Source organism: Cryptomeria japonica, chromosome 6, assembly GCF_030272615.1.
Source record: "Cryptomeria japonica chromosome 6, Sugi_1.0, whole genome shotgun sequence".
In the NCBI taxonomy this organism is placed as follows: Eukaryota; Viridiplantae; Streptophyta; class Pinopsida; order Cupressales; family Cupressaceae; genus Cryptomeria; species Cryptomeria japonica.
Window position 1 is genome coordinate 424,204,824 of NC_081410.1, and position 72,089 is coordinate 424,276,912.

General features: G+C 36.8%; 1 protein-coding gene across 2 annotated transcripts; it reads left to right on the plus strand.

The window, feature by feature from the left end:
- The first annotated feature begins 8,979 nt into the window (after positions 1 to 8,979).
- Positions 8,980 to 42,219, plus strand: LOC131043018 (outer envelope protein 61). 2 transcript variants are annotated; one of them, XM_057976367.2, is made up of 12 exons: positions 8,980 to 9,419; positions 13,845 to 14,075; positions 14,214 to 14,270; positions 14,540 to 14,668; positions 15,453 to 15,530; positions 15,771 to 15,841; positions 15,958 to 16,010; positions 16,178 to 16,415; positions 27,827 to 28,223; positions 41,238 to 41,381; positions 41,537 to 41,716; positions 41,808 to 42,219. In XM_057976367.2, exons 1-11 carry the CDS (start codon positions 9,324 to 9,326, stop codon positions 41,681 to 41,683), a joined length of 1,641 nt encoding a protein of 546 aa, XP_057832350.2. In that variant the 5' UTR covers positions 8,980 to 9,323; the 3' UTR covers positions 41,684 to 41,716; positions 41,808 to 42,219. The 2 variants fall into 2 exon arrangements, with proteins under 2 accessions (XP_057832350.2, XP_057832349.2); XM_057976366.2 differs by having other exon boundaries at positions 41,537 to 41,689.
- The last annotated feature ends 29,870 nt before the right edge of the window (positions 42,220 to 72,089 follow it).

The window sequence follows — 72,089 nt, forward strand, 5'->3', positions numbered from 1 at the left end:
CCCTGGAATGCTCTAATATCAAAATAATTGGGCTTTAAACCCAAAACAAAATCTGCATATGATTTTCTCAAAAAGTATAAGGGGCACTCTAAGTTGGCATGTGGTGGGGAGTCAAATACCTCCTGCCATTAATCTCAAAAATTATCGGCCATGCCCCGATGTGTATAGCACTCCATGGATATGCAGGATTTGTTTGGTGGAATGGGTTCACCCATGACGAGGTTTGAAAAATATGGAACTAAGTGAGATTTGTCTATTTTTAAGTTCAAAATATCCCTATAGGAGAGGCCATCAGAATAAAACTGGCGTCTCTCCTCTCTCCATGCTTGATGTGAATTGAGCTCTGCATCTATAGACCTAATTGCACCAATAACGTTTTGCATCTTCGCTGCATGTGTGGGGACATATGTGGTGCTTTAAGGATCTCGTTAACTTTTTCTTGTATGGAAACAACATTCTCATCAATAATGGCTCAATATCGAGCCTCATCGGAACCAGGAGGTGGAGGTTGACGTGCGGGTGAAGGTGGAGGTGGGGGTGGAGGTGGTGCACCATGGGCAGGGTCATCTGTGGGGTGGAGCCTCTGTTGCATTGAGCAAATATTCTATATCAAACTCATCCATGATGATGTGTGTGTAATCTGAGCTCTCTCTCTCTCTCTCTCTCTCTCTCTCTCTCTCTCTCTCTCTCTCTCTCTCTCTCTCTATATATATATATATATATATATATCTAATTACAAATCAAATAAAAAATTTAAAAACTAACTTCTGAAACTAAAACATGAATAAATTATAAATAATTTAAAAACATATCCAATCTACATACACATACATACAAGCTCTAGAGACATATATATGATCAAGAATTTACATAAACATACGTGTACATGAAATCAAGAACATGTCAATGATCACATAAGAATTTCAAAATTTAACATCTATGAAATTTGTAATTAATCATAAGACACATAACTTAAGGGGATTGGCCTAACTAGGACATGTGGCTTAAGGGGATCAAACTATAAATAGGACAATTGGCTTAAGGGGATAGGCCTAATTAGGATGTATGTGGCTTAAGGGGAAGAAACTTTAAATAGGACACATGTGGCTCAAGGGGGTCATTTTAAATAAGTAATTATGACCATCCCCTTAAGACACATGTCCTAATTACATCAACCTTAAGGGGATGGTCGTAATTAAATTAAATTTGATCTTAATTACTTAATTTCATACTAATAGGACCTATTATGCCATAATATGACATTTATTAGGTCCTATTATGACATATATGACCCCTTAGGACGTGATGTGATCCTATTAGTTCATAAGGGGTACATGTTGTACATGTACACTAGTATGTCAAAAGGGGTATGGTCGTAATTAGTTAATTTCATACTTAGAATAGGAATTTCAAATTTAACATCTACAAATTTTATAATTAATCATAAGAAACGTGACTTAAGGGGATTGACCTAACTAGGACATGTGGCTTAAGGGGATCAAACTAGAAATAGGACAATTGGCTTAAGGGGATAGGCCTAATTAGTGTTGAGACATGGACTAGCTAGGACTCGAACCTAGGACCTTCCATACGTTGTTGGCCCCTCTAGGACCAGTCCATCATCGGTCCGGGTGTGGCTTATTTCCAACACCAACAATTAGGATGTATGTGGCTTAAGGGGAAGAAACTTTAAATAGGACAAATGTGGCTTAAGGGGAAGAAAATTAAAATAGGACACATGTGGCTTAAGGGGATCATTTTAAATAAATAATTACGACCATCCCCTTAAGACGCATGTCCTAATTACATGTATCTTAAGGGGATGGTTGTAATTAAATTAAATTTGATCATAATTACTTATATTCATACTAATAGGACCTATTATGTCATAATGTGGCATTTATTAGGTCCTATTATTCCATATATGACCCCTTAGGACGTGATGTGATCCTATGTGGTCATATGTAAGGGGCACATGTTGTACATGTACACTAGTATGTTAAAAGGGGCATGGTCGTAATAGTATGTTAAAATGGGTATGGTCGTAATTAGTTAATTGCATACTAGATATGTGTCTTAAGGGGATGGTCGTAATTAGGACACAATGTGAGATCTTATGTGGTCAAGTGGGGTCATAAGGGGTATGTTGTATACACTAATGTTAAAAAGGTGGCATTGTGTCTTAAGGGACCATCATATATATGTGTGTTTCTAAGGGGTTCGACGCATGTGTTTTAACACATGCGTGAACCCTTAGGACCACATATTCAACCCTTTTTAACATTACTGTATACAAAATACCCCTTATGATCCAACTTGACCATATTAGATTACATTGTGTCCTAATTACGACCATCCTCTTAAGACACATGTCCTAAATTATGGCATTTAATAGTCCACCTAATATGCCATATTACATTGCATAATAGGTCCTATTATGCCATAATATGGTGCATCATAGGTCTTATTATGACATATCCTATTACGCCATAATAGGACCAATTATACTATATTATGACATAATAGGGCCTTTTGTGCCATAATATGGCATATAATAAGACCTATTATGCCATAATATGGCATATAATAAGACCTATTATGCCATAATATGGCATAATAGGTCCTATTCTAAGTATGAAATTAACTAATTACGATCCAAAAAAAATTAGAGGACATACTATTACGACCATGATATTACGACAATCCCCTTAAGACACATGTCCTTATGCCATATTATAGCATAATAGGTCCTATTATGGCATTATAGGACCTATGACGCCATATTAGATCAAGTTGGGTCATAAGCTTGGGTATATTGTATACACTACTAGGATGTTAAAAGGGGTCATATGTGGTCCTAAGGGGTCACGCATGTGTAAAACACATGCACATGACCCCTTAGGACCACATATGACCCCTTAGGATGTGATGTGATCCTATGTGGTCATAACTTGGGGTATGTTGTATGTACACTAACTTATGTTAAAAGGGGTATCATAGAACGTCCTATTATGACATCATAGGACCTATGATGCCAAATTATATGGCATATTAGATCAAGCTGGGTCATAAGGGGTATATTGTATACATTAATAGGATGTTAAAAGGGGTCATATGTGGTTTTAAGGGGTCACATGCATGTGTTTTAACACATGCATGTGACCCCTTAAAACCACGTATGACCCCTTAGGATGTGATTTGATCCTATTTGGTCATAACTTGGGGTATGTTGTATGTACACTAACTTATGTTAAATAGGTTATCATGGTTGTAATAGTATGTCCTCTAAATTGAATTTGATCGTAATTAGTTAATTTCATACTTAGAATAGGACCTAACATGCCATATTATGGCACAAAAGGCCCTATTATGCCATAATATTATGGCATAATAGGTCCTATTATGGCATAATAGGTCCTATTATGGCATAATAGGTCCTATTATGGCATATTATGGTATAATATGACCTATTATGCCAATATGCCATAATAGGTCCTATTATGCCACATTAACATGACCTATTATGCCATGTAATATGGCATATTAGGTGGACTATTAAATGCCATAATATAGGACATGTGTCTTAAGGGGATGGGCGTAATTAGGACACTATGTGATCTTATGTGGTCAAGTTGGGTCTTAAGGGGTATCTTGTATACATTAATGTTAAAAAGGGTTGAATATGTGGTCCTAAGGGGTCACACATGTGTTAAAACACATGCGTCCAACCCCTTAGGACCACATATATATATGACGGTCCCTTAAGACACACTATCATCTAGATGTGGTCATGAGTGGTATATGTCCATATTTTGGCATAATAGGTCCTATTATGGCATTGAATAGGACCTATGATGCCATATCATATGGTATATATTAGGTCAAGTTCAGTCATAAGGGGTATATTGTATATGAGTTAATAGGATGTTAAAAGGGGTCATATGTGGTCCTAAGGGGTCCTAAGGGGTCATGCATGTGTTCTAACACATGTGTGACCCCTTAGGATCACATATGATCTCTTAGAACACAATGTGGTCCTAAAGGGTCACACATGCACACGTTCTAACTCATGCTTTCAACCCCTTAGGATCGTGTACATATGACCCCATAGGAACACATAGTGTCATAAGGGGTCATATGTGGTCCTAAGGGGTCACACATGTACAATATAACACATGCATGATCTCTTAGGACCACATATGACCCCTTAGGACATTATGCACGATCCTATGGGGTCATATGTGGTCGTAAGGGGTTGAATGCATGTGTACATGACCCTTTAGGATGACATATTCAATGACCCCTTGGGATACTAGGATGTTAAAATTGAGTCATATGTGGTGGACTAAGGGGTCACGCATGTGTTAAAACATGTGCGTGACCCCTTATGACCAAATATGACCCCTCAGGATGTGATGTGATCCTATGTGGTCATAGGGGCTATGTTGTATACACTAGATGTTAAAAGGGGTCATATGTGGTCCTAAGGGGTCACATATACATGTTAAAACACATGTGTGATCCCTTAGGACCAAATATGACCCCTTATGATGCTATGTGCTCCCATGGGGTCATATGTGGTCTTAAGGGGTCGGGCATGTGTTAGAACACATGCGTGACCCCTTAGGACTACATTTGACCCCTTAGGGTCCATTATGATCCTATATGGTCATATTGGGTCATATGGTCATGTATGTGATCCTATACTTTGGTTTTTCAACATTTTCATTTTCATTTAAAAAGATTTTGGTTTTGGTTTTTCTATGTTTTGGTTTTCGCTTTGGTAAAATTTAACAATGTTTTAGTTTCATTTTTGTTGTAACTTTTTGGTTTTGGTTTTCATTTTGATTTTGTATTTTGTTTTGGTTTTGATTTTATTTTTGGTTTTGGTTTCGTTTCAAGGTTTTCAACATTTTCATTAAATTCATTCATCAACCATGAAAAAATTATTTTATAAAAAAATTACTGTCATTAAAACCTAGATTAACACTAAAAAAAGCATGATTTAATCAATTCATAAAAAAAAATCATTATCAATTAAAAAAATAATTTAAAAACTAAATTTAACTAATTTTTAAACTAAAATAACCAATTTTTAAACTAAAAACATAATTTTTTAATGAAAAAAATAATTTTAAACTAAAAATCTAATTTTTTAACTAAAAAAATATTTTTTAAACTAAAAAAAATAATTTTAAACTGAAAATCTAATTTTTTAAACTAAAAAATTAATTTAAATATAAAATATTGAAAAAAATGGTAAAGGGCGTACTTGGAAGACTTGTTGGTGGCTCTTGCTGAGGGCTCCATTGCTTCAATCGGGATCCCGATTCGTCTCCTACTGACTCCACCCGGTTTTCACTTTTTTTCTAAGTCTAAAACTTCCACATCAAGTGGACACAACTTCTTGCACTTACCCAACAACTTCTTGAATTGTTCTATTCTTCCTCTCCACAACACCATTTTGTTGTGGTGTCCTAGGAGCATATAACTATCTCTTAACTCCATGCTATTCACAATATGCATTAAACTCATCGAAAGTGAATTCTCAACCTCTATTAGATCTCAGACACTTTAGCTTAATTCTAGTCTCAGTTTCAACTCTAGCTTTGAAAATTTTGAACTTCTCCAACACTTCAGACTTCTCCCTTAAAAAGGTAACCCACATCATTCTTGAAAAGTCATCAATCAACAACATGAAATACCTATCACCTTGGAAGATTCTCACTCTAGAAGGACCACATAGATCAGTATGCACAAGATCCAATAGTCCATTACAATTATACTGTTTTCTCTTATAAGTAACTCTTGTCTTCTTCCCTAATTGACATTCCTTACATACCATATTAGAAGGCTTTATTAACTTTGGTAGATCTCTCACTGCCTGAGTAGAACTTGTCTTAACTATGTAATCAAAATTTACATGACACATTCTTTTATGCCATAACCAACTTTCATCAATCTGACCAATCAAATAAATTTTACCACCAACATTCAAGTGAAAGATATTACCTTCAGACTTTTTCCCTGATGCAATCTCAATTCCGATGCTACTCAAGATCTCACAGTTGCCATTCTTGAATTGCAAATTATATCCCTTATCAACCATTTGACCAACATTCAAAATATTATGCTTTAAATCTTCAACATACAACACATCATCAATATTATGCTTACCATAAAGAGAAATAGAACCTCTACCACAGATTACACAAGCTTTGTTATCAACAAATCTTATTATGCCACCATCATACCTTTCCAAGTTCACAAATTTACTCTTATCACCTGTCATATGATGAGAGCAACCACTGTCAAATACCCATTCATCTTTCTCTTCAACTTTAGCAGCTAACACTTTCTCTTCATTAGTACAACTTGTAGAATATGTAGTTACAAGATCATCTTCCTTGATAGAAATGAACACAAATTCATCTCCTAAATTACCCTTATCTAACTCATCATCTGTCACACCTTCATCAACAACATAATAACACTTCTTCTGATATTTAGGCTTATATGACTTAAATGACTTCTTAGGATTTCTATCTCTTTCCGGACACCTTGATGCAAAATGTCCTATCTTATTACATGAAAAGCATTTAAGGGGTAATTTTCCTTCATACTTACCGACACCTTTAGGCAATCTTCTGGCAATAAGTGCTTCAAGCTCCTCAAGCTCTCTTTCTTCATCTTCCATCTCTTTCATCTCTTTCTCATATCTAGATACTCTTGTAGAACTTTCTCTTAGATCATATCTCTGCTTCCCGAAAATAGTAGCTTTGAATGCAAATTTAGTCTTAGGAAGAGAGTTTGCAAACTCACTCGGCTCAAAAGCAACAAGTTTACCAATCAACATGTCTCTTGTCACATTTGCCACAGTCTGGATCTCATCAATAGCAACAACTTTATGCTTGTAAGCATGAGGTAAGGATCTCAACACTTTAGCAATAATCTTAGACTTCTAAAATTCCACTAACACATCTGATTCCACACACAAGCTTGTTCACTTTCTGCATAAAAGAAGTAATATTCTCATCTTCACCCATCTCTGGGTTCCCATATTTACCCTTCAAGCTCTTCAACTTAGCAATCTTCACATGGCTATCACCTTCATGCAAGGTCTCCAATTTTACCCAAATCTCATGAGCGGTCTCTAAGTTCATCACATTATTCATCTCAGAATCTGATAAGGCATTCAACAATGCTTCCTTGGCTCTAATATTGTATTATGCTTCTTTTATCTCATTTGGAGTAGTAGGACCATTTTGTGAAACATTACATACATTCTTAGTAGTCTGAACCATTACTTTTCTCCAATGCATCTGAAATGAACTTGCATCCGGCTCTTTAGTTCATTCCATCAATCATATAAATACTTTCAATTTACCCATTTAATTTAAGGTCTTTAAGCAATGAATTGAATTTAAAACCTTCCATTGATAAGTGAATGAGGTCAACAGACTTAAAAAAAATCCTCATATGAAATATAAACATTTAAATAAGAAAAAACATCTTTAAAAATATAAAATGCTTAAATTATCAATTTGAAAGTGTAAAGTGAAAGTTGGACAAAATTATAACTCTTCGTAAAATGCAAAAGCAAGAAATTCTGATCATTGAGATAAAAACTAATTATCTTAATTTACATTATATCAATATACAACTTTTACTCCAACACACTTCCATTTAAGTCTCATTCAAGGGACCTTATAAATGTTTAAATAAATCCACGAGGGTGGATCCACTCAAATCCATTTCTATCACAATTTAATCATTTAAAAAAAAAAAAATAGTTTAAATAAAAATAAAATAAAATAATAAATCTTTTATCTTGATTTCTTTAAATGGTAGGAGTTTTATACACTTAGTTAGGAGTTTTATACACTTAGTTAGCTTCATGAGTTAATAATATAAACTTCTTCATCTTTTAATATTAGATGAACAAGTAAACTAGTATATCTATCATTAACATTAAATCATTATTATATTATGATATTGCATCAATGAAATGATAGATGTATTATTGAGATAATAAAAAAGTTAATTGATTGCATGATGAAAATAGATAGAATTGATTGATTAGTTAAACTTAACTTAGATTGGGAGGTAGTTGAGAGGAGAAAACAAATAAAATATTTTTGAGGAGAAAATATGTATTTAAGTGTCAAAAACATGTCAAATTAAATGCTTTTAGTTTTTATTGACACACATTTTTGCATCCATTATGTGAGTATAATAGGCCTTCAACACAATAAGTATTACTTTCTAATGAGTTAAAGAGTTAAACATTTAACCATTCAAAATCATAATCTAAATATATGAAAAAAAATGGAGAAATAATACTATTGATTGAGACAAACACTAGTGATCTTAATTTATATTATATTGATTAATAATCTTTATCATCCACACAGTTTACACTGTAATTTTATAGAAATAGGTTATCTAAAAACTTGAAATGGTTGATGCTAATTATTGATACCAACAACAAAATCTTTAAATAGGTGGAATAAATTTTCAAACTACCCCAAATATAACCATTGTGAATTTTTATTTTCTAAACTATATTTCCAATTTAACATGTGCTAAATTTATTTCTCCCTTCCAAAAAAAAATAGACCTTTGTTAATGGGTCCTTGATCTATTGGTGAAGTTGAATGGCTCCAATTGAGACCACCACAAACCAAATCTTGCTGAATAGGATACCCTCATACCTTTAAAAGAAAAAATAGACCTTATAACCTCCTCATTGAGATTTCCTTTTATACCTACCTTCAAATCCACGTTAGAGGGGTCCACTAAAAATACATTTACACCTACTTAATGTTATCTAACCGTGTGGAATAGCTTCACTTTTCTTAACTATGAGTTGGTAACTCAATTTTTGTCGTTTGCTTTTTTTGTTTTCCACTTTAAACTGTACTATTAATAGACTATTCTAATAAATTAGTAAGGTTGGGAAAGCATAATTATCCTTTATGCGGTCTACGCAAAAAGAGAAACATATACTCGGTGTATATACATACATTCAACATTGACGGCTGCTGTGGTCATTTGACCCCACGAAGAAACCCTCGGAGATCGCGTGCGCGCATTGCAAATAAATAGCCCATATGCCACGAGTTATTCTCACGCTAAATTCTGTGTTTTTTTGCCCCACAATTTTGCCTTGGAAATCTTGTTAATTATTTAACGCAATTCCATCGCTGCAGCTCCCTTGATTGTAGAGTGAATATTTTCCTGTGGTCAAATTCTATTCGATATAATTTTTTTTTCCCTTTTTGAATTTGGCTGGTCTGCTAAGAGGCAATTGAATTATCAGAATGTTTAACGGAATGATGGATCCGGAGCTGATGAGATTGGCACAGGAGCAGATGAGCAGAATTCCACCTGATGAACTCATGAAGATGCAACAACAGGTAAATTTGTTTATGAAACTCTTTCCTATTGTTTTTGTTGCTGGAAAATTGGCTTTGATTGTGTCAAAGTTAGAACTTTCAGTTTGGATTTATAGACTTGTGATACCAAGTTCTTTTAATTTTTGTTTGGAAAATTTTGGTTGAGGCTATTATTGGCCTTTTAGGTGAATTGGGTTGTTCTTTTCTTAGGAGTCGCAGGCTTGAATCACACCATAATCACTTTACCATCTGGGTAGCCTTATTGAGCTGCTGTTTATTTTTAGTTAAGATTGTAAACATGTTTGATGCTTGAATATGCACTATCATCACACCACAACCTCGATACATATGGATTGCTTCAATCGGAGATTTGAACTGAATATTCCTTGCACCAAATTTCTTTGATTTGTGATCCTCTATTTGAAATGTAGTTATTTCTTTTAATTACGCGACGCGCCCTTAGATTTGAGATCCCCATTGTGAAACAGATTTGGTGTTTATATTTTCGCAATGGCAATTATAGCCCGCGGGCAGAGACCTGCATAGTTTTATTATTGTGAAACTCTACAAGAACATAGATACATGCCTGTATCTTTTTGTTTGGCTTTGGAAGATATGGACTGTACAACTCCTTCATGTTGCATTAAAACCACAAAGGAGCAATCCTTGTTATCTCATTGCCATGGGGTAAACCCATCTCATTCATATTTAAAGTAGACCTAGTGCAATCTCTTAATGGCAACCAGTAATATTTAGTGTTCCATGGAAACGCGTTTCCCCCCAGGCCCAAGTCTCCCTGTCCCTGAAACCTGTCCTCGAAACTTTTGCCCTTTGTCCCCCATCCCTGAAGCCCGTCCCCGCGTCCCGTCTCCCTGCCCCCAATGGCCGTGTAACATTGGTATTATTGCTTTTCCAAATATGCCAATTGGCCAATAGGAGAGTTGGATGTATAGAAGCTTCAACCAATTTTTATATCAGATGTTTTGTTTCTTCTTTGGCTAGACAATCCTTGGGTAACGTCATGGACTGCCTTTAACAGTGTGTGGTTTATTCTTAGACAACACTTATTAGATCTGTAAAGTTGTAAGAATATGTCACGTTCAAATGTAGCTCATAATTGTGAGATCACAACCTTGTCTCACTGTCTGCTGGAGTTATGAGAAGCCTTACTGCAGTGGGGGAATACAATTGTAGCTCACACTCTCACAAGACTTTATGCTTGTGCTCTCCTGATAGCTAGTTTTTCCTTATGGATTATAAATAGTTAGGTATGAGCAGTGTTTCATTTGCTTCTGCATGTACTTTTGCTTTTTTACATGCTATTTCTAATGGCTTTAATAATTCAGGTTGAGCACTACGTAGACACACTTTTGCAGTAAAGGATGTTGAGGATGGGACACTTGATGAATGCACTAGAACTTTACAAGTTTTCAACTTCCCAGAACTAAATATGACGTTTTGCCTTGTACTGTTTTTAGTTATGAACCTGACATTCTTTTGCTTCTAGAAACCATTTCATTGATTGTGTATATGATTCTTTCATGCATGAATTATGGTCTGTAGATACCACCTTGTCAATGATGAATCAAAATATATGCTATTATTTGATCTCATTATTCATATTTGACTGTGGTTCTCAGTTTTTCAACCATTGCAGAGATATTGTTTTAGGAAAAAACCAAAGCAATAGATTTAGTCATCTTTAGTTTCAACCTTGAGATGTTTTTACAATTCTGGTGATTATATATACATCAAATTGATTTTTTTTTTCATCTTTGTTACCATAGAAACTGGCATGGTTGTTTAATTTTGAACTGCCTACCAAAGTAGGCATTTATCATTGGCAGACTGCATGTGTATTTTTTTACTGCAGCAGCAACAACAGGTAATTTGTGGGTACACAAATCTGTTGGGCTGCCAAAAACAACTGGGTATACTGGAAAGTCAACTAAGTAAGAATTTGGAACATTCAAAGTGGTTAAAAAATCGACATTTTTGCAGTGATGAACCTAACATTGCACCTTAGTTGGGATAAGTATGAAAGGGTCTTGAAGGTCTTGTTCTTCAATTTATCAAACATCAACAAACTTCATTTTTGACACCCTGCCAATTTAATCTGTGAATTAATGTGCTAAATTAATCTGCCAATTTAATTAGCTTGCTAGAATAAGCTAGATTAAGCTACAGGGCCGATTTTTGAGATCCTGTAGAGTCCAAGACCCAGATGTTTGTAATTGATAAAATTTAGAAGTTATATCTTGCTAGAGCAAGTGAATTTGTCATGCAGTTTTGTCTGATTTATCCAGAGACATGCTTCTAAAATTATGGATATGAAGCACACATTATTAAAGATAAGAGAATTATAGCAAAGGTCCGAGGATTGTAGCAGAGGTAATTTTGAACTTGGACATAGTGATTTTGGAAGTACTATATCACAATCAGCATATGGCTTGGACAACATGATTGCCCACAAGCCATTTGTATTAATACTGAATAAATGGGCATAACTGGATATTGGAACAATAGAATTGTTGCTAAGACTGCCTAGCCTGTTTTGATTTTTCCAGCAGGATAACAGAAAGCATGCATAGATAACTGTTGTTACTGTTGAGTATCCAAATTAAGACAATTTGAATGGTGCCTTAGATTAAACATCAAGATATCTACAAACATCAAACACTGTATGAGTTGCAGAAGTCAATTTTTTGCAGAATCAACTTATTAAGTCCAAATATCTGGGAAATGGAATGACCTTAATAGTATAATACCAATTGTAAGGGAAATTAATCGCAGTCTTATTGTGGAATGCAAAAAACTGATTTCAAAGAAGTTTGTTCCTAGAGCTAAATGTTTTGACAAGTGGCGGCGTCTCAGATCAACAAAGTACCACACTGAGAAAGGTTCTTAAGTGTTATGATACAAGACAAATTTTATTGTTGTAGGGGGTCTCTAACAGCTCTGCTTTGTTGATCTTAATGTAATGGCCTAAAATGTGAATATTTGTTATCTGCGTGTAAAAACATTAATTACTGAGGAAGGGAAAATGTTTCCTCTACAGAGAGAATTGCTGGATTGGGGGAAACTAAATAAAACATGTTTTAATCTTTTTTCCTTTGGTATTGTTTTTGTTTATTGAGTTTTGAAACTCAACAAAATAAGACTATTTGATATAGATTATGATTCCATTTTCTTTATTTTTGGGTTACATTTTGGCAAATTCATGATTTCTTAATCTATATGAGAAAAGGATGATGAATTTCAAAATTTCCAATTGTATGGGAAATGCCCAATATAATTTGATTACTCTGTACTGTTTTAGGCTTTTAGAAGCTTAATATGTTGACATTTGTATATTAAAAAGACAAATAATATAGGCCACGATTCCCATGCCAGCGGCTGACTACACACTGATGAAGCTAATCTCACTGTGGTTTCTGTTGTTGCTAAGTTACTGGTTCTGGTATGGACCCTGGTTCAGGTTCGTGGATCTGGCAAATTTTGTTTTGGATTGGGTTCATCCACACAAAAAAATGTAAAAATCATATACACACACATTTGCAACCTAAAAGCATGAATTAATTTTAGAATACCACATAGCATAATATAGTCAACAAAACCACCTTAAACTCTAATGTCATTTTAAATATAAATGTTAAACTTTATGAAATTTTCATTGATCAAACTTCAATTTCAATATTAAAATAATAATAATATCAAGTTCAACAATCAATTTTCAGCATCATATGGATTTTCTAAATCATCAACACTATCATCATCATTGACATTACATGATATAGGAACATTTGAAGAACCACAAGCAGTGCCATTGCCATGCACACTAAGTGTGCTTGTCTTTAGACTACCAAAGTACAACATGTTGGACAGTGGAAGCACCCAAGTCAATTTGCTTTGGCTCCATAGCCCGCAACTTTGTGGGGGTCTTGGGGCAATACCTCCAGTGGGGCTTAGCAGGGGTTTGGGGGCAGCAGCCCTCGTGGGTGAGTTGAAGGGGCAGAGCCCCACCACAAGGCCCAAATAAAGATCTTTAAAATCACACAAACCTTCATGGCACACCCCATTTTCATAAATTTTTAAAAGGCAAAGAAAAAGATGGAATATTTTAAAAAAACCAAAAAAGAAAAGAAAAATGCACAGATTTGCCTTGGGTATCATGTATCTGGTTCGAACCAGACCTGTATCCAGTAACACAGCCTAATTATGAAAATTATAAATAATATTGATGAAATATTATCTGTAGGACCTTTCATGCAGTCTACCAGGTCCCCCGACATTGATATTAAAACCAGCTTTATTTGGTTTGGTTTTAGCTTGTAATTACATGGTGTTGCAATCATTGTGTTTATCTGTAAATTTGAAGCATTAGCCTAGCAGTCATATTTATTTTAATTAGGGGGTGTTATCTTTACCTTCTATGTACCTTGGCAGATGATGGCCAATCCAGCTTTAATGAAGATGGCAACAGAAAGTATGAAGGACTTGAAGCCTGAAGATTTAAGATTTGCAGCAGAGCAGATGAAGAATGTACGGGAGGAGGATATGGCTGAAATAAGGGACCGCATGTCAAATGCTTCACCTGATCAAATTGCAGCTATGCAGGCCCAGGCAGAAGCTCAGTCTGCATATCAATTGCAAGGAGCTCAAAACCTAAAATATCAGGTCTGAGCATTATCTTTGTTTTCAAAGTATAATTTTGGTGTAAAGTCATTATACCCTTGCTGGCAATGTTTTCCAGTATAGCTTTAACTGTTGATCAATTTCATACTCATAAGACTTGTTACTTCTGAGTTCGGACAGGGAAATCAGCTTCATGCTGAAGGGAAATACAGCGAAGCAGCAGAAAAATACCTGCAAGTCAGTGTTAATCTTCTAACTTGATTGCTTGATTTCAGAAGCTTTGCATGCTCATTTAGCATTATGCTTTCTTGTTTTTGCATTATTGTTAAGCATAAGAAATAATCTTATGTATGCTTGCCCAGCATAATTTGTTCTGTTTTGCATGCATGATCACAATGTGATTTCTTGATTTTGAGTGCTCTCTTCGCACAATGTATTTTATATTATTTCTTTTGAAGTGTTATTTTTCAAGAGGTTAAATTTTGATTCGCATTTTATTTTGACAGGTGAAAAGCAATCTAAGAGGAATAGCATTCCCCAAATCGAAAAGTTTGATAACTGCATGCTCACTGAATTTAATGTCTTGCTATCTAAAGACCAGGCAATATAAGGATTGTATTCAAGTAGGTTCAGAGGTAAGGCAGTTGGAAGCATATCCTTTTTTGAGAATGATGGAAAAGATAGATATGGGAATTTTTTATAAACATAAATTTGCGAGGATAGGATGTCAAGGATTTATGCTATACATAAATATGTTTGCAAAGTTTTAAATTCTGGGCAGTCTTCTTTTCTAAGGATGAAATCTAGGTAATATATATTTTACCTGTTTGTGTTATTGAGATTTTAAGTTATGTTGCAGCGTGAGAGTCTGCCTTATGCATCCCAATTGGCAAGACTTAGTAAATAAGTTCTATATGCTTCTATTCTTTCATATTTGATCTTACTTATAATACTCTCCTCCTGCTGGAATAGAATATTGAAAGTGGGAGATGCCAGAGGAGAATTGATAAATGAATGCCAGACTTTAGTTAAAAGTTGATTCTATCCATTCTATGATAAAAAAAGTGATTAAATATTGTAACGATGGGGAAGACATTAGGATTTATATTTTGCTATCTGCATGCATTGATAATTATAGTGGATAGATAGTCTACACAATGTAGCACTCATATCACAATACAACAATGTATTGCATTTTTCTTGATTATATTGCATATGGTTCCAATGATCACACCAGAGGAATACCGCTATTGTGGGAAGAAGTCAGAATAATTGAATATAAGTCCTTGAATGCAACTCTTTATTGCCAAAGAGCTATAACATTCAGCCTCAGGCATTTTTTTCATGCTTGTATGTTTGGATTTGTGCTTTACTTTTTATGAATTAGATTTATGAATGCATAGTGTTGGGTGGTTACAGGTTCTGGCATATGATCCAATGAACGTTAAGGCTTTATATCGCAGAGGTCAAGCTTATAAATGGATTGGAAATCTAGAAGTAAGTAGTAAAATACTAAATTGATGATTAGTGTAGTATTACTTCAGTCAGTCATGAATAGTTCTGGTGCTGGAGATCAACGATAGTGAATATATTCATTTCTTTTTCCCAATGTTTTTTTTGACAATATATGGGGGACAGTAGTAAATGGAGATGGAAAGAATATAAAATGGAATCCAGAGGGTTTTGTAGTTATTTTGTCCTTTCATTCGAATGATAATCTTTTGTTTTGGAAACTAGTTGGCAGTTGTAGACTTGAGCAAAGCAGTTGAGGTTTCTCCTGAAGATGAAACAATTGCACAAGTTCTAAGGTACCAAACCTTTTTATCCCTGAGAACTCGTTTCATATGATGGGATTTTCTATTATTTATTTAGGTTGGTTTGTTTGGAGTCCAATTCTTATTTTTCTTTCTGAAAATCTCATCAGAGAAGCAAGAGCAGAGCTACAAGTGGAAGGGGAAAGTCAATATGATAGAAATGGTACGTGACAACTGTATTTAGTACTTATAAAGGTCTTCGTACCAGTGGTTATTCAGTTCTTGAAAAATTAAAAAACTGATAAATTATATTAGAGTCTATTAAGGCACTTTTATGAATGCTTGTTCTTTTTCTTAGTTCTTGTAATTTGGTTGATTGGGAAATCCCAGGACCTAGAATTGAAGAGATAACAGAGGAAGAAGCTGCCGTGTTGACCACAAAAAATGAAATAAAGGTCCCACAATCAACTCCTTTAGTGAATTCCGTTTCAGAACACAATAATGCTGGTAAGCAGGGGTCAGAAGATCTAAACACATTCTCTACTGATCGACTTGCAAATAATGCTCCCTCTGAGGATGCATATGCTGAAACTTTGAGAAGCCTTGGTGAAAATCCAGATATGATCAGGTTTGTTATTTTATTTTCCCATGGTATTCTTTAAGTTATTCTGTTGAAAAAAATTGGTCATTTTCCAGATACGATCTGGTTTGCTACCATTAATTTCATAAATGGATTTCAATCTGTCTTGTTAGCTATTTTTTTTTTCTCTGTCATGAAATGTCCAATAGTATTGTGTCAATGCCTGTGTTACAGGGTCTTCCCGGATGCCTGGACATACCTGAACTGAACTGGTCCAGGTTCAGATCTCCGGCATGGTGTGGCCTGGGTATGCCCAGGTTTATGCTCTGGGTCTGTGCATTTGGCCTGAGTATGTCTTCTGGGTGTCCCTGGGATGAACCTGGTAAACAATCACTCAGTGAATTAAAAAAAACAAACAGATTTTTACTTTTAGGATCAAAATAAAAATTTATTTTTCAGAATTGTAGTCAAGCTCTGAAATTTTAAATGTTTGTGAGTTTCTGAATCCTAATCACCATTTCCTGGGAAACATGCAAAGTGAAAACAGAGAAGAAATTAGAAAATGCAGTGAACCAAACATAACCATGCTGGTTAGCACGCACACAGCCATTGTGTTTTTGATTAAGAAACATAACCCTACTTCACTGTGAAAATTCCCACTAAAATCCAGAAAAAGTGTCGAAATCATTGCTGTGCAGGAAAGAAATTTCAAATCATGCTTGATTGTGTTAAAATTAGTCAAAAGTGTAGTCAAGATTTTTTTTTAAAATCGTGATTTTACCAACGGAAGAGTCTACAAACATGCTGATCTGTGATTAATAGGACAAAATCATTCTTGGGAATAAATTGGCAAATCAAAAGATAAAGATTGTTTCAAAAAATTGTGATTTAATTAGTAAAAAATCAGGTTAGGGTCAGGATTTCTGAAAAAAATGAAAAAAAAAAACCATTAAAAATATAAAATCACCAGAAAATGTGATTTTGTGGCAAATCACAATTTAATTGGATTAGATCAGAAAAAATTATTTTTTGGGTGATTTTGTGGTTTAATTATTTTCTGATCCAAGTTCCAATTTATCACGATAAATTGGGATTTTTTCTCACTGCTACTATGGTCTGCTCACCTGTCAATATATATAGTAAACCATTTGAGTTCACGACCTGCTCTTTTTTATTTACGAATGAAATAGGTTGTGAAGTTTCTAAGAAAAGTGTCATATCACATTTTAGTTACTTATATTCATTTCTACGGTTAGTCAAATTTCCAGTGTTCCACGGCCGTTGGGGACAGGGAGATGGGGGGACGCGGGGATGGGCTTCGGGGACGGGGGGACAAAGGGAAAAAGTTGTGGGGACGGGTTTCGGAGACGGGGGGACTTGGGCCTGGGGACGGGGAAACGCGTTTCCGTGGAACACTGCAAATTTCAACCTTTTTTTATTGTATTTTGTCTCTTTTCCAATGGATATTTGAAGTGGCTGTTAGTCACGGTTCCATACAAGATCACTTTAGCCGAGGCCGGGGCTTTCCCAGTTGAAGCAGCTGTGATGATTCAGCTGTTAGAATATTTGAAGAGAATAGTGAACTTGCAAGTTCACTGCTAGCCTGAAATTGGGATAGAGGAAAAGCTAAATAGAAGAAAAAACACATGGATGAAACAAAATAACAAGTGGATGAATGAATGAGGAATTAATATGCAAGAATGCTCAATTATAAATGCAGAAATCAGAAGGTATTTGAGAGAGAAAGTCAAAGCGGTGATGTGGACAAAACAACTTGGGTGAAAAAGGGAATATAATGTCAAGCAATTCAATCCTCCATGTGACCATGAGCAAAAACACAAAATGAAATGGTAAATGGCTAATAGCCGATTTCTGAATTAGTTTGCACTATCTTAGGCGTGAAACAGGGAGGTGGAAAACACCCAAAGAGAAGTGGGCTGACAGGGTTTGTCATCTCTGCAGATCAGGTTTGATGGAATTAGAATGACATCATGGAGTGTTTTGCATATGAGGACATTTATTCCAATTATGCTAATACTTTAGAAGTTGAATCTCTAATAGCTTTGTTCAAGGAGGAATGTGTGCAGGAAAGAAATTTCAAATCATGCTTGATTGGGTTAAAATTAGTCAAAAGTGTAGTCAAGATTTTTTTTTAAAATCGTAATTTTACCAAGGGAAGAGTCTGCAAACATGCTGTTCTGTGATTAATAGGACAAAATCACTCTTGGGAATATATTGGCAAATCAAAAGGTAAAGATTGTTTCAAAAAATTGTGATTTAATTAGTAAAAAATCAGGTTAGGGTTAGGATTTCTGAAAAAAATGAAAAAAAAAACCATTAAAAATATAAAATCACCAGAAAATGTGATTTTGTGGCAAATCACAATTTAATTGGATTAGATCAGAAAAAAGTATTTTTTGGGTGATTTTGTGGTTTAATTATTTTCTGATCCAAGTTCCAATTTATTACGATAAATTGGGATTTTTTCTCACTGCTACTATGGTCCACTCACCTGTCAATATATATATATAGTAAACCAATTGAGTTCATGACCTGCTCTTTTTTCTTTACGAATAAAATAGGTTGTGAAGTTTCTAAGAAAAATGTTATATCACATTTTAGATACTTATATTCATTTCTACGGTTAGTCAAATTTCAACCTTTTTTTTTATTGTATTTCGTCTCTTTTCTAATGGATATTTGAAGTGGCTGTTAGTCACGGTTCCATACAAGATCACTTTAGCTGAGGCCGGGCCCTTCCCAGTTGAAGCAGCTGTGATGATTCAGTTGTTAGGATATTTGAAGAGAATAGAGAACTTGCAAGTTCACTGCTAGCCTGAAATTGGGATAGAGGAAAAGCTAAATAGAAGAAAAAACACAGGGATGAAACAAAATAACAAGTGGATCAATGAATGAGGAATTAATATGCAAGAATGCTCAATTATAAATGCAGAAATCAAAAGTTATTTGAGAGAGAAAGTCAAAGCGGTGATGTGGACAAAACAACTTGGATGAAAAAGGGAATATAATGTCAAGCAATTCAGTCCTACATGTGACCATGAGCAAAAACACAAAATGAGATGGTAAATGGCTAATAGCCGGTTTCTGAATTAGTTTGCACCATCTTAGGTGTGAAACAGGGAGGTGGAAAACACCCAAAGAGAAGTGGGCTGACAGGGGTTGTCATCTCTGCAGATCAGGGTTGATGGAATTAGAATGACATCATGGAGTGTTTTGCATATGAGGACATTTATTCCAATTATGCTAATACTTTAGAAGTTGAATCTCTCATAGATTTGTTCAAGGAGGAATGAATTGCCAAGATGGCAGATTACTTGATCAAAATCCATAGCAAAAGAACCATGATCAGCATAGAAATTGGGGACAATCGTAAGTAGGGGTTGGGGTTTGTTGGTTGATTCTTTTGGTGGTTATTGAGTTGTTTTCAGTCATGGGTCCCTGTTGTGACCATTTCACACATCGCCCCATTAAAATGGGGACCCCCTCTTTTTGCTCGTTTTGCTTGTTCTTCTTCTCTGCTTTTTTTAGGGTTTTGGTAGTTTGTTAGTTGTCTGGATTTAGGGTCAAGCCTTAGGGTTCCCGTTTTGACGTTTTCAGGCCAGAGTCCAGTCAGTCTTGAGAGCTTTTTTGAGCTTCCTCTCACAGGATGCAATTTTGAATAAAGTGAATTCGCCAGAAGCTAAATAAGTTGGTCTATTTTTAATTGGAATTTTGAACAAATTTGCCTAAGTGTTGATGATGAAATTGTGAATTTTGTCCAAATGAGTAATTTTGACCAAATTTTGAGTTTTTTGATATTTGATCCCGGGCATTGGAAATGATTTGTTTTTGCCTTGTGAAGTGATTAGAATCCCGAAATCATGATATTTTGGCCTGTAGGAGCAAAATCGCTCCTGTCCCTCAGTGAAGGACCGGAGCTCGTTTTCAAAAATCTTACAGTCTCTGCAGGATCAAGATGATTTTTCAATTGGAAATAGTAAAGGGAGGCATGATCTTTCTGTTGAATATAATTTGAAGAATTTCATGAGCACGGAAATGTCCCAGGAGTGAAAATCGCTCCTGTCCCTCAGTGAAGGACCGGAGCTCAAAATCAAACATCACCTTGTCCTTGCAGGATTTGAGCAACTTGACGATTTGAAGTGATCAAAGGAGGTATGTTTTGTCAGTTGAATATAAATTGAAGTGTCTTCGTGAAGGAAAATGGACCAAAATTGCAAAATCGCTCCTGTCCCTCAGTCAGGGACCAGGGCGAAATTCAGTGTAGCTCCCGTCCCTCTCCCAGGGACCAGAGCGAAATTCTTCATAAGGCAAAATTCAGGCAAAGGCAAGCAAGTTTTAAGTTTGAAGGCAAGAAAGGAAGGTGAAATGGACCTGTTGAATACAAATTGAAGATTGCAAGACGCCTGATGAACTCCATATTGGCCTAGGCGCTCCTGTCCCTCAGTCAGGGACCAGAGCGATTTTTGCCTTAGGTCAATTTCTCGCCAAGTTTGAATGAATTCCAAGCCATGAATGAATGAAAGGATGCATAACGAGACCGTTGAAGATAAAATTGGAAGTTGGCAAAGTGTGATGGAGCCTACAAGTCTAAATTCGCTCCTGTCCCTCAGCCAGGGACCAGGGCGATATGTTAGTTATGATGCCTTTCCTCCAAGTTCAAACCACTCCAAGTCAAGGTGAAGGGTGGCAAGGACATTTTGAAGAGTCTCAATGAAGAACGAAGTATCAAAGGTCGCCAATATTGAAAGAATTACACCAAATATCCTAGTTCGCTCCTGTCCCTCAGGCAGGGACCAGAGCGAAAGTGTTCAAATGAGGCCAAGTTTGGATTGCCATTCACATTTTAAATGTTTGAAAGGGAGTAAAAGACATCGTTTTGCACTTTGAAGACAATTACAAGTTAATATGATGAAGATTTTGCACTAAAAGCCCAAGATCGCTCCTGTCCTTCAGTCAAGGACCAGGGCGAAATTCAGTATAGCTCCCGTCCCTCAGGCAGGGACCAGAGCGAAACCTTCACAAAGGCTTAGATTTTGAAAGTTGATCGCGTATCAAGTGACCAAGAGGGATCAAAGGACTTCATTTTACACGATGAAAGCAATGGCAAGTTGATGAAAGCAAGCATGAGCCCAGGACATTGAAGTTCGCTCCTGTCCCTCAGTCAGGGACCAGGGCGATATTTACTATATTTGCCAATCCATTCAAAAATCATGCCAAGACAAGGTTATGCGAGGTCACAAAATATCAAAGGTATCTTAAGAAGATGATATGCAAAGAAATTAAGTGTCAAAAGGTGATCAATTTGAACAAGGAAGCTATATCGCTCCTGTCCCTCAGTCAGGGACCAGGGCGATTTTCATTAAATCACTCATTTCCTTCAAGGTCACGTCAAAGCCAAGGTACACAAGATCAAAGATATCATTTCGAAGGCGACAAACGAGAAGTTAATGTTAAGAACGAAGAATTTTGGCTAAGAGCATAGGGATCGCTCCTGTCCCTCACCAAAGGACCAGGGCGATAATCCATTTAAGCATCAAAGTGCCTTGTAAAAACCAAGTGAAGTAAAGGTAGAATGAAGAAACAACGTTCTTGTTTGCCTTATGATAAAAATTGGCAGTTTAAAAAGCAAGATCAAGGAGAAAACACCAAATTCGCTCCTGTCCCTCACCAAGGGACCAGGGCGATAATGGTCACAGAGGCACTCATTCGCAAAGTCAAGTTAGTCAAGTTCGAAATTCCCAGTAAAAATGCCAAATTCGACATGGAGATGATGGTTTCAAACGTCAAAGGCACAAGAATCAAGATCAAGATGGTAATTCGCTCCTGTCCCTCAGTCAGGGACCAGGGCGATAATGGTTTGTGTCCTTACTTTCCTCCAATTTTGGCGCCAAACATTTTTTTGGAATTTATTTTAAATGCTAAAAATCGATAAGTTTGAAAATTCAATTAAATAGCATTTAAAATTGTGCTAAAACATTAATTAATTGATTTTTTGCCATTTAAAAATCGAGTTTATTAATTAAAAAGCGATGGCATTTAATTAATTAATTTTGCCTATTTAAAAATCGAAAAATTAATTATAAAGGCAATTAATTAATTTATTATTATAAAAATGGAGCGCTTGGATTTATTTTGTAAAAGTCGGCCTTTGTTATTTATTTAAAAATCATTTTAATTTCTTTATTTTGGCAAAGTCGGCCTAGAGGTGAATATGAGGTGAGCGCTTATAAAGGGAGGGTGAAAATTTTCATTTTCACATTATCATTTTATCATCTCACATGTGATCTTGGAAGAGGAAGTGCGAATTGTGTTTAGAGAGTGCGAATTTAGCAAAGGAAGGCGCAAGCATCATCAAAGGAGGTGCGAACCTTAGTTTCCATATTGAGCGAACTTGCCAAGGACATTGAAGATCACGTCAAAGACATCCCCAAGGGTGGCGAGTTGATAGGAAGGACGTTCGCTTGAGAATTCACGTGGAAAGGGCTTCAAACTTTAATTTTGCCTAGGCGATTTTCTTCATTTTGCATTTTAGAGTTAGCTCTCAAGTGAGGTATGGCGATGTGGTCCCTTGTTTTTAATTTCGAATTTTGATCGTCATTGCTTCAAGTTTTGAATTTTGAAATTTTGAATTTCAATAGCTCAATCGTTATTTAGGAAATGATAACTCAAAGACTTATCATGAAGTTTCCTAAAATTAATCTAGTCTATGTTATGCATTGCAATATCTAGTTACTTATTATGAAATGTTGTGTAGGTATGGCGACCTCGAAGGCGGGAGCATCCACCAGTCGTCCAGCTCTCATGAAGGAAGATCAAAAGACCGAAGAAGTGGAGACCAAGATCGTGTCGAAGTGGAGCAACATTGGAGATACTAACTTGGGCAACTTCAGCACGAAGAAGTTTCGAGAGGTCCCTTACATTGGCAAGCCATCACCTGTCGCCAGGAGGATAATCGAAAGTGGCATCATTAAGGCGGCCGGCTTCCCTCCAGCAGTTCAGTGCCATGAGTTGATGATCGAGTGTGCTCGTCATTATGATCCTCAATCCAGAACAATCGTGTCCAAGGAAGGAAACACTTTAGCTTATCTTTCAGAAGAGGCTATAAGTGAGGCTTTCCATCTTCCAGAGCACAGAGATATGGTCTATAAGAGTATAGAAGGAGCCAGGTCAATTTACGAAGATGATCCAGATGCTTGCCTAAGCATCATTAACAAGAACTGGTTACTCAAGAGTCGCCCTTGCCTGAGCAAGGTACCAAACACACCACATAGGATCGATTTCCAGGAGGAGTACAGAGATTTGATTACAATGCTCAACCGAGTCACAGGAGCCCCTCAGGCCTTCTACTTTGAGAAGTGGATGTTCTACTTCATTCAGGTGATAGTTCAGGGTAAAGGAACAATTCATTGGGCTAGAATGATTAGCCATTGCTTGGACGTACAGTTGAGGAGACTAAAAGCTACCAAGTCCTTCCACATGAGTTCATACGTCATATATGCTTTGATTAGGAGCTTTGAGTACGCAGGACTACCTCACAGAGGAGTGATTGGAAGAGGACCCGGCGAGGTCAGAGTTTGTGATTCCTATGTTCACTTGCATCATCCGCCAGGAAACAACTACAAGTTAGTTAATGATACCTTCACGATGAACATCACAAGGACGTTGCAAGGTGGGATTCACAACAGATTATCTCAGGATGCACAGGAACTAGTGAAGAGGTACGGTGCTTGGTTTATCCAATTTCCGAAGTTTACTTATATCAGAGTTCATGGATGTCCTTCACCTCCATACATGTTGCCGAGATATCCGACAGACAGAATAGTGTTACTTGAGGTAACAAGACAGTTGGCAGCTTATGCGAAGGCTTTCAGACACAGACATGGAAATGGAGTTCCCGTACCTATCATATTGGGCAATTCAGTTGAGGTATGTCCTAATGCTTTAGCCATGGATGACGCAGAGAAGGAGTTAGCTTTGTATTCTTTTTCATCCTTTGCTTTAAGAGAAAGCTTTGATCCACATGGATATATAGAGGAGATAGTCGGTAGGAAGTTTAAGCATGAGTTCCAGATAGAAGATTTTATGATGAATCTCTTAGATGATCTTGAAGTAAAAAGGAAGATGCATTCTAGATTGCCTTTGGATTTCATCAGGAAATGCAGGATTTACAGAGTGGCCGACCAAGCTCAGGACAGTGGCAGACATCTCCAATCATCCTATGATCGAGAAAGCAAATCAGTGAGGTTAGATTGGAATGAGCCCGAGGTCGTGGATCTAGATGCTTTGATGACTCCAGTCTTGTCTTGTACCCACAGATGGGTTGATGTGCAGCATCAGAAGTTGAGAGTGCAGGGCATAGCTATGACTTTCACCTTGGAGGAGAGACCAGCCGAAGGTGGAGCTAGTGTAAGCGAAGGCAATCCTAATCATAGAAATTCAAGTGAAGGCAACCTTCGAAGTGCAAGTGAAGGCAATCTCCATCCAAGAGGCTCGAAGATGAAAGAGAGACCTGGAAAGAGAGAATCTTCCAAGAAGAAGCAAGAGGCCAACCGAGATCGTTCATCCGGCACATCTTCTCGACAAGAGAAGAGGACACTTGAAGTGGAAGAGTCTATGGAGTCAATGGTACAGAATGATAGGCAGGAAGAGGGACAGGCACCGCAAGGGTCACCAGATGGATCTCTCCAAGATTACGAGCTACATGAAGACAAGAACAATGACGAAGTAACATCTCCTCCCAGAGAAGAAGAAGCATTGCATAAGGAGATTCAGGTTAGAGAGACAAGATCAGCCATCCCAGATTGGTTGAAGGAAAGATTAACAAAAGTGATCGTGATTGAGGACAAAGACAATGTAATTGACTTAGAGAGCCTTGTTGGACATTCCCAGGAAGTGACAGAGAAAAGGAAGGCTACCAAGATGTCCAAGATGATTAGAGATGAGACTGGATCCAGAAAATTACAGATAGCTACACCGGCGGTGGACAAGTATGAAGGGGAGATCCTAGCAGAGGAATATGATGTAGAGACATTTGAGCTAGGTCCATCCACAGCCGAGCAGACACTAGATGATGCCACAGATTCCTTTGAGGCATTGAAGGACAAGCTTAGAGAAGAAATGGAGAAGAGTAGAAAGCTTGAGAGAGAGGTCGGTGCATGGAGAACATATTTCAGTCATCTCAATCAGCCTTTAGGACGTCAGGATCCAGCAAGATCACCCATACAGACACTCCCCCTTCAATCAATTGGTGAGGCAGAGAGATTCAAGAGTATGGTCCAGCGTATGAGTACTTGGATGGACAAATCTCATACAGTTGCCGTAGAATTTGCAACAAGGATGATGAAGACTATTCATAGGGCTATTCAGGTTCTTGAGATCATCCACAATTTGATGATAACGGTAGCTGCTTTTGCTCATACCAAAGATGTTGTTATTCCTGTCTTGAAAGTAATCAGACAAACATCGAGGAAGGTCTTAGCACAGGAAAAGATTATGGATGGAGGACCTCACAGTTTACTTTAGTGGTCAACCTTACTCCAGATGAAGGAAGTTCTTTTTGAGGACATCAGTACTAGATGCGGTTATGTTGAGGAGGTGATCAACCCGATCCAGGATAGAGTATTTGAGGTACTACGTACCATTCTTGGCAGGAGGATCGAAGTTGAGACAGATGTGGATTTGCAGGAATTAGAAGATAGAATCAAGGTCATCTTTTGCAAAGACGCTAATATCACAAATGAGCAACAGGACCAGATGTTTGCTACCATGCTCCTAATTGAAAAGACTAAAGAACTTGAACTTACATGGGACGCAGCCCTTCTAGATGCATTTGATCAGGTCATCCACTTGGAAGAAAGAATGAAGAATCTTCCCGAGATTCCAATTGCTGAAATCGAAGGAATCGTGTCAAGATTCATTGCATATGCTAAAAAGGAGCATTGGAAAGGGAATAAGATTCTAGATGAGAGGTTGTTATAGATGACATGGCACCTTAATTGTCATTGGTCTATGTCTCCTAGATTTTTGTGCCAAATTTAATATTTGGCTATGCATTTAATATTGTTCAGTAAAAAGGGGGCTATTTGTAATAAACCCTAATTAGGGTTTAGGTGTCATGATCTTGACCATTGATCTGCTTTTGATCTGGACCATTCATTGTAATTGAGGATGCTATTTATACCCTCATTTCATTTCATTTTGTAATTAGAGAGATAGCTAGAAAATCAGTATTAGAGAGAGATTAGAGTTTAGAAGCAATTTACTTTTGTAGCAAGATTGAGCTTTGAAGAAAGAATTCAAACAATTGTTTTACATGATGGCTTTGAGATCAATGAAATATTGAAGTTATGGTGTTTTGTTGCAATTCTCTTGGTTATCTTCATGGTTGTTCATTTTCCTTGAATCATTTCTCAATCGAAGTAGTGTGTTAATTCGAAGGACAAAGTGTTGGACTTGATTTTTGGTAGGATTCGCTTTCCAAACCACTAGCTTCTTGCTGATTGTAAGAACGCCTTGCGTGGTCGACTGGAGAATACTCGAATCACTTAACCTTCAATCGTTATTGTATCTTGGATATGTACCTTCGTGGTAGTGTCCTTGATCTTTGATGTGTTGAAGAACCATTTGTTACCTTAGAAGATCGCATCAATTTCAATTGAGTTGTTACTTTATGGCAATATTGAAGTTGGTTGAATCTTGCCAAATCTTGTCCACATGAAGTCATTCTTAGGGTTAGACTAGATTAGACCTCTTGCAAAACCCTATCCTTTTGTTATTTTTTGTAAAAGTTTGTTTAGTTCAGCAAAAACTTCGGTAACGTAAGGCCCCTTGAGGACACAACAAATCACAACGACCACTGGTGCTTATCCACACGTAGAGACCCTACTAACCAGAACATTGGAGTCATCCTAATTGATCCTTCTTGCGAAATCTTCAGCAGTTAGAGACTTTATTCAAGAGAGGATAAGATGTCTTTGGGTATTTTATTCTGTGTATGATCGTGTACAAAATACACGTCAACAGTCCCATAGACTGCCTGGTCTTGTGATCCTCATTAAAAATTTTCATTTTTAATGATGGTTGTCCCTTACGTAAATAAAATCGAAATGACCATCGATCAGATCAGATCAGAACTGTTATTAAGTTATAGGCAGTAACATTCTTGGTTTTTGTGGCATGCATGGGGATGCACTTAATATGTATGCGTAATATATGAAGCCTGATAATATTCTTATTGCAGAATTTAGTAGTAATATTAATAATATTAATATAGACTGCAATGTGTATGAGAGTCATACTAAAAAAATTAAAAATCGAAATGCATTAGCAATCACATTCAAGCTATATTTGTCCTGCAGTCATGGTATTTGTTTTTCTACTTAATATTGGCTAGTTACTTTTGAACTATATCTTTGCTTGACGTTGTTTTTATTACCCAGGAACATGCAGAGTTTGATGGCCAACGTCAGCCCAGAGTCTATGGCTGCTTTAAGTGGAGGGAAAATGACTTCTGAAATGGTCAAGACAGCATCTGAGATGTTTAGTAGGATGTCACCAGATGAACTCCAGAAAATGATTAAAATGTCTACCTCCTTCCAGACACAAAACCATACTTCATCTCCATTTGATGACACGAACAGGAGAACTTCAACAACAGGTTCCCAAACTTCACGATCTATATCAGAAGAGATTATGCAGTCTGAGACAAATGTGAATAAGATTGGGGATTCACGGGCAAGTTTTAATCCAAGTGTACCCTTCTCAGGCATGCCTGATATGTCCACAGAAATACAGGACCAAATGAGAAATCAAATGAAGGATCCAGCCACGAGACAGGTATGTGAAATTTCCTTTTTTATAACTTCAGAGGATATAGATTTTATCTGTATGACTATTATAATCTGAATAATGTTTATGAGATGTCCCCTAGTATCTGTTCCCAAGGCTGTTATAGATTTATGGCTTTTATCAATTTTCATAATTCTACAGTACATTGTTAGTTGTTGGATTTGCATTCTTATTTGGGACACTTATTCTGAATTTTGTTAGTAGTATAAATCTACAGTTCATGAAATGGTTCATGAAGCTGCAGCTTCTTTTATACATAATTGAAGTGGAACAAAGAAGGCAAGACACAGAGATGAATTCTATACAATGCAAGTTTCTATAATCATGTATTACTTATCAAGACTTTGGTAATCTAATGCAAAGGCCTTTGTGGATTTGTACCTTCCATAAGTTGCCAAGAGAGACTGGAAAGAAACACAACAAAATTATTACCAAAGAAGAATGAGAAGAAACATAGAAAACTTTTAACAACTAACTAGAACTTGAAGAGATCTATAGTACTTTGATATTCATAATTCAACAGCCCAAACAGATGCCTCAATCTATGCCTCTGCAGCCCATATATTCCAATCAGGGATACACATTAGATTTACTTTGCCCTCTAAATAAGGATAGAGGTTTGCGACGAACCTGACATTTCCATCCTTTCTTTCTAGAGCCTGCCCATAATTGGAGCTGGTTTGGGTGAAGCTACTTAAGAACTCCCAAAATTCAAATGCATATTATCCTACATGCAATGAAAATGGATATATTTTCAATTCAAAATATGTTTAGAGTTTATTAGCTTACTCAAGTGGCTCAAAAGGATAGCAACTTGCTGAACATCACATATCTAGAGAAGATAATAATCAATATTCTTCATCCTTGGGCAACATGCACAAGCAGACAGTCACAATGGATGTTGAAAAATTGAAACCTCAGAGAGAATCTCAGACCCACTAGCTAAGGGTGCACATGGGACAAGAGGTTTCTGCAGTTTTATCCTCATTTAGGGTTTATATTCCCATAAAAGCAGCTTTAGCATAAAGGTATGGCTGCTAAACTTTAAGAGGGCAGGTTTTCTGAAATTTTGCATAATCTGGGACCTTTTGCACGTGGTTGCAGTAAGAATTTGTACTTATCTATTGCCTCTTTCTCCTAGAAAGTTTGTTATTTAGGAGGGACTGGATGATCAGAGACACCTACAAACAGTTGAAAAATAAATTGAATGAATGATTCAATAATCGGATAATCTATTCAACAATATACAAGCGTATATAAAGAGATTACAAGGACAACATTCTAAATTAAGAACAAGTCGTTTAAAGTGAACTACTAAAAAGCTAAACGCTAAATAAAGCTTAAAAGTTAATTAACTAAAAAGAAAAAGCTAAATGCTAAATAAAGCTTAAAAGCTAATTAACTAAAAAGCTAAATGACCATTAAACAAGGAACTAAATATAGGTGACTAAAATGCTAAGTTACCGAATCGGGTACAGATACAGGTACGGGTACGTAGTTTCGGTACACGGATACGACAATTTTTTTGGAGGGGGTTGGGTACGTTTTGGGTATGCCTCTTTAATAAACATATGAAATCATAAATATATACATATTTAATACCTAAAACTTTAGTGTCATAATAATATGGATTTATATTATATTAAATTTATAATTTTATTAACTATTATCTTAATACCATATTAATATAAAGTTACTTGATATTATTTTGTTTTTAAACATGTTAAATATTAATAATAAATATTAACAAAATAAAAGTAGAACTATATTCCTATCACTATTTTTCAAAACCTATTAATATAAATACTACTTAATAGGTCATTCATAAAATAACACATGTATGATAGTAATATAAATAAAATTAACAATAAATATTAAATAATATTTAATTTAATATTAATTAATATAATTTAATATAATTAATTTAAGTTTAAACTTAATAAACTATAGAATTCATTAAAATAATTGTAAGCTTCTTAATGATAATAATAAAAAAAAATAAAACAATAAAACAATAAACGATATTAAATTTAATAAAATTTTAATAAATTAAAAACCTAAAATTAAAGTTAAAACTTATATAGAGTAATTAAAGGAGAATAAGAAAACACTTCCGTCGAACGCACATTTGGTTTAATCTCCGACCATCCCAATGGGAGGCTATTCGAATGGATGGAAGAGTGAATACCCCCCATCGGCTACTGTTGGGATTGAAGTTGTTCGAATGGAAGACAATAGATATTCCGACGGCAAGGGTGGAAGAAATGTTTAAGTGCAACCCGAACAAAAGAGTTGTCTCGTGAAATGCATGCAAACCATGCCATCAAAGTCTTGCTAATCTGCTACTGCTTGCAAAAATACATTGAAAAATATTGTTGTTTAGGGTTGTCATCATATAGTTTATGGTAAAACAGTTACAGAAAAGTTTGTGAAAATTTTTAGTTGACCACTGGAATCGTTGTGAAAACCCCTTGTATGAGTTGGAATGGCCAAGTATGCTGCTGGATGATTCCAAACGAATCCACCTCAAGAATATCGTATCCAGCTCGATTCTACAGACGTGTGTATCCGAATCCGATTCAGAAACGCAAGGATTTTTTGCTGATTCGGTAACTTAGCTAAAATATAATTAAATATTCTAATACCCTCCCTTAATGGTCATTCTATCTACTAACTACCCTACAGAAGACACTGCAGGTCTTTTGATCACAAATGAAAAGAACACTTTGCTGCGGTGGAGACCCTTCTGGATCTGAAAAATGTTAATGACCAAGAATACCAGAATCCATCCAACCTGACGTTGGGTAACCAACCTGAAACCTGAAACCATGATTTTGAGGAAAAATCGGCAAACCCTCCAAAAATGAAGATACAAATCATCATTTTTGTGGAAAAAATCGAACAAAACCTTGAAACTTCGCATGGCAAGACCCAAAACACCACATGGTAAGACACCAAACATCATGCGGTAAAACATCAAACATCATGCGGGAAAACACCAGACAACATCACGTAGTAAAATACCAGACATCATGTGGTAAAACCCTGATTTTTGAGAAATAAATCAAGCAAAACCCTCCCATGATTTTTTATGGCGAAAAATCAGAAAACCCATGCAAGCTTTGCAGATGACAGATAATAATTTTTTGAAGGAAAAAATTCTAAACCCTGTGAACAATTTTTGAGGAAAAAAATGTGAAAACCCTGTGACCTGTAGAACGAGGTCTAGCCTAAATCAATTTGATCAATGCAACGATATTCAGATATCGTGAACATGCACTGTTTCCAGGGGTTGTGGCAATTGTTGAACTTTTGTTTGTGTTCCAACATGATGCTGGTCAGAGATGCCATCGCGAAAACCGAGGTTGATCGAAGTTAATTGAGTGAAAGCAAGAGACTAGAAGAATCTGATTTTTTGTTTTTTTGGAAGAAACCCAGAAATTAAAATTTTCTGCAAACTTAAAACCTGAAATTTTTCCTGAAAATAATTAAAAAAAAATAATAATTTGCAGAAAATAAAAAAATACCTCTGTTATTTTTTGTAGAAAAACCAGAAAATATTGACGATTTTTTTTTCCAAAAAATGCAAAAATAAAAAAATAGGGGCAGAAACCCTAGGTTGAATGTACAACATAAACATCGCCCAGAAGACACCAAAAATCCCGACATCCACAGAATTAGCAGAAATCGCAGACTGTTTTTAAATTCCAATGCAAATTCGATGGCACAAAATTCAAGACACGGAAAACGAGGCACCTAGGAAAATTTGAGACCAACCCAAAAAATCTCTCGAAAAACCCACCAAGAATCTGAAATCAGAATGCAGCTCTGACGGCCCAAACATCGAGGCACGGAAAACGATGCACCCATAAAATCTGACGACGACCCAGTTGAGGTCTCGAAAAATCCACCAAGAATCTGTAACTAGAATAAAATTTTGACTTGAACTGAAGGGTCAAAACCCTAGTCGAAAATTGCAGAAACCCTAGGAAAATTTTCAATCTGCAAAAAAAAACCTCCAAGTTGCAGGCCCGAAAATCTCTAGAACCCTAAAAAAAACTTAAACTGCTGCCCAACACAAAGAAATTCGCCCACGAACCAAAAACCCTCGAAAAACCTTCAAAAAGCAAAATCGTTTTTTTATTAAAAAACAATAAAGAAAATCTGGAAAATATACCAGAAAGAAGGCCATGAATTTTTATTAAAAAATTCGCCAAACTTTAAAGAATCCAATCGACCCACTCTGATACCATGAAAAATAAATTGAATGAATGATTCAATAATCGGATAATCTATTCAACAATATACAAGCGTATATAAAGAGATTACAAGGACGATGTTCTAAATTAAGAACAAGTCGTTTAAAGTGAACTACTAAAAAGTTAAATCCTAAATAAAGCTTAAAAGCTAATTAACTAAAAAGCTAAATGACCATTAAACAAGGAACTAAATATAGGTGACTAAAATATAATTAAATATTCTAATAACAGTTGGCATTTGATAAGGTAGTCTGCCATGGATTTTCCTTAGAAGACATGATACAGAACTCTTCTTCATGAATATCCTCACTTCATTTGGAAGAGTTGATACTTCTAAAAGGAATCTAGACATGCATTGTAAACTTAGAGTAAATTGTTTGAGGAAGGATATTTGTTCTGCTTAGGGCAAAGGATCATATGCTTGCCTTACTTGTTTTTAATGTGTGATTTATTTGCAGTTGTGATGTTAATCTAATGTAACTGTCATGCTGGTGTAATATAAGATGTATTGATCACAAATAAAACAGCTAGGACCACTAACCTCATAAACACACCAAGATCATAACATCTATAATTTTATTCTCAATTTGCAATTTACAATAACAGTCCCAAATCTGTATAGAAGAATCCAATCTGATACAGGCCACTGAAAGCAAGGAAAAAATGTCTGGAAGGTCTTCCAACAAGTTCCAACTTGCAAGCCTTTGGACCAAGTTAGCATACGTAAATAGTGCAGGCTTTTTTTCCAAGGACTAGAACTCACATCTCTCAAATAAGTCTACAACAGAATTTTTGCGCTAGATCTGCCAATGATAGACTAGGTTTTTTCTGTGTGCCACCCAGAAGTGCTGTATATAGATTGATATTATCCTATTGCCCTAGATCTGCTTTTGGTTTGTCAACTGCTGCCTCAAAATGGCCCTAGGGTGGTAACAGAACTGTTGCAAGATGCTTCCAGCACTGTCCTTGGGATTTTCTGTTGTGACTGTGCCTCTGTAAACTGCTCACAAGACCCTGAAAGATGGTGAATAACCTGCCCAACAACCTAGATCTGATTGCCAAGAAGGGTTAATGCATTTGCTGCTTCATTAGGTTCAGATTCTCCTTTTTTGACAACAGCGCTCACCTGGACAAATACAAAAATAGCTCAGATGTAGGTTCAATTGCAAACCCTGATACGGGATTTGTTCAGAAAGACGCAACAATGGCAAGGTTTTCATCATAGCAGTCGTCGCTGATTTGAGGGTTTTGTCCCAGGCAGTACAAAATGGCAAAAATGCAAATTGCTCCAGAAAATTTGCCAAATGAGATGTCACAATTGCAAAAATATGAAAATAGCTAAGATGCAGGTTCAATTGCAAACCCTGATATGGGATTTGTTCAGAAAGGCACAACAATGGCAAGGTTTTCATCATTCCAGTTGTCACTGATTTTTCCCAAGCAGTGCAAAATTGCAAAAATGTGAATTTCTCCAGAAAATTTGCCAAATGAGATGTCACAAATAAGAAACCACAACTCCACTAAATAGTAAATACAAAATACCTGTTTGAAACTAGGTTCTAAAGGCCCAAATATTGGTGCTCAATTTATATTTGGTATTTTTATTTTAGTTTATTATTTAATCTTTAATATTATTAGTGTTGTGTATAAAAACACTTTTATTTTATAATACTATGGATGCCACTCCCCCTTGAGCAGAAGGGACATGACAGGAAAGGATTTTCAAGCATGTAAAAGTCAACTCATTCAATTTCTAACCTTGCAACAGCATGAAGCATCTCTGTACTTCATGCAAATACCACCTCAAGCCATATCTGAAATTAAATGCATCGAGCATTTGGATGTTGTCTTCTTAAACTAAAAGAACCCTCACAAAGTAAAGGTCCTTTGAACATGTGACCATGATGTTGATGAGGGGATGATGCCTAATGTCCATCCACCCATCCATGACTATATTGCATACATTAGTGACCTAGGTAGCCCATTTACTCCATTAGGATATTAATTTTTTGATAGTTCTTATCTAAGATTGTGGGTATCAAATCTGTCTCTCTTAGTGGCATATATGAAGGCCTTGCACTTGTTATCTTAGCCATAATCTCCTCATAATAAGGAGAATGGGTCACATGGAACGGAATGCCATTGGCAAAGAAGAAATTGCTAATGCTGTCATTGCTTCATCTTTCATTTGAATATCATACTACTCTATCACTGTGTTTGAATCATCACTAGCCTTAGGCTTTGTTGCAATAGATGGAAAAGAGGAAGTCATGGCTCTCGGAAAGTGCTACCACCCTTCATTGGCATGGTAGCAATTGCAGGTGTCTTTTGTCACTACTACTCCACAATTTAGTTATCTTTGCCCATGGAAAGTGCTACTAGCTTTTATTGGCATAGTAGCAACTGTACGTGTTCATTGTCATTAGTACTCCACAATGTATCTATCTTTGCCCTTGGCAAGTGCTACTAGCCGTCATTGCCATAGCAGCAACTGTATGTGTGCATTAATTGTAGTAATGCTGCCTTGAAATTGAAGGCCACAAAAATGACATTTCCATAGGATAGTGCCCGTTGATGTGTTAGGCTTTGTTTGTAATTGGTTGCAAATTGTTTTTAAGGGGCATTTCCTAGGTGACCTTTGGTAAAATTTTCCGACATTGAGCCTGAAATTCAATTATAGCATTTGGATTCCCAACTTTCTAATCCTCATTGCCACTTATGCTGGCAGAACTCATGGTCACATTGCAAGAAATGAAATTTATGGTTTAAACTTTAAACCATACATATTGCAAGGGCTAACAAGATGCAAGGTTTTAGTTATTTACTTCTTCTTACTTAAGGTTCAATGAAGCTCAAAAGCAAGGGATACACTATAGATGAAGTCCTAATTTGACTACCAATAATAATTTATACGTAATAAGTTTTAATATTTGTTTATCTTAATCACATGAGGCCCAAAAGCAAAGGATGCACAAAAGCCAAACGAAAACAAGAAAATCAACTATTTATGCAGATTTGTAAATAAATATTTAAAAATAATTTAATAAATAAATTTAAAAACCTAAAAATAACCACAATTATAAAAGTAAAGTTAAAAGTTAAAAACCCTAAATGTTGTTTTTAGGGTTGTTTAACAGTTGTTTTTAGTTAAACAACCTTAAAAACGATGCTTTATTTCAAACCCTACAAATAATTTGCGGTTTGTATATATAAACAATATATTGAATATTTAAATCGAAAACAAAAGCTGTCATATGATCATTGTGTAGACACATAATTTTTTTATTAAAATGTCCTCTTAATTAATCTTAATTCTTCGTACATCATCAGGTGGATCCTTATTATATAATATTCTTATTATCCATTATCTTATAATATTCATTTCTCATTATGTCATTATTCTCTATTATATTATAACATTCATATTATATCATTAATACTAAAACTGGATCTTGGCTCATATTATAATATTCATATTATATCATTAATACTAAAACTGGATCTTGGCTCATATTATATCGTTAATACTAAAACTGGATTATATGGCTGGTTATCCTTCCTACCATTCATGAGTTTACTATGTACGTTATTCAGTAATTAGAATGGCGTATGAGATTATAAACAAAATGTAATGGCAACTTATGCACTAAGGTAATCAAAACTTGGTGAGGGTTGGAGCTTGGTGGTAATTAAAGAAACTGAAATAGGTCTTTGCAAGTGCATGCACTGTTCTAGAAGTGTCTTCTGCAAAGTTGCTAGCCTGAGAACCAAGTCGTTGTGAGGAACAGTAAAATAATTGTAAATGTAACAGATTTGATATACAATTAAAACTTAGTGTGGATATTGGAACATGGAGCTTGGCACTGGTTAGAGTAAACGAAACTGAAACAGGCCTCTAGAAGTAAGTGGTTCCAGAAGGGTCTTCTACAAAGTTGCCAGCTTGAGTACAAAGTTGTTGTAAGGAACAGTAAAACATAATTTTATTATAATTTTTTGTAAGTGTAACAGTTTTGATATGTAATCTAAACTTGTTGAGGGCATACGAACATGGAGCTTGGCACCGGTTAGAGTAAAAGAAACTGAAAGAAGCATTCAGAAGTAAGTACACTGTTCTAGAAAGATCTTCTACAAAGGGGTTCATTTTCTTAAGTATAGATCCGAGAATGAAAACACCCAAACAGATAAACATTACAACTCAATTTGAGCTAAAAAGCAAACCTACTAAAAAAAAAAGGAAAGAAAACACTTGCCACCAAGGTGATGTTATTACAACTGTGAGCCCTATCTTTCAATAATTTAATATTATTCTAATAACCCCTCTTAAGCCTTACTCCACTGAAAGCTGAAAAAAAAATCTAAAAACAGCTAAGCCTTACTCCACTGAAACTAATATTATTCTTTAGAAGGTTGTCTTTGAAAACAGACCATACACCAAGTAGAACTGAATCAAGCTGCTCTGAACCTTCATAAAAGTGTAGCTCCCTAGAAGAATTCTCGAGTTCTCGGATTACCACCTCCTCAAACTCTTCCGGAATCATAGATCTTCCGAACCATTAGACAACAATGCATGTTAAGCTACTTCATTGAGCTCAATCAAGTTGTCTCATAACCATTGTAAGGGTACGACTCCCAAGATCACAAACTCCTAAGCTAATTGCGCAACCATCCATTTTGAGCTGTCTATGCTAGCTTCCTACTTGTCTTCAAAGAGCTAGACTTCTCTAGAATGCATAAAAAGAAACTTTTCCTTCACCATTCTCAACATATGGAGGATTTTCAACAATGGCTACATTAGCTCCTTTGAGTTTTCCTTTCAAAATATCATTTGCTAGAAGTCTACATTTCCAAGCCGTGTGGCTCATTTTCTTTCAATAGTAGCATTCTGTCCCTCTATTGTCCTTATTAGATCTTCTACTATTTTGAGTATAATGCTACCTTAGGTTCAGGATCATCTGTTGTATCTCCTTCAATAGTTCTCTTTTCTTCTGAACTTTTAGAAGAAAGTTGACTAAGAGTAAAAGATTACATCGCTGAATTTGAAGGCAAATTATTTAGTAAAATAGCCTTAGCATCTTAATCATGCACTACAACATTGACCTCTGCTAGTTGTCGAAGAAGAGACCTTAGATTATTCACATGGCTTGACATAGTGGCTCCGTCAACCATCTTGAACTTGAACAATTGAAGCTTTAAAGAGATTTTGCATTAAATAGTGCTGCTCCAAACAATGTATTCAAATTCTCCCAAATTTCCTATATGATTTTGTTAAATAGTGCTGCTCCAAATAATGTATTCAAATTCTCCCAAATTGCTTTGGCTTTATCATCTCTGCTCTGTCATTCTAGTACATTACTAGCATATGTAAAACTTAAAAGTATCTCTTTTCCATTAACTATACCCCATAATTTTTGTGCATTAATCGCATTTGGATTTTTACTTTCTAGGCATGAAATTTGAAACCAAAATATTTTTCCAGCAAAGTTTCCATTTTTGAAAAATATAGAAAGCCCAGATAAAAATTGAAAATCTTCAAACCCTAACACAATTTCAAGAACATCTTGGTTGCAAACTGTAGAAAAATCTGCTCATAAAAACCCTATCCGCAAAGAAACTCCACAATTTTGTAAAAAAACGTCAAAAAATTGCTGGTAAAAACTGTAGTTGCCTAACTAAAAACTCTGATTGCTTTTTTTTTTCTTAGAAATAGAAAAATATGTGCCTGAACCGTGGCAAACCCTGCACAGATGCCCTAGCCGTCAATTTTCTACCAGTCTTGGCTCAAAGACAATACCCAGACTGCGTGATTTCAACAAACAAATTAACTCTCATGACTTTTAGTAAAAGATCCGAGTGATCTTCTTTAACTAATAGTCACGGTTTTTATTTTAAAATAACTCATGTGATTTTAGTTTAAAAAGTCACAATTTTCTTAGTAGAAGTCATGATATTCAGGGAGATATGGACATGATTTTACAAGAAATTTTTCCACCTTGTGATTTTTCAGCCACCGCTAGTTGTGATTTTTCTAGAATGAAAACTCATGTTTTTCCACTAGAGAATGCTGCAATTTTTCATTAAAAAACAGCTCTGATAATGCAATAAAACCTTGCAATTTTTTTAACAAAAATAGTCCACGAATTTTACTAGGCAAATAGTAAGTTCACGTGACTCCCTGCTCTGATACCATATTGTAGAAATTGATAGAACACAATATTTTAATATTCTATTAATTAACCGGTTCTGATTATAAAAAGTTTCACCTTCTTACATAGAGATCGGAAAATGAAAACACCCAAATAGATAAACATTACAACTTAGCTAAAGCGAAAAAGCAAAACTAAAATAAAGGGAAAGAAAACACTTGCCACTAAGGTGACTTTATTACAACTGTAAGCCTTATCTTTTAACAATTTTATGTTATTCTAATGTAGAGTAAAAGAAACTGAAACAGGCCTTCAGAAGTAAGTACACTCTTCTAGAAGGGGGTTCAACCTGTAGTGTGATGGTTAAGTGGTTGCATTGTTAATGGTACAACCAAGGTTCAAATCCCTGCTTGATGGTGTTCATGCCACTTATGGGCTATCATTGTGGACGTGTTGCTGGAGATATAAGGAGGACGTGTTGGTGTTGGAGGAGATACGAGGAGAAGACTAGGCATTAATGCCAAGGAGTTAGAGAACGACCGAGTGTTAATGCTAGGGATGAGGCCCCCATTTGTGGCCTCACTTGGAGCTAGGGCCAAGCTAAAAATCCTAGTTCTTTCATTGATAAAGAAAAAAGTACACCCTTCTAGAAGGATCTTCTACAAAGTTGCTAGCCTTAGGACCAAGTGTTGTAAGGAATACTAAAATGGAATTTAACAGATTTGATATATTGCCATTAATACTTGTAATGTGCATTTGGGTAGAGTATACATGTTTGACATCATTCGTTACCCTTTGGTTCCTTTTTTATGCTTTTTTCTATCCAGTTAGTTCATATGGGGATGCATAGGTTGGCCTATCGACTTGTGACCAATCAGATTCCATGTAGGCAAGTCTTTGTGTCCACTTATTGGTCCTTACAGCCTATTGAGTCACTGTTAAATGTCCTATGGGCCCCTTTCATGAGAACAGGACTCCTTTTAGACCCATTCATTCATTCATATATATATATATTGATTTGTGCATCAGTTTCAATTAATTAAAAATATTTACACATCCACAAAAAAAATGAGAACACAAGGTTACTCCTCAGAGTCACACAGGCAGTGCCTGGAAAACAAGATAACAGTTGCGTCTAATTATATTTTGACGATAATCTAAAATGCTAATTGGGTTTTGAGTTTCCTTTTTAGAGTTGTAATAGTCCACTTATCTCACAATCGAGTAATTTTTTTACAGCTTATATTGGGTGCAAATGCTTTAAATCAATTTTGCATGATTTATATCACTCTTTCCCTTGATTAAGCAGTAGAATTTAGGGTCTGTAATGGCCCCTATTTATAGGCTGTCAATTCCCAAAGGGAATTATACATTACTACTCACTCTGTTACAGTAATTACGAATTAATGACTAAGGTTGCTCATAGTACAGTTAGGTATTGTCCTTATCCAGGCCTAATCTTAATCCCTTCTTATTTCTAATCCTGGATGGGAGACTTGCTTGTCTAGGGCACGATGATACATTACTACTCACTTTGTTACAGTAATTATGAATTAATGACTAAGGTTGCTCATAGTACAGTTAGGTATTGTCCTTATTCAGGCCTAATCTTAATCCCTTCTTATTTCTAATCCTGGATGGGAGACTTGCTTGTCTAGGGCGCGATGATACCATCTCCATAATGCAGCCCAGATTTCAGGAACATTAGTCCATTCACCCATGGGGCTCATAATGCAGCCCAAATTTCAGGATGATTAGTCCATTCACTCTTGGGGCTCATCTATTTTTGGGATGGATTTACTCTGCCTCTCGCTAACAACACCATGCCTCTCCATAGGGAAGAATTAGAAATGATTAAGTAATTGGGCTGTGAGTACACTAACTTCTAATGTATATGAAATCAAGTAGGACTGTCATACATATTGCAGTCTATATTAATATTACTATTAAATTCTGCATAAGCACATTATCAGGCTTTGTATATTAAAATTTAAGAATACATATTAAGCACATCCCCATGCATACCACCAAGAACAAGGATGTTACTGCCTCCATGGTAATATCATTGGAAGCTTTTGATTCCTTTCCTTTATATCTTTCAATGTGAGGGAGACGTCACACCTCTTCATAATGTATGCCCTTTGGCAAGAGACCCCCTTTCACCATTAGCACCCTTTGAAAGAGTGCAACTCTTCATTATTTCTGCCCTTTGAAAGGGACACAACCTTTCACAATCAGATCTGCACTTCTGATTTCCAAATTATCCCTTTCTCAATTGAGGTTCTCTTCCCCCTTTTATATCTCATGTTTGAGGGAGTCGCAACTTTTCATTCCATGTCTTTTGACCATTCATTAACTTAATTAAATTTTAATAATATTCTTTTATATTTTAATTTTATTCTTTTGAATTTAAATTTTAATATTATTATTATTTACCATTAAATTCTATTTCAAAGTGGGGACATTACAGGGTCATATTGTTGAGGTTGCCTTAATTGTGATTAAACGGGAAATTTAGCTTGATTCTGAAAGATTGTGAAAGTTTGATTTTAAGTTGTTTGTTACTTCTAAGTAATATACGGTTTGTTCTTTTTTTGTAGATGTTTACAACAATGATACAAAATATGAGCCCTGAGACGATGGCAAGTATGGGCGAACAGTTTGGGCTTAAGCTTTCACGTGAGGATGCAGTTAAAGCACAAAATGCAATGGCCTCTCTTTCTCCCGATGATTTAGATAAACTGGTATTGCATAATCCCGAAGCTTTTTAGATATCTGATTGTTGTAATTTGTAAATATTGTCATGAATTAATATAATCTTAATTGTTTCCAAAGAATGATTGGCATTGCACAGTAGCTTATATATTTTGTAAAATTGATTGAAATGTTGTGTATGCAGATGAATTGGGCAGCAAGGCTCCAGAGAATAATTGATTATTTGCGAAATATGAAAAACTGGATGTTAGGAAAGCCAGTTCTCATTTTTGCATTCTTTATGCTGCTTCTTGCCATTGTTCTTCATCGTCTTGGATACATTGGAGATTAGGACGCGGTAAATCATTTAGATTTTTAAACCTATGTATGTGTTTTTTTCTTAACTAATTTCATTTGTACAGATTCAATTGTATTTTACTAAACTATCTTATAAGTGATTATCGTTTTCTACGCAGTCTACCACAGAGCGATATGATTTACATGAACTTGGAGTCTTTTACCATTTCAAGAAGACTTTCTGATTGAAGCTGATCCTCCAAAACATTCTGTACGGTGATTGCAACAATCTAGTTGAAGTGATGAGTGCTGGAAACCATGCCTGAATTTTGTTAAAACAATTTGACTGTTGCTTGGTTATTGTTCTTTGGAAGACACAAAGAAGCTGTGACGAGGTTTTGGATATTCTTTTGACATGTTTTTCTTCATGAAGAAGAAAAACTGACGCTAAACGCTAAGTTAATGAAACATTTGTTTGTATTAGAGGTCATAACTGTTCCATATAATGTGACACTGGCACCTTTAGCTAATTTAATGGTATGCCGAACAAGTTGTAATGTACCAAATTTCTAGTAAGATTCATTTTATTTATTTTGTTTTCAAAATAAAGTTTCACGTCTCTCAAATTTCATGTGAACAGTGCAAGACATGACATAATACTATCTAAAGGGAATGGTGGTATTGAAGTAAAAACAAAAAAGGCATGCCATGTCTGGGCGATCGAAATTCAAATTCATTTGCTATTCTGACTCAATTGGTGGTTCTGAGCTAAGCAGCGAAATTAAAGTGTTGTTGATCACAAGGTTTTCCCTGCATTGCAATCAACCATCAATTTGAACATTTGCACATTATTCTTTAGAGTAATAAATTTAAAATACAACAACCGGTAAATTGAAATCTGCATTGGTTATAATGTTTTAAGAAATTAATTTTGTGTTATATTGTGGTAGACAAGAATATACGCTTTGGTCAAATCAATGCATTTGCCAAAGAGGAGATAACATGTTTGCTTTTTCCGTTTTTTTTTGGGGGTTATTGTTATAAACCATGTTATTATATAGCTCATATCTATCGCTATCATTGGGCAATGGACTAAACTAAAATCAGTTTTGTTAGATTAGAAAATTTTAAAAAGTTGCCCTCGTGTGCAATGTTATATGCTGATCTTATACTTGATGCATCTTAAGTGGATTAGAAACAAAAAACCTCCATGATGATTAGAGAGCCTATAATTTCTACAAAGTAGTTTTTAAGTCGACCAAAGGAAGCGATACTAATTGGGAAGAACAAATTGAAGCATCACATATATGGACTTGTAGATAATCCATGAAAAGACGAAACTTCTTAAATATGTATTGGGGCCAAGGGAAGCCCAGGCAGTATTGTTTGTAGGGCGTTGCATTGGGGAAAAGACTAGTCCTTCATATATTCACCCATATAGCATTATGTTGTATTTTTTTTTCCTTCACATATTCACCCATATAGCATTATGTTGTATTTTTTTTTTCCTTCACATATTCACCCATATAGCATTATGTTGTATTTTTTTCCCCTATATTTGTTCTTTCTCATGCAAGAGAAATAACTTTGTTCGGTAAGATTTTATTTCAATGTTTCAAGTGCTTATATCTGCTCCGTGTTATGTCCTTTAACTTTGGCTTCGATTAGAGATGGGAATAAGGTGGCAGCCTCGTCCTTCGATCAAGTTCACTGTTCCAATACGCTTGTGGAATCAAGACAAACAGGGTGAACTATGTTTCTTGCCCGAATTTGTAACAACTACTACAAACTTAACTTAAAAATCAGTCCAGAAAATAAAAGATCATATGCTATATAATCACAAGAAATTTTTCTTTTCATACATCATTTATTTCACATGATAAATTGAAAACATTGATATAAGGAAATGATAAGCAACGTTTTAATAATTGAATAAACAATTTTTTTTTTTCTTTAAAATTACAAAAGTACTTTGTATTTATGCTATATGTTTACAAATACGTTACTAGTATAATTATATTTAAAAAATATATGTAAAATATGCCAAGAGATATCTTATAATAGAAGAGAATCATCTGTAAAATAAATGTTTTTCTAAAATACTAAAACACCAAGAATACAACTCCATTAAAGTCCTGCATACAAAAAGCTATGAGTCTAGTTGGAGACAAGTGGCGAGGGTTCTATTTTATTTGGAATAATAAAATAACACCTCCACAAAAGCTGAAACATGGCATATTTCATGCATTTACCTGTCATTTGCATGTCAAATTGTTTCAAAAATGAATTTTTGTTTACAAACATTTTGATGTCATTGTAGATGCCTCTCGACTTAATGAAAGTGTTAGAGAAACCATTGTAACTAGGTCCCTATTCTATTTCACAAGTCTTGGTGAGTCATCTGTAGGAGGGAGATCATCACTCGAGCATTTTACCTCCAACCATAGATCGATGGTCCCCTGTACACTTTCTATTTGGAAGTGGCTCTACCCTACCCTTCACAAAGAGTATAGACAAAAGAACAAACAAGTATATGCCATTTGAGTCCTAGTGTTGTGCCTACATAATCCAATAGCCCATACAACCTTAGACAAACTTCTAATTAAGTATGACCAATTTGATTAGATTATGCACTCTGGACATTTTGAATTGATTATATGCAAACAAAGACTATTGCATCACTTTGGCCAAAGTTTCAAAAATAAATGTCACTTCTTAAGGAAACACTTATAACTCGACTTAGAAAAACAACAATAATTCAATGCAATAATCATTTCAAACTAGGGAATGAAACTCTATAAAAGCCCATGGGCATTCTTGTAATAAAGGGGATCGGTTGTTGGGTTTTTTTAAAGATCGAATGCTTTGGTAATCAAGAATTTTGTAGTCCCCTTTCTTATGAAGAATAAAAATAATGCTTTTGAGTTTAGTAATTTGTATCTATAATTTGACCTTAGCATGTTTGTTCTTAGGTTAGGCATGAGACTGTGCCTTTGTTTGCTTGTCGTTTGTTTTACTTAGGCAAACATGCTGTGTTGTTTTGATTATGAAGTGGTTGCTATAAACTCATTTCAATTTTTCTATTTCTTGGTTAATCAATGAAATATGGATCATGTGAGATCTTTCACTTCCATTTTCTTATAATTAGGAACTAGACTACACTCCTTGGGAACAAATACAAAGAATGGTTAATTATTGCAAAAATCCCGAGGAATTGCTCTGTTTCTATCGAGCTTTGGCAAATGCTTCTCACAGGAGGATTTGAATGTTATGCCTTATGTTTGTGGACCAATTTGTGCATTTTTTTCTCCTTCCAACAATGAAGGGTTGTGGTGTGATGCACACATTCATGAGTACAATTTTTCCTTATGGTTTTCACATAAGGGGGTTTTGAAGTGTTGTAAAAGCTTTGCATTGACGTATCACCTTAATTTAGCTATTTTCCATATCTTCCTCCTTTTCTTTTTCAAGCCCTCTCTAAATATAAAGAGTCAACTTCTAAAATCTCAGAGATCATTTCATAGATCGCAAAATCAAATCCCAGGTCACATGTTCGTGAAACATCCAAACTGTTGTTATTAAGATTGTCCTTATTAAGGCGTGAGCCTTATAGGGATCAACAATTAGTATTACAATGTGTTGCAAGGAAGGAAACTATAAACGCCATTCAACTCTCTCGAACATCAAAATCACATAACAAGTAAAATACAATGTGGAAACCCAAATGGAAAGAAGATGAAATTACTACTGTACATAGAACTAGATACTAAACTTCTCCATTTGTGTTAGAATAAATAAAGCATTGGCAATATATTCAACATCTTCAGGCGACTCAACTTACTAAATAACTGCGGAAGGTTTTCTAAATATGTACACCAACTTATATCTAGTTCTTCCAAATGACTAACCAGGATGAAGTTGTTTGGAGGGCGGTTTAACCTACTTGCACTTAAATTAAACATTTTCAATACAGAGAGATTCGTGAATCTTTGTGGCAACCTCTTCAACTCGAAGCAATCTTTGAATTTCAGAAAGGGTAGAGATTTAAGTTGGCCAAAATCATCAGGAAGAGAACCTATATTTAGAATGGTTTCATTGCTTTCTCCATCAAATTTGTATCCACATTCTAAGTACAAAACTCTTAATATCTCTTCATCAAACCGACATGCTTTGGTTGAAGCTGAAATTTAGGCCCAAATCACGACAATCAGGAAGCCAAATCCCTTTTCAATTTTTCAAGCCTTCGGAAAAGTTTTAATGGGTCAAAGTTATACTATCACAATCAAAGAGAGAATTCACTACTTTTTAAACATTTTTCTTATCTATCACACGAAATAATGTGTTCTTTCACACTTAACATAATCTTGTGCATTACAAGATTACAACTTAATAACTAAATCAAAACCAATTAAAAAGACTAGACCATTTCACTCAATTTAGCTTATTGGCAAAGCGTACTTGTGTATCTTCGAAGGATTGAGGGTCACTTATTCTATCCCATTTTGATAACTTTCTTCCTTAAGCTTGAGCTTGAATGATATCGTGTACAATCACTTCCCCTTCTTCAGATATCCTTACTAGGGCTCTGTCTTGTATGGCTTTAAGTGCCACATCTTGAACAATGCAACTCATAATCAATTGATCTTATAGTTCTTAAAAAGTATTCCTATATCTAGAAAAACATCTTTGTAAATACCATATTTCAAAGTGTTGTAGACCGCAACCACTATTTTTACTCAGATCTTCCTCTCCTTTCACAAGAGTTATCCTCTCTATCTCCTTACCTCTCCGTGCATCTCTCTCTCTTCCATTTCTATTTTTCCTACTATATCTATCTCTCTATCTCTCTATCTCTCTTGTTGGAATATTTAGCAATTCCTCCAACTTGCATAGTTATTCAATTTTATTTAATAAAACTACACTGTAAAAATTGTTTTACTTTTTGGCTTTATTTCTAATATTACAAAATTTTCAAGATTTGGATGTATCTAAGACCAATTCGTTCATTGCTAGCTAATCCGATCCTCGATCATTTAATCAAGAAGTTCTTGTAATCTCTTGAATCAATAGAACAATTTATTTGTGTTACAATTTTGTATTTCTTTCATTTCTATCCCCATTTCTCCCTTGCCCTATTACACTTTTTTATATTAGTCTCTCTGTGTGTGTGTGTATTTATGTATGTGTGTGAGTGTGTGTGCGTGTGCGTGTGCACGTGTACCTATGTATGCATGTATAGTAAATATAAATATTGTCATTACATAACTAGTTAGTTGTTATCACTTTTTAAATTGACCTATGCACACAAGCTTAACTTTATAAAGTGAAACAACTCTTACGCATTTTCCACTCACTAGAACACTTGCCAAGTAAGTTAACAAGTGTCTCATTTTTGGAAGGATAGTAAGTCATTGTGTTCAACTTGCTTACCTCCACTAGCTTAACTATATATGCAAGTTCTAGTTTTTTCTTTCTAGTCCTAGCTATTATCAACATGGTATCATAGTTAATTTATTAAAACCCTTTCCAAATATTACACTTAACCTAGTCAAGAGTTTCTCATGGAAATATTCAATAGTTGATTGCAGGTTTGATTTTTTTTATGAGTGATTTTTCTATGCTCTAGATGCAAATCTTTAGATTCCTCTCTAACTAGACATAATGTACAATGCATGTATTTACAAATGGGAATACAACGAGGCTAATAGCTAGGTTCTTGTATATGTTAACAAATGTCTAATACATATAGACATGTGGTGCATGTAGATGTGATGACACCAACTGTTCAACTTGTTTGATGTTCTACCATGTGGACTAAACATCACCATGTGTTTGATATATGAGATGCCCAAACATTTTGATGTACAAGTCATGCAATACAAAGTGCATTGATTAATTTATATACCATTATATTTTGTCACTTCATATCCCATGCTTGACTAGATATGAACGAATAATGTGCTAAAAATATGAGGCTTATCAAAATTAATGAAAAACGCTATCAATATTTGTTATATTATAATTGACTAACTTCTCTTATTATACTTAAAATAAAAATTATCCTAAAAACAAACTCAACTTTCACACAAAACTAGGGGAAAGGATCTCGTAGTCGCCCTACCTAACTTAATGTACCTTAAGCTCCTAAATAGTAGATCAAATTTTAACGATTTTTTTTGGTTCCTTTGTATATGATTTGAGAGCTTAAAGCTATTGTTTTGGCTTCTAGGTAGTTATGATGAATGCATGAAGATTTGTTATGTGCACAAAGGTCAAAAAATAGTCATTTAGAAGTGACTCATGATACCTATTCATAGACACTTCAATATCTCAATGTCGTGGGCTACAACTACCAAATTTTTTGGACAACTAATCTAATACATATTTCTTTGAAAAGTGTTTTCACCAATACCTATTTACAAATTCCCTAGTAAGTGTGTGCTATGGTTATCAATCAAGTTGCACAATTCGTACTAAATATTCAAATTTTAACTGCTGAATGAATATACAAATAGACAACTATTGATATGTGAAATATTTTAATAAATTTTTAATTATCATTTATTAATATTTAAAAAATATTAGAAAATTTTAATTATCATTTATTAAAAACATAACAATTACTGATACATGAATGGTTACAGCCTTTCCCTTACAATCGAAAAAAACAAACAAAATGAGTCCAAAACGCACGTCCCTCATAAGGGTGGGATGCGTCTATTATGGCTCCAAAAGTGCCATGTCGTACCAACGACATGCATCGACATACATGTTCGAGACATGCATACCATGCCAATTTGGCGCAAGCGTCGAACCCAGGGAAAATGACGTGGAGTTGTCCTGGACTCGGTTGTTTCAAATGTTAGGGCCCACGCGAAACTACGTGGACATGCCAAAGGACGGCGGATCGTGGGCCGCGACTTGCTCCAATGTGTTGTGCCTAACACACACATTAAAAGCCATATAAAACAAACATCTGGCGGCAAGTGTAGATGACCGCGTTCGGATGCCAAAACGACGAGAAAAAGAGGGCACGAGCTTCCAAACCGTAGTGGCTCCCTCCAAAACCTCTCGTACGTGCTACTGACAGGTGGGTCCTTACTCAATCAATCGCAACCATTCAGTGAAAAATCAACCATGTAGAATGCACCACTAACACACATGTTAGGAAAACCGTAGTACACCCTGTACTGTTTCAGCAGAAAACCGACACCATTTTCTGCAGCCTCATGTGGAAAAAATCGCAGCCGTTCATTGAAAAATGAACGATGTAGAACCCACGCGTGTTAGGTGAACCGTACGACGCGTCCTCTCGCCATTTTCTGTGTGTTGTGGAAAAAAGGAAGAACAAAGGGACTAATGTGTGATTAAAGAAAGTGTCCAAAGCCCTCATTGTTGAAGTGTTATGTTGTTTTTGAAGGCAAAGAAGGGTTTCAAGAAGGAGGGAGCGAGGACTTACTTTTCAAGGGTAGCCTGCGTTCATTTCTGAAGGTTAACAGGTATGTTGAGTATCCGTTTTTTCTGGTTGTATACAGTTGGAAAATTTGCATGTTTTGGTTTATACGTAGTGCGAAAATTTTATTGTTTTGTTTTGCTTTGGTTATTCTTATTTTGCTCTAGCTTGAAATTATTCGCGTTAGGGTTAGATATAGGGCTGGACGCGTGTTTGTTGGCTCCAAAAAGCCGTTGTAAAATGCGTGTTAGTATCTCTGTACTGCCATTTTGGTGGGTGTTTGGTGTATGTTAGTATCTTTGTACTGTCGTTTTGGTCTGTCATTTCTGTTGTGCTTTTCGGTATGAGTCTTACCGATAGCCTCATCTGTTATCGGCAAGACAATATTATGCTTTTGCTGCTTCTCCGATGTAACCGCCATTGCCTTATTAATTTAATCGGCGAGAGTAATGTCAATAGGTCCGACCTTGGATTTTCATGCGTTGTTATCGGTTTTGCCGCTTCTCTGATGGATTTCCATGCATTGTTAGTCGCGCAATAGTTGCGGCCTTGCCGACTCCGTCGTACGCACTGAGTAACACGCAATTATGCGTGTTAGTCCTTGGGCGATTAACAATTAACAGTAATATTGAAATTATCTTCAAATGATTCAAATGAATATGTAAAAATACCCATATAAATTTGTAGTTAATTTTACACAAGGTTTTTTGTCTTCTTCTTTTAATATGATTTACTATTTATTGCATAAATAGTCTAAAATAACAAAAAAAATGTTTGTTTTAGAGCTGTGGCCGAACGCGTAACCTATTTTGCAATTAACGGCTGCGATTGAGTAACCTATCGCTAACACGCTGTTTTTGGTCCCTGTTTTTGGCTGAAGCTATTCTGGCTCCAAAACATACCTTTTGGACAACGTGTTAGTGACAGGTTAGTCAATCGCAATCGTTTATTACAAAATCAACGGTGTACCACGCGCGACTAACATGACTATTAGTCAATCCGTAGTCCGCTTTGGAGCAGGAGCACCTATTGTACAACGTGTTAGCGTTGTGTTAGTCAATCGCTGCCCGTTCATTGCAAAATCGACGGTGTAAAAAGTGCGACTAACAGGCGTGATAGTCATTGCGTACTATCATTTTGGAGCGGACATGGGCGAAAGCGCATAACGTGCCTTGTTAATCGAAGAAAATTTTGATTAGCTGTGTGCATCATATGGAAATGTGTAAGTGTACAAAAATGTCCACAGACTATTGTGCAGAAACTTAGATTGTAGAATAACATGGAACATGTGGTAGATGAACTTAGTTATTAGAAAGCACTAAAAAATTAAGGCATAGTTTGATAAAAATTGAAATAATTTATAGACGTTGTTGTTAATCTGACAAATTTGCATGTCCGTTTTGGAATAATAGGTATCTCGATTTGAAATATGGAGGCCAACTTTTCTTTAGAAACAAGCAAAACACAAGTCGCATTTTGGGGACGAATAAGCGATGATAGGTTGATGAACCTGTTTATCTATGAAGACACCGCATTCCTGTTCGCGGTGAAGTTGATCCTTGGGCCTGAGTACGTAGAAGGTGGATGGAAGTACAGAATGAATGCGGACATAGTGTCTCTGTTTATGGCATGGTGTCTGGAGCTCCCACCTGTTCTGAAAGTTAGAGAAAACATGAACAAGTGTGTGAAGAAGGAATGGCTAGGCGGAAAGGAAGCTTTATTAGGTTTGGCACGAGACATGGACAACTTTGAAAGTGTGGGCAGAGCGTGGATTCACGTGAGTGAATTTAGTCCTCCCTTGCGATCGTTCTTGCTTTGGAGTGTGACATTCAATAAAGAGGCGAGAAGAAGTGTAGCACAGGCTGAGATGTATGGTATTGTGCAATACCTTGAGATGGTCGATGTCTGGGAAGCGCGTGTGGAGATGGTGAAATGGGGACCTTGGTCGGAATATAGAGCACTTGTGCAACGAACGGTTCCTGCACGCATAAAATGACGGGGTCGACCTTGTGGAAGAACAAATAAGAAGGGTCATGTGCTGCAGTTTAGTGAAGGCTCCAACAGGGAGACAAAAATTAACCAAGTTAGGAACATGGAAGTGCTGGACGTGGAAGAGGGCACGGTCACTGTTCACGTGGAGTAGCGAGATGGTACATACAACCTTTTTTGAAGCAAGGATTGTGTTTTTTTTTTTTTTAAATGTTTTTGAATGTGTTATGTATGAACCGTTATGTATACCGTCCACCGACTTCGATGGTCTAGTTGGCTAGCCGTCAAGGTTTATCTTTTAGAATGTAAACATTTTCAGAATTAATATAAAATATAGATTTACCGGACAAATAAAAACTTTGTTGACACCAACGGGTACTCTTATCTTCTCTATTTTGAAATTGTTGTTAACATTTCATTATATATGGTGGAAAAACAAATGTTTTTGATTGTATGTGCATGAAATTGTTGTATAACATTAAAGTCAAGCATTTCAATATATATGACTACAAATAAAATTAAATTCTTGTAGAACAATTGAGTTTCTATTCTGGTCAGTTTGGTCATAACCAATACTTCATTGGTTGCCCAACCACCGATTTGCTAAAAAAATGCAAAGTTTCTCAAAAAGTTGCAAAAAGTTGTCAAGCAACAATGACAACTTTTGGTCAAATGTGCATTTTTGCCTTTTATGCATTTTTACTTATACTGAACCTCCTAGCATGACTTCCTAACATTAAACCGATATGCCTAAATTCCTAATGAGGATTTAGAAGTCGTTTTAGATCATAATGCAAATTTATGCTATTTTGAGCTTACAAGGGCTCATAGACTATATTTGAGAAAAGTAACAACCTAGGGGACAATCATCCTTGAAATGACTATCAAAGACACATGTGGAGCTCTGAGTATTCCATTATTCAAACACCTAATCCAAAATATGGACCATCACCTAAAAATGTGGAAAATGCATAAAAAATGGTAAATAGTTTCCTAACACCTCACTTGGTATGATGAATCTCCTTAGCATGGTCTTAATTTCCCTATCTCTTCCATTTGGTCGAACAAGTTGTTGGTGCCCAAAACCATAGATTGGAAAACAAAAAGACTCGCCAAACCCTGAAGTAGTGCAATCGGCCTTGAGCAACGAACAGAAATGGTCGAAGACCAATTCCCTCTACACTTTAGACTCCACTAAACCCAGGTGGGTGTGCCTCTTACTCTCAAGCACAAAAGAGGTTATTTATAGTGGATTTAAACTTTACTAAGACAGTTCTTCACAAGATAATTTCTTGCTGCTGCTGACTACTTTTATTTGAATGCTTTTAAAAATTGAAAACTGAATGAAAAGATAATTGTGTACAAAGATTGTTATATTTTGGAAGTAAAATTGTTTCAGGACATTCGAGATATATTCAATAGAATAATTCAAAAGGTTTCAGAAGAATACTTCTCTCTCAAGGACCTAATGCATATTAAATCAGGATCTCAAAGAATTAACAACATAGCAGTGCCTCTATCTCAGAATATAATGATACTTTGTGGACAGATAACATTATCAACTCAAGAGACAATATGAATAATCATTATAATGGTTCAGTATGTCTCACATAAACAATAAGAACCCAATCTCACATTTAATGTAATAGAATGTGATTCACATTACAATAAATTCTTAAACAGATTTATGAATTGGACAAAGCATGTTTCATCAAAAAAGAAAGTAATCAGTACATTTGAAGTAGAAACAGTGAATCTTGTGTATTAATGTCTGAGAAATGACAGTACACAGAAGCTACACTTGGAGATACTTCATTGCAATTTTCTTACACAAAATGACACTTCTGCTTCCTATAAAATTTCACAATACATATGACTTTCAGTCCTTACAGCAATGATGTTCCAAACCCCCCCCAAAAGAAAACTCCCTTTGTTACGCAAGATGACTCAACACAAATACAAATGCTGAATGACAGGAATGAAAGGACACACCCTTTCATTATCTTAACAACTAACTAAATAGAAATTAAAATGCCTAACCAAGATATCAATTACATTACATAAACTAAAACACCACACTAGGACTTTCGATCTAGCCGTCGTCCACATTTTTTAATATGCCCCAAGTAGACTGGATCCTTATATGTTGTAGCGTTGAAGATTGCATCCTTGGCTGCATTCTCAATCGCATAAATTTTTTCCAATTGATCGGCCGTGTCATTCATGTCAAGGACATCTGCTCTGGCGATGGCTTGGGCTGCATTAAGCATAGACTTGCACTCAGAGATCCATACAGTTTTGTCTTTGATCACACCTGCATCATCTACCAGACTGGGAACCTCATGTTCAACAATCTGCTAGCATTCATCAAATTTAGACTTCAATGCCTCTGTAACTCCGTCACGTGTAACAAGCAGACCCTGCACCTTCTTTTTTTCTTTATCTTTGGTCATTGCATCTTGTAACATCATGTCGAGTCTATCTCGAATTTTGGTGTGTTAAATCATATTGTCCATGTTCCTCTGATATTCACCCCAAAATTCGTTCAATGCTTTCTCCATATTGTCATATCTCCTACTTAGCAACACGCAAGCGATATCGGCCCTAATGCTCTTCATTTGTTTTTTCAACTTGTTATGTTCATAAGATAGCTTTTCAATTTTTTGCTTCCATTTGCCTCCTGAATCTATAATTTGGGGAACATGGTGCCCACTCCTCTTAAGGGTCTCTTCATACAAAGATTTATACTTATTCTTCTCTGCTATCTCATGTTTCATTTGGGCCTTATTAAATTTTGAAATATTGATACCCATGTCAGCTATGACTATAGGATCTACTTCTCCAACCTTCAAGGTCATCATGTGACCAAAAGCTTTATCTACATCAATGATTTTTGGCCTCTTATTAGGAGGATATAAGGCCCACAATAACATTTCTTCCTGCTTTGGATCATATCTTGATCCAATAAAAATATCTTGCACTCCTTGGATGTTTAACTTCATATCCTTATTATCTGAATGTAACAAAGAATCAAAAATAAATGAAGCACTTAGGTCCCATCCTGGAAACATAATTATTCCTACCTCTACTAGCAATTGCCTGCCCCTTTGCGGGGTCATAGTCTCAACTTCTGTGTTAATGTCTTTCTTCAACCTCATCATCATTTCTGCTTCATTCTTAGGGGTCATATTTGGCACTGCTTCCCTGAATTTGTTACCCTTTAAGTGGTACATGAATGATTTGAATTCCTTAGACTTAATGAAGTGATCATCAGATATAAAAGAAACATGTTCTGCCATTTTTTCATCCGTCTCTGCATTTAGAGCAACAATAAGCCTATTTTCTGCCTTCGAATCCTTCTCCTTCTCAGGGGCACGGAGCTTGGAGACTACTTCATTTTCCCTTGAATCACTTTGGGCTGGTTCTCCCTCCATGTTTTCTAGTCTCTGCCTTCTTTCCTCTAGCTTCTTCTGCAAGGTCTCCATAACTCCTGCAAGCTCTTCCACCTCCTTATTCCTGCACATGTCTTCAAATTCATCCTCCTCATGGAGGTAGTCTCCCAAATCCTATCTTTTCCTGCTTGAATGGATGTAACCCTCAGGATCATAGTGTGCTCTAGATACGTGCTGAAACAAATTGTATTCATCCAACAGCTTCCTGTCAATGGCCTCGTATGCCCTAGTTGATACAATTTTAAAATCCTGAAAGTGAAGTGTGCCAAGGAGGAAAGCTTGCTTGTGTGCTCCTCCAAAATGTTTGTCATTAGACACACTTAACTACCTTACAATTTCTAAGAAGGCAATCCTGTCTGGTGCAGGCTTAGGGAGAACATATGGATAACTCTCAAATCCATAGCATCGAACAAAAGTGAAGTTTTGGCACGAGTACCAATCACCCCAGTTGTGATTGACCTTTGGATTTTGGTTCTCATGAAGCCTAAGAAACTTCTTAACCTCCTCCGAAAATGATCCTTGTCGAGGTTCACCAAAGAGCAAGAAAACTGGTTTGACAAAGAACTCGTCAAATTTGAGGTAATGAGAATTCGCAAACCTGTAATCCCAAAGGGAAACCCATAATTGCACTGGTTGATCCTTTCCATCTTTTCCAACTGTATTCACATTCAATTCTTCTAGCCATAACCCTCTAAGTCTCCCATAAAATAAAATGATGTGCATTAACAGTGAGTAGTGCTTGAAATATTTGTCTAGATTGTCTTTCAGGTTTAAGAAACCTTCATGCAATCTGTCTGCCGGGTAAGAAGTGAAGTCAAATGCCCTAGGCTCATGCCTCTAAACTTCTGCTGCTAGAACAAGTGGTCCTATGTTTTCCACATCAGGAGCTTCAACTCCTCCCACCTAACCACAAGCCATATATGTATATTGCAGATACTTCTTAAAAATAGTCATGTCATATGGAAGACCTTCTGCCTTTGTTAGCCTCCCCTTCTCTGCTTTATGGACATCGAGGTTCCAGCCCTAGTATACAGTGTCCATCTTCCTGTACTCTTCATCCAAATCTACAATAGATAAAGGCAATTCCGCCTCCAAATCTACTGCAAAAACTTCCTAAATTGCAGCCTTTGCAAAATGCACTAGGGCAGTCCCATTAGGCAACATAATGCATCGCTTGTTTGCATTATAATTTCTTACTAAAAGCTTTAACAAATCAATGTTCACAAACACATTGGGTACTACAAATTTACCGAGACCCATTTTCCGTGGGTTTGAAATTGGCGTGGGGTCATCCTTGCGGAAGTAATGGAAAAGGAACAACTCATGCCCTCGAACTGTGGTGAATATATCCCCAATCCCTCTGTATCTGTCCTCTAACTGCTCGCAGATAGGAAAATTTTTCTTAGCTCTGCGTGACCTAGCTCCTAGAGATCCCATTTGGTCTATCATGTCTTGATTTAGCTTTCTACCTGATTTCTTTGTTGCGGTACTCGATACTTCGGCAACTTTTCGCTTCCCTTTTGAGCTTGACCCCTCCATTTCTGCAAATTATTTCACTCTATAGTCAGTAACTCAGAAATTTTCTCAGTAAGCACTTAATATCTTTCTGCAATTACTTCGTGAGAAATGCTGCTCTGCAATACCGGCTATTTGGGACAGATTTGCAATTTTTGTAATTGGTTATTGCAATCTTTGACAGATTTGCTTCGTGTAGCAACAAATGTACTCAATTTATGCATTTAATGGAAACTATGTTGTTACGGTCAATTCTTCTCATTACGAAAACCAACGACTAGTCGGTGACACTCCTCCCGATGATTCAAATGTTTGGTGTCGGTTGTTATTACTTTACCACTTTTTTCTTTCTGATCGGAACAAACTACCCCGACCCACTTATCGGGTCTCGGAATACCTATTTTTTCTTTATCCCGATGGTTCATTTCATTGCGATGGGCATCACTTCAGTTTCCTCCTTGCCTTTTGTTTTAACGCTCCGTCGGCATGACTCTGTCCGATGCATTCACCTTTGGTTTCTTTTTACTTGAGTCATCTAGTGTGGGCATATTTTATTTCTTGTCCATCTGATACCCCAATGATCTCAATATACCAACAACTAAGACCACCACATTATCGGAACAACTTATCCCGACAAACTCCATGTTATTACTATTTTGACTTTTGGGTGATTTTGTTCCATAGTCTGCTAAAATTTGCAAAATTGTGCTTAGCACTTCATCTTGCCTATGAGTTATTGCTCTAAGGACGTGACTATTCTATCTCCAAAACAGACCCGTCGTACAACGTGTTAGTGAGAGGTTAGTCAATCGCAACCGTTAACTGCAAAATCGACGGTGTAAAATGCGAGACTAACATGCGTGTTAGTCAATCCATACTATCTGTCTGAAGGTTTAGGGTTTTTGAAATTTACCATATTGGGCTAGTGCAAAAAAGTTAGATCGATCCCCGATGACATGGAGAATTAGAAGGCGGAACCATCGATATTACCTATACCGATAAAACAAACTCGAAAGCATAAAGCATAAAAGTGCATCAAAGACTGATTGGGACTTTGGGAGGAATAGAAAAAGGCTATTCCGACCCCCGATGAAGATAAAATCACCTGCGGGGATATCAGTGTAAATTATACCGATAAAGTAAACATGCATTAGGACTCATCGGGACATCGGAAAAAGAAATTTTATGCTATGCTGAGTCCCGATAGGACTATTAAGGTGGATGCAGAGTTGCTAGGAGTTCTTCGGGGTGATTTATGCCGATAACGCGGGGGACTTAGTCACAATGCGGATTGGTATATTTAGGTCATCGGGACATTGGAGGGACATAAATTGAACTATGCTAATACCCAATGGGACATATCAGACTATGTTTCGGCTATCGGGAGGGGTCAAACGCGACTATTCTTGCTCCAAAACAGACCTGTTGTAACCGTGTTAGTGAAAGGTTAGTCAATTGCAACCGTTAACTGCAAAATCAACAGTGTAAAACATGATACTAGCACGCGTGTTAGTCAATCCATACTATTTGTCTGAAGGTTTAGGGTTTTTGAAATACAGTTGGAAAATTTCCAAAATTGTGCTTAGCATGTATTCTTGCCTGTCAGTTATTGCTCTGAGGACGCGACTATTCTATCTCCAAAACAGACCTGTCGTATAGCGTGTTAGTGAGAGGTTAGTCAATCGCAACCGTTAACTGCAAAATCGACAGTGTAAAATGCGAGACTAACATGCGTGTTAGTCAATCCATACTATCTTTCTGAAGGTTTAGGGTTTTTGAAATTTACCATATGGGGATAGTGCAAAAAAGTTAGATCGATCCCCGATGACATGGAGAATCGGAAGACGGAGCCATCGGTATTACCTATACCGATAAAACAAACTCGAAAGCATAAAGCATAAAAGTGCATCGGAGACTGATCGGGACTTCGGGAGGAATAGAAAAAGGCTATTCCGACCCCCGATGAAGATAAAAGCACCTGCGGGGATATCGGTATAAATTATACCGATAAAGTAAACATGCATTAGGACTCATCGGGACATCGAAAGAAGAAATTTTATGCTGTGCTGAGTCCCAATAGGACTATTAAGGCGGATGCAGAGTTGCTAGGAGTTTTTTCGGGGTGATTTATGCCGATAATGTGGGGGATTTAGTCACAATGCGGATTGGTATATTGAGATCATCGAGGCATTGGAGGGACATAAATTGAACTATGCCGATGCCGGATGGGACATATCGGACTATGTTTCGGCTATCGGAAGGGGTCGGATGTGGCTATTCTTGCTCCAAAATAGACCTGTTGTACACCGTGTTAGTGAGAGGTTAGTTAATCACAACCGTTAACTGCAAAATCGACGATGTCAAATGCGAGACTAACATGCGCGTTAGTCAATCCATACTATCTATCTGAAGGTTTAGGGTTTTTGAAATTTACCCTTTTTATGTCTTGGAATCCCCACGTTCTATTTCTATGTTACTTTTCCACTTAAGTGGAAGGGTCGGTCTGTTGTGAAGGGGTCCCCCCTTTACTTTTTGCCTTAGGTAGGTCTCTATTAATATTTTATTTTGCACCCTTTTCCTAAGTTTTTAGTTCTTTGTCGGGTTCCATAAAAACCATGCAAGTTCTGGTAGATCCGACGGTGTGCGTGAATTCGCAAAGGAAAATAGCCCAAACTTTACCTTTCGTGAAGCCGCGAAAAGAGTGGCGAGCCCGGCTGGTGGGTTAAAGAATGAAGGTTAACAGATGATATCTTTTGGTTGATCCAACGGCCCGCGTTGTTTTGTAGAGGAAAGATGCTTGGAGTTTATCTTTCACGAAGCAGCGAAAGGGAAGTGGGCCCAGCGTGAGGATGACGTGGAAAGTAAAGAAGATGCATCTTGAAAAGGATCTGATGGTCTACGTTATTTCGGTGGGCGAAATAGCATAGAGTTTATCTTTCGCGAAGCAATGAAAGGATGGTGGGCCCGACAAATTAGACTAGTCCTGTTTTTTTTTAAAAAGACCATATCGGAGAAAAAGACCATATCGGGATAGTGCAAAAATAGTTAGATCGATCCCCGATGACATGGAGAATCGGGAGGGTGGAACCATCGGTATTACCTATATCGATAAAACAAACTCAGAAGCATAAAGCATAAAAGTGCATCAGAGATTGATCGGGACTTCGAGAGGAATAGCAAAAGGCTATTCTGACCCCCGATGAAGATAAAAAGCACCTGTGGGGATATCGGTGTAAATTATACCGATAAAGTAAACATGCATTAGGACTCATTGGGACATCGGAAGAAGAAATTTTATGCTATGCCGAGTCCCGATAGGACTATTAAGGCGGATGGAGAGTTGCTAGGAGTTCTTCGGGGTGATTTATGCCGATAACACGAAGGACTTAGTCACAATGCGGACTGGTATATTGAGATCATCGGGGCATTGGAGGGACATAAATTAAACTATGCCGATACCCGATGCGACATGTCAGACTATGTTTCAGCAATCGAGAGCGGTCTCAGTCTGCTATACCGATACCCGGTTAGTAATGACTAACACGCGTGTTAATCACACGTTTTACACTATCAATTCTGCAGTTGGTGGTTGCGATTGACTAACCTATTGCTAAGACACTGTACGAAATGCCCGTTGGGGGCTGAATACCGTCCAAGGTATTCTGGCTCCAAAACAGACCTTTCGTACATCGTGTTAGTGACAAGTTAGTCAATCGCAACGGCGCGTTACCGACATGTTAGACAATTGCAGAATGTTGGTCGCAAAATGGACGGTGTAAAATGGAATACTAACATGCGTGTTAGTCATGGGGAGTTCGGGGGGATTAGAAAAATGCAAGTCCGGCCCATGATTAAGATAAAATCGCCTGCGGGGATATCGGTGAAATTTATACTGATAAAGTAATCCTTTAGGGCTAAATCTATTCTAGCTCCAAAACAAACCTTTCGTGCAGTGTGGTAGCGACAGGTTAGTCAATCACAGTCATTTATTGCAAAATCAACAATATAAAATGTGCGACTAACACGCGTGTTGGTCAATTTGTACAATGATTTTGCATAACAGTTTGAAGCTAATAGAGAGATTGAAGCAATATTAAAGTACAAAAAATGCAAAACTAACAACTATAGATCAATATTCCATGTGACAAAAAATTTGTATTTGAATACATCAATACTTAACAAACATTGTGTTAAAAAATTGGCAGCCGTGTGTAAGAAGCATTGGTTCTTTACAAATTGTAATGTCCACCAACCATCCCTCATCAGTACATGTAGATGAAAATGACATCTTTAAACATAAAAATATTGGCTACAAAATGACCATTGAAGGCGCTCCATGCACCTACAATGGTGACACTTTCTCCTATTTACCATGACAAGATGTTTTATAACTTATCCGATAACTACCTAAAATAGTGCTACTGCTAATTTTAAAAAATTAATCCTATTGTCTGCAATAGGGTCATAGAAGTGTAGCGAGTGACATATGAAAAATAGGAAATTGTAGATAAACAACAAAACTAACTCCCACTGTATTGGAGTATGACACCCATGTTCTCTCCAATCTCCATTACTTTGATAGCGGCTGACACCGAGAGCCAATTATCATCGGAGTTCAGTAGTCTGCGGAAGGGATCTAGATTCCCATTCCTCACCCCTACCCTAAACACCTCCCACACCTCCTGGATGAAGTTCTTCCTCCTCTCCCGTGCTGCCCTTTTTTGGGCAATTTCCTCGTCTTCAGTGTTTGACTGCTCCGATTCAGAGGAGATGTAGTTGGTGTGGTTAAAATAGATGTGGAGGGTGCTTACCCAACAATTAGAATCCAACTCTAGAATGGCATTTCCCAGGGCCTGCCCATCAGACGAGCAGACAAAGCTGTCGATCCTCTATATGGTTGCTTCCTTTGAATCGAATATGTCAACCATAGGGCAAATGACAACCTCATAAACAAACCCATCACACCAGTGTCGATTAGCACCCAATATACCATTAGCCACCCGCTATACAACATTCCAAAGCACATCGTTTGCTTGAAATAGCCGGTTGCATTGGGCCCGGATCGATTCCTCTCTACACAGGCAAATGACACCAAAATGATGCACCATCGGTTCAGATCGAGACTTCCAGGCTTAAGACTGCAATCTGACCCATTCCTTATATAAAGTTTTGAAATTTCTAGAGAAGTCTAGAGACTGACCAGAAGAGGCCTGAATTCCAATCAAGGTTCGTCCGAACAACATATCTTTACTATTATGAGAACTAGCCGTCAAGTTCCCTGCTCCTATGTACTTTGTCTAACCGGCCTGATACAAATTTGCCAAAATGCATGAAAAAACATAGAGGTCTCTAGTTTGTCCTTCCACTAGTCCCCACTAAGGTATGGCCTACGTCTAGCTAAAACGAAGCCCCAGATGAAACCACATTGGCATGTCAAAGGAGGATTATCGGCATCACTTATACCGATGAAACAGAGCGCGGACTCATTGGAGCACATTAAAAAATACTCAACTCGGTGTGCACTTTTCGAAAGATCGTTCCATCGAGATAGCTTGTTCTGATGAGGAAGTAGGCGTTGATTTCTATCGGCTTGCATCAACTAATCGACAAAGCATATAAATTGCTATATCCATGACCTATGAAACCATCGATATAACTTGTAACGAAATGGCCAAGCTTATAACATAGTATCGGGAGATTGGAAGTAATAAGAAAGTTTTATCCTGATACCCGATGACTAAAGGAAATTGAATGCGAGCCCATTGGAAAGAAGAACCATATCGGAGTAGTGCAAAAATTTCTAGACCGATCCCCGACGATATGGAGAATCGGAAGGCTGAGCCATCGGTATCACCTATATCGATAAAAGAACTCGGAAGCATATAACACAAAAGTGCATCGGGATTTCTGGAGGAATAAAAAAGGTCTATTCCAACCCTCGATGAAGATAGAAGCATTGGCTGGAGTATCGGTGTCAGTTATACCGATAAAGAGAGCATGAAATGAGGATTGATGGGGACGTCAGAAGAAGAACTTTTATGTTATGTTGAGACCCGATAGGACCATGGTAAGTGTGAGGAGTGTTGTTCTCGAATTTTGATTCCTTCCTATTCCTCCCTATAAGAAAATTTAACAACTCTGTTTGTATATAAAGAGGACACCAAGAAAATAGAATTCCAGACTAACATATAACAAGGTAATTCATTTTGAAAATGTTACATGACTCAAGGTAATTCCAGAGAGATCCAGAAACACCCTAGATATATTTTAGCAGAGTTTGTTTACAAATTCTTGTGATGATTTTTTCTAAGTCCTGGTATCCATTTATAACAATATGGATGCAAACAAGCTTCAGACTTTCCTAGGAAATTTTTTTTACAACCATGATTCCGGCTGAAAAAGGATAGAAAAATACAATCATTTTATTTCCTAACGGCCTTTTAAGTTTGTTGTTCCGCTGCAGCATCTTCTAACTGTTGTGGGACTTCCTCTTCTTGTACTGCATATTTGTTTTTCCACTCTTCGAACATGTCATCACTTGGCTAGGAGAAGCTAACAATCTTCTTTTTCATCTTAATTAGCCTTTTCCATGTGATTCTCAATTTCCCAACCTCTGTCTCCAAATAACCATAATGTGACTTTGCTTTCTCAATCTCCTCAACTGTCTTTATAAATAAATACGTGTCATCTATATTAATGACCTCATTTACCCTCTCCGATAAGTTATACCCCAACTCATCAAGCCATGCCTTTTCGTCTTTCAGCTGATTTGGACCAACAAAACCCCCGGGAAACAACTCATACTTGTGATTAGAATATTCTTTTCTATATATGTGGGCTTTTCTCTTCACACCTGCCCTTTCTTCTGCTAATCCAGTCATCCTTTTTATTAACTCACAAGTGGATTTGATATTTGTTGGCATATGGACACTCCAATGAGACATTGTGTGTGATTGAAGGTTTTGTCATTGATGGCAACCTTGCAATCCTATGGCACCGACAAGACATCATATCGGCAAAGCATTATTCAAGCAAGACAGTGCACCGACATCAACAAGATCACTCTACACTGGCACCGACACTGGCACATAAGAAAAGATGTATACCGGCATAGAGGCCGACAGTATTTTTGATATGTAATATTTTGATTATTATTGTAAGCCGACTTGGCAAATTGTAAAATGACTCTTGTATATAAAAGAGATCATTGTAGACATTTGTGAGTGTGATGAAGTGAAAAAAAAGAAAATTATCAGGCAGACCTAATGTGCGAATTATAGGTCAAGGGTATATGTAAAGAATAGAGTTAGAACCGGTACTGAATCTGGCATTGGAGATGCTATTGTAAAGCAGTACAGATCATTGGATTAGTACAATCCTCATTGTAAGTCAATGTGACTTCTCATTGAGCAGTGAGCTCTAGGCAATTGGCCTTCCTGCATGTGCAAGCCCCTATTGTAAGTAATATTCTCTTATTGGCCAGTAAGTGAATATTGTGGGTCACAAATCCCACCAAGGTTTTTCCCACATCGGGTTTCCTCATTAAAACATCTTGTGTTATGGTGTTCTTTTCATGTGGATGTTTTTGATTCCGTTTATTACATTAATTCTTGCATACCGGTATACTGCTACTTTATGTTCTAACTTAAGAAAATTTGAATACCAGTCAGATACTGATTCACCCCCCCCCTCTCAGTATCTGTGGGAACCCTAACAATATTGGCATCAGCCTTTGCCTCTACATGAGATGAACACATAAGTTCCAATTCCACTCCCCTAGGCATCCATTTATTCAGAATTGGCTCTAAAGTGGCCTTATCTTCTTTCAAATAAGTCAAAATATTCAAAATTATTTTCATGTAAATGTATACAATAGAGGCTCTAACTATGTCAGCAAATTTCAAAATTGTACCTCTGACCTTTTCTTCATAGTTGCTTGCAAGCAAGGCCCGACCCTGTTTAAACTTTTCCATCTCATCTTCTATGGTTTTAGCTGCTTTGAAACCAGAGGTCATTGGAGAAGGGGGAAATTCAATGATAGGATTGGTGGGTGGGGGTCTTGATGGAGAAGATGTAATCATTAAAGTAGAGGACTCACCTTTCTGGTACTGCCCTGCCAATTGACTTTGTAAGCTAGCAATGATGCTATCTCAGTTGGCTATCTCTCCTTTGGCCTCATTATAAGCCTTTAAAATTGTTTCCAGTTTTACCTGGAGATCAGCTCTCTCCTTAGCTTCTTTCTCAGCCACTACCACACTGAATTTTGCAGTTTCTAGAACTGTGCTGGCAGCTTCCACCAGTCCAGTGTCCTGGACTCTCTTCACTATCATACCTCCTAGGTAGCTGGATTCTGAGGTGTCTTTCCTCCTTCTTCTCTCATCCCTCTTTAGGGACCACATGACCAAAGCAACATTATCCTTACTGAATGTCACTCCTTGTAGGGGCTTGGTTTCTTTCCTTACTGCTTCAAGCACTAAGGCATCTACTATGTCCCATTCAGGAAGGATTAAAACACCAGCCTTTGACACCATTTCTCTCCCCTTTTGAGGAGTAATGGCTTTGAATTCTGCCATCATTTATTGCTTCACCTCTTCCTCCACTGTATTTGCATCTTTGTGGGTTTGCTCATTCTTTTTCTTCTCACATCTTGCCTTAAATTGCTCAATGTTTTGTTTCTAAACAAATTGCATAAAGGACCCTGTTGTAACAAAATTATTATCAGCCAGGAACTCCTCGCTAGCTTGTTTGATAGCAGGGTCTAGCTCCTTTCCTTTGAATTCATCTGCAGTCAAATTCATCTCAACACTCGGTGGCTCTTCGTGCATTCCCTCTTGTGTTTCCTCATAAGTGTAGGCAATCTCATCGAGACTTCCTAACTACAACACTTACTCTACGGCTGCCTGTTCATCTCCCACATGGATAGGGGATTGGGAGGGAGAGTACAGAGGTTCACCTGTTTGCACTTGTTTGCCTTCCCTTTTCCTTTTAGGGGAGTTTTGGATGTCAGTGACATCTTCTATTGCTCTCTTTCCTTTTGAAGTAGAGGGCTCACCAATTACCGGCACTAGCACACTATACCTTCACTTCTTATGCATCACATAATCACCTGGAGGGATGACCTTAGCAAAGGCAGGCCTGGCTAAAACCAACTTAGCCCTTTTAGGATCGTTCCTCATTATAACCTCCCTCTTCTCCTTCAATGTCTACATTAGGTGTTCAAAATAAAGAATTAAGAATTTAATTTTCTCCTCAAAGGGAGTAAAACTAGACAGGGGATCATAACCACCATCAAATTAAAGAATAAAATCAAGACCCTTCTTGTATGCTACCCATTTTTCTTTTCTCAATTCTTGCTCATCTAGATTGAATTCATTTCTGATAAGATCCTCAGGAAAATGGAACTGATGTGGTCTACCTTTACATACTGCTCTCTTTCTGAACATACCATTGAAGAGATCTTCAGGGTCAACAAATCTTGATATTGTAGTAGGCAACCTATATGGTTGAAAGAAATCATCAAAGTGTTTCCAGCCACCCTTGGTAATTACCAATTGATGAGCAATGGTGATGGTAGGGAAAATGGTCCCTTTTCCCCTATTTGCTAACTCTGCCTCTTGGACACCCCCAATTTGCCTTAGGATCTCTGCAATTCCTATCTTCAATGGGACTTGATAAGGAAGCAAATATGGAGTTCCTCTGAATCCATAAACTCTAAACACCGTAGAGACAGGGTATAAATATACATCACCCTAGTTGTGCACAATCTTGATACCTTCAGCAAATTCTTTAGGCCTAAGGAACTCTAGGAGGGCGTTAGGGATCCTAGGGTTTTGTTGGCACAAGAGAATCCTAAGCCTAGATGCAAAGCATCTGTCAAACTTCAAGTAACTGGCATCCTCTCTATCCCAAGACAAAATTGTGCTCCATAATTGCACAGACATCTCTTCACCATCCTTTTCCTTAACCAGATCCATTCCATTAGCGAAGTAATCAACACCTTTAAATAAAAGCATATGCATGAGAAGAGAGTACCACCCTAAAGGTCTGTGTACCTTACCATTTTTTATCCCTATCAGCCCTGCATGGATTGCATCAATGAGATAAGGTGCATAATCAAAAGTTACTGCCAGAGAGGGGTTTAAGATCTGTGCTATCATTAGCATATAGTGAGTTGGCATACTGGTTTAGGCATCTTCCCCAAAAATCTGACAAAGTGACCAATACATGCCTTTGGCCCTCAGAGTACACAAATTCACACAGAAGGGTTCCATGGTACTAGGGCCTACAACAGTTAACCCTCCTATTTTGACAAAAAATTCTTTCAAAGGACCACTCCTGAGGTGATCTCTTTGCACATTGTAGACCTGTGCAAGTGTATCAAAATTGATTGGCTCTAAGTAGTTTGATACCTGACTAAGCTTAAACACCTTCCTAAACTCATCATCGTTAATCTCAATTAAGGCTCCCCCATTCATATTTCTCACACATTTAGCAACAGGGTCATAATTATTTGCAACCTGAGTTAATAAATCTACATCCATAAAAACCCCAAGGACTATGAGCTTTCCCACATCTAATTCCCACATACTGTTCATTGGAGCAGAGGAATGTCTTTGGCCAAAACCCACCTTGAAAAGTCCCAGCCCTGATATCCCTGTCTGTGAATCCCTCAACCAGTTCCCTTTGTCATACAAACCATCTCCAATTCTCAAACAGGGGGCCTTGGGCACTAATTCTTTGATCTTAGCAACGAAATTTGTAGACATGGTTAATTGTTCCAAGAAATCATCACATATAGCTCTATCCTGATATTTCACTTTCCCTGTGAAATCTCTTCATGGTGCCATCTTGAATTATAGGTATTTCAATTTAAAACTCAAACAGACCTCTGAGAATTTAAACGCCCGATGAAACCAATTCGAACTGTAACTTTCAAAATGAGTGTAGAACTTACTTGTTGCCTGAAGAAATTTTCTCTGCGCAATGGTTCCTCTGCAAAATTCCTTTAACTGATACTAAAATTCCGTTGATGTGAGGCTTAATAGGGCAACAAAGCATTGTTTTGCGACATTAATCCACATGCTTCAGCAATCAATTCGCAATTGAATTTAAAAAAATCTCCAACGGACCACAAAGGAAATCTTGTCCTGGCTTTTCGCTGTTTCGTGAAGATTAAAAAACGTGCATTCACTCAATCTTTACTCTCCACGGTGACCGCTAATCCTTTTCACTAACCGTATGAAGTCCTCACTACAAATGGTTTTCGCTGTTTTGCGAATTTAAAAACCTTGCATCTTCGGGTTGCGAAACAACGCTCATCCTTGGATCTCATTCGAGATGTGCAACCTTTAACCTTTAACTTGGCTTATTGATTGTCGGTAGATAGCTCTTATGTGTCAGCCATTTATTTGTCCAGGACTGCCACGTGTTTTACTTAACCATGACAAATGACAAATTACCTTTTGCCTTATTGATTATATTTCCGGCATCCAATTGTTCTGCCACATCATTCGCCATGTAACCGCCAGCTCGTTTCGCCATTTCACGAAAGGTAAATTTCGTGTTGCTTTTGGCTCTGAATCAAGGCAGGCCATCCGATCAACTCCAAGTTGATCGGCCTTTAAAAACCAAGACTAGTCTAATCTGTCAGGCCCACCATCCTTTCGCTGCTTCGCGAAAGATAAACTTCACGCTATTTCACCCACTGAAATAACGCAAACCGTCGGATCCTTTTCAAGATGCACCTTCTTTACTTTCCACATCATCCTCACGCTGGGCCCACTTCCCTTTCGCTGCTTCACGAAAGATAAACTCCAAGCATCTTTCCTTTACGAAACAATGCGGGCTGTTGGATCAATCGGAAGATATCATCCGTTAATCTTCATTCTTTAACCCACTAGCTGGGCCCACCACTCTTTTCGCGGCTTCGCGAAAGGTAAAGTTTGGGCTATTTTCCTTTGTGAATTTACGCACACTGTCGGATCTACCAAAACTTGCATGGTTTTTACGAGACCCAACAAAGAACTAAAAACTTAGGAAAAGGGCACAAAATAAAACATTAATAGAGACCCGCCTAAGGCAAAAAGTAAAGGGGGAACCCCTTCACAACGAACTGACCCTTCCACTTAAGTGGAAAAGTAACATAGAAATAGAACGCGGGGATTCCAAGACATAAAAAGGGTAAATTTCAAAAACCCTAAACCTTCCAACAGATAGTATGGATTGACTAACATGCCTGTTAGTCTCGTGTTTTACACCGTCGATTTTGTAGTTAACGATTGCGATTGAATAACCTCTCACTAACATGTTGTACGATAGGTCTATTTTGGAGCTGGAATAGCCGCATTCGATCCCTCCCGATAGCCGGAACATAGTCTGATATGTCCCATCGAGTATCAACATTGTTCAATTTATGTCCCTCCAATGCCCCGATGATCTCAATATACCAATCCGCATTGTGACTAAGTCCCTCGTGTTATCAGCATAAATCACCCCGAAGAAGTCCTAGCAACTCTACATCCGCCTTAATAGTCATATCGAGACTTAGCATAGCATAAAATTTCTTCTTCCGATGTCCCGATGAGTCGTAATGCATGTTTACTTTATCGGTATAATTTACACCGATATCCCCGCAGGTGCTTTTATCTTCATCGTGGGTCGGAATAGCCTTTTTCTATTCCTCCCGAAGTCCCGATGAGTCTTTGATGCACTTTTATGCTTTATACTTCCAAGTTTGTTTTATCGGTTTAGGTAATACCGATGGCCCCGCCTTTCGATTCTCCATGTCATCAGGGATCGATCTAACTATTTTTTGCACTATCCCGATATGGTCTTTTTCTCCGATGGGCCTGCCTTCGGTTCCCTTCAGTCATCAGGTATCAGGATAGACTTTTCTCATTACTTTCGATCTCCCGATGCTATAACTCCATGATCTGCATTGCCTTATCGTTACAAGTTACACCGATAGGTTCATAAGTTACACCTGCTTCCTCATCGGAAAAAGCTATCCCGATGGTATGACTTTTTCAAGAGCGCGCACCATGCTGAGTTTTTTTTAAGTGCATCAATGAATCCGCCCTCTAATTTATCGGTACATGTTATGTTGATAATCCATCTTTTGCTTGCCAACGCTGTTTCATGGAGACTACTTATGCCGATAATTAAAATTTTACAATTTTGAACAAATGAACCATCCACCTTGAATATTAGTGATCCCAACAATCCCACAGGGTCTGATACATACTATAAAACAATCTCCCCGATGATGAATGTTATCCCGACGAGTCTTCTTCCTTTCTCAACTGGAACCGCTTTATCGGAGAAAGTCTTTTCTGATAGAGTCACCTTCTTTATTTGGTTCATTGGGTATCGGGGTAACATAAATTAGGACCTCTCAATGATGTACGCGTGTTAGTCATCGACAGAGGTTGTGCCTGTCGATAGAGATCACAGATTTTCTTCACACTGTTTCATCGGTCAGATTTAAACCGATGAGTATGAACAAAGTGTTAGGATTCCCATAGATACTAAGAGGGGGGGGTGAATCAGTATCTGACCGGTTATTGGAATTTCTTATCTTAAAACATGCAGAACATAATATAACAGTGTACTCGTATGCAAGAAATAATGCAATAAATAGAATTAAGAACATCCACATGAAAAGCACACCATAACACAATGATTTAACGAGGAAACTCGGTGTGGGAAAAACCTCGGTGGGATTTGTGACCCACAATATTATCTTACTGGCCAATAAGAGAATATTACTTACAATAGGGGGGCCTGCACATGCAGGAAGGCCACTTGCCTAGAGCTCACTGCTCAATGGGAAGTCTCACTGACTTACAATGTGGATTATACAAATCCAATATCTTGTACTGCTTTACAATAGCATCTTCAATGCCAGATTCAGTACCGGTTTCTGCTCTGTTCTTTACATATACCCCTTAACCTATATTTCGCATAATAGGTCTGCCTAATTTCACCTTATCATATTTTCTTACTTCTTACAATATGTCCTACAATGACTTCTTATATATACAAGTCATTTTACAATGATATTGAGTCAAATTACAAAGTTTATTAAATAATAAACAAAATATATTATAACAAAATCATGTTGGCCTCTGTGCCGGTATACTTGCTTTCTCTGTGTCGATGCTGGTGTCCTGAGTACCAGTGCAAAGTGTGTTCTGCTGATGCCGGTGAGTTGCCTTGCTGGTGCCATGGGATTGTAAGGTTGCCATCAATGACAAAACCTTCAATCACCTTCAATGTCTCATTGGAGTGTCCATATGCCAACAATCTCCCCCTTTGGCATTGATGGCAACACTCATGAGAAATTTCAAAAAGTGTTCTCCAAAAATGTGTGTCCAAAAATGTTACCAAAAATGTGTGCTCCCCCTGAGCATATGATTCCTGTAGTGTTCTTGTAGTGTTTTGAATTTTCTCATTTCTCTACTCCCCCTTTGACATCAATGACAAAGGTTGTCAGGATGTCGGTAGAGTTTGTAGTTTCAACCTTGTAACTGGGAAGTTACAATTTGAAAAAGATCTCCCAAGATCAAGTTTATACTATCCATAAACTTTTTGCTATCCTTTATTGATGTCTCTGTTCTCTTCATTGTACCGATGAGATGCTGTAAATGCTCTGTCAGTGTTTTGTTTCCCTGTATTAGTACCTCAGATACTTCCTTCCGTAGAGATGCTAGATAGTCCAATCTTGGACTTAGATTTGATCTCAAATGTTTTTCCTTATTCACTATTCTTACTTTCTCTCTTTCCAATTTGAGTAGTTCTTCCTCAAAATTTGATATCTTCTCCTCAAAAACGGATAGTGTATTAGGTGAGTTGACAAAACTATCTGCAAGTTTATTGATCTCATCCTGTACCTTGCTCATTTTCTTGTCTATATCTACAGTCAAAAAGTTTGTTTTACAGACATCTTTGTACAAATTTTTGTACTCTTTCAACAAATTACATAATTTCGGTAGAAGTGCGTCAAAATCTTTATTACACTTCTTTATTTGCTCATCAAAGAATTTCTGTCTTTCAATTTCTACCTTATCCTTTACTGACTCTTCCTTTATTTTCTCAATGTTTTCAGAGATATATTTACACAGTGTAATCAGTTGTCCTAAAGAATCTTTGTTATCTATGTTCCAATTGAGAGCAATTACCTTCAAAATTGGTATGGCATCATCAATTGCCTTGTAAGCTTGTGAGCTGCAGTCGTTTATTTTCTTGATAGAATCTAGTAATACCTCAATCACATTTGTTGATTTGTATCCTGATGATGATCCAATAATCTGAGTACCGGTGGAAGTAACCAAGCTTGTATTGACCTCTGTTAGGTCTGTTTGTGTCTGCATTTCTTTAAGCACTGGTTTTCCTACTTCACTAGTTGTCGGTGGCACTGTTTCCTTATGTACCTGTTCCTATTGCTGTTGTTGTTCTGGAGCCTTTAGCTCTGTTTGTTTCTCTGTATGTTACATTGTCTCAGTCTGTGACTTAGTCTCTACCTTTTGTTCTTTATCTTTTGCCCGTTTATCAGTTTCTTCAGCTACCGGAGGCTCACTAGCCATATCTGTCTTACCTGTTGTATCTTTATCTACCACTATGTTGATCTTTTGAGTATCAACATCCACAGTATATAAAACTTTAGGATTAGGATTATTATCCTCTATATCCATACTTTCAACTATCGGTTGATCTTCTGTAGTTGTAGCTGTTGTTGTTATTACCGATGGAGTAATCAAAGGAGGTGGGGGTAAGTTGTCTTTGACTTTGATGCAAGGTGGTCCACCAACTATACCTTTACCCTTGTCTTTTGCCTTCTGATATACCTTTATTGGTCTAGGGCTCATATATTCTTCCTATTTTTCTTTTTCCACTAGGAATATGTCCCATGCATTCTTTGTCTCTTCGGTCACTTCTTTGACTCTTCCTACCATTAAAGCAATTTGCCGGTGTGTAGTAAAAAATACTGACCGGTTGGCTTTAGCAATTAGATCATCAATTTCCTTGGGTGAGTTTACTAGGTACACAGCAAG

Excerpts from the sequence above, each read along its gene's own strand:
- LOC131043018 (XM_057976367.2), top strand. The coding sequence starts at position 9,324 with ATGTTTAACGGAATGATGGATCCGGAGCTGATGAGATTGGCACAGGAG. Across the intron at positions 14,271-14,539 it reads CAGCAGAAAAATACCTGCAA|GTGAAAAGCAATCTAAGAGG; the intron begins GTCAGTGTTAAT and ends TTATTTTGACAG. Across the intron at positions 14,669-15,452 it reads GTATTCAAGTAGGTTCAGAG|GTTCTGGCATATGATCCAAT; the intron begins GTAAGGCAGTTG and ends GGGTGGTTACAG.